At 46.1% G+C, this 72,089-nt stretch overlaps 1 protein-coding gene across 1 annotated transcript; it reads left to right on the forward strand.

Moving 5' to 3' along the window:
* Positions 1–11,677: 11,677 nt before the first annotated feature.
* Positions 11,678–39,382, forward strand: rfx5 (regulatory factor X, 5; the record flags this gene model as incomplete). Its single annotated transcript, XM_084311997.1, has 10 exons — positions 11,678–11,799; positions 14,046–14,079; positions 18,040–18,122; positions 18,651–18,773; positions 21,377–21,487; positions 21,599–21,713; positions 34,661–34,859; positions 37,410–37,504; positions 37,793–39,083; positions 39,228–39,382. The coding sequence occupies 10 exons, from the start codon at positions 11,678–11,680 to the stop codon at positions 39,380–39,382; spliced, it is 2,328 nt and encodes a 775-aa protein (XP_084168123.1).
* Between the last annotated feature and the right edge of the window lie 32,707 nt (positions 39,383–72,089).

Genomic DNA, 72,089 nt, shown 5'->3' on the forward strand with positions numbered 1-72,089 from the left:
TACTACTATTACTACTATTACTACTATTGCTGATACTACTACAACTATTACTACTGCTACTTCTACTATTACTGCCGCTGCTACTGCCACTACTACTACTGCTGCCACTACTACTACTGCTGCTACTACTACTACTACTACTACTACTACTACTGCTACTACTACTGCTACAGGCACTGCTACTGCCACTACTACTACTGCTGCTGCTACTACTACTACTACTACTACTACTACTACTACTACTACTACTGCCACTACTACTACTACTACTGCTGCTACTACTACTGCTACTGCCACTGCCACTACTACTGCCACTACTACTGCCACTACTACTACTGCTGCTGCTACTGCCACTACTACTACTACTACTACTGCTACTACTACTACTACTACTACTACTACTACTACTACTACTACTACTACTACTACTACTACTACTGCTGCTACAACTACAACTACTGATGCTACTACTTCTGGCCACCTCAGACCCACTCCTATCTGAGCTCAGGGAGGGTCATCAAAGAGAAGCCGCCTATTCTTGGTCCCACCACAGTTGGGACAGCTGAAACCCGACCAATCTTTCGCCGTCGACTAAAAACACACTTCTTCAATCAATATCTGAAATGAAAAAAAACGAACCTTTTTACTGTCTTATACTATCATGCACTCTTCCTACTATACTAATATGTCTTTACTATGCACTCAACACTGCAGCACCCAAGTTTCAGCACTGTTTGATGAACATTGTTACTCAGCTGTAAGAGTTGTGCCCTTCCTGCTGACTTGTCGTACAGAAGTCGCTTTGGATAAAAGCGTCAGCTAAATGACTAAATGTAAATGTACTACTACTTCTATTACTAGTCTACTAGTAATTTACTATCTGCTCCTGGCTGCCCTTGGGGGAAAGGACGACGGGATGGGTCAAGCGCAGAGACTCAATTTCACCGCCGACCCAAACGATTTTAGCCCATCGCATGTGTGTGTCACTGCATGATGAATAAAGACTTCTTCAAAAGTCCAGTTTATAATTATAACTACTACAACTACTACTACTACTAACTACTATTACTAGTACTACTACCACTACTATTACTACTACTATTGCTGCTGCTACTACTACTATTACTGCCATATATATATATATTTAACACACAATGTTAAATTAAAATAGATTTAGAAAATACAAACAAGTAGATTATAGACTGAGGTTCATTGTACAATGAATGCTTTTGATCACAATACCACAATACAGTGTTCAAGAATAATCTGAATGCTACAGCTTGACCTATAACAGAAACTGGGACCGAAATTGGAATTGATGGGATGCGTAAGAGGAACACAAGACTAGCCTAACCTCCAGCTCCACTGTACCTCCACTGCTGTAATTAAATACAGAGTAGTCGCTGTAACCACCATGTATGACCGCATGTCTGTACCGGGCCAGTCAGCGGGTTCATCAGGTTCAGCTGCAAGGCTTCACTCAGATCTATAAATAATAGTTTATAGCCCGTGCGGCCGAGATGAGAGTGAGACAACATAATTCAACCAAGAGAAAATTAAATGTGCTGTAAATTGGCCCAAATTGCAGGTGTGATTTAAAAAAAAAATGAATATAAATAAATTATATATATATGTTGTTTCCATACCAGACCTTTTCACTGCTACACACTGGAGGAAAGCGTGCTTTTATTTGACACAGCAGGAAACATAAATTAAGTACTAATCGACCACAGGAAGAAAGGTACATAATGTACATTATGTTGTTATAGCCATAACATAAGTATTGTATGTACTTATTATTGTTTAAAAGTAACATATTTGCATTTCGTATCGGCGAAAGTCCAAAAAACGGCGCGACCAGGAGTCAAACTAACTAGGATTGTGGTCTCAGGCAAGTGCTCTCATCACTAAACTAAGCCACCCACCCACCCTGATACAAACACAGCAATTCTATGATGATTATTAATTTGTGTTGACATTTTGAATATATAATATATATTCAATATATATGTACTTATTTGTAAATACGTCAATATATTACTTATTTGTAATATGTACAAAATGTTTCTAAATATGTCCATATATTACTTATGGCTATAACATAACGAACAATATGTACCTTTTTCCTGTGGTACTTTATTTACATATTTAAAGCGAGATCGGGCTCGTTTCCTCGTCTTGTCCTCTCTCATTACTACTCTTGACTGCTAACTTGTTTGTTTGTTTACATGTCTCTATAACTGGGCCTGTGAAACTTCCACTTCCCCCTTTTGGTTCTGACATGCACTCTGGTAAAACAGGGACAGTCCAAGATGGACATACACACCGCCCTGCTTTTGATCGCTTCAAAAATGTCACGCGGTTTCGTAGGGCCGGGTAAATAATTGTGAGGAAATTGATAATGATTCATTCCATTTGAATGATCCGATATAAATTCTTAAAATCCAGAGATGGATATTTTAACCTGAACCAGTGGATGTGTGAAGATTTAAACACTACTTCTAAGATAAGATAAGATATCCCTCCACCGGAGCGGTTTGAGGTCACGTGCCTTGCTCAAGAGCACCTTGTACTTGTTCAGGGAAGGGGAAGCCAGGTTGAAACTACCTGTATAAAGTTAAAGGAACTGTTATGGGAACTGTGCTTACCGTCTTCTCCAGAGTCAGACAAGAAGATATATACTGGTTTCCTCTCTGTGCGTTCAGAAAGTTATCCAGCTTCAAGCTAGCCTAGCTTAGCACATAATGAATAGAAACGAATATGGACCACTAGCCTAGCTGTTTGCCAAAAACGCCTCTCCCTGAGTTTTAAGCTAGGCTAGTGGTCCACATCTACTCCTAAAATGGCTACCTCAATATATAACTTAATTTTTTCAGCTCTGTTTTTGTCCTATTCATGTAAATGTATTTGATCCTTTTTACATGTACTCTGAGCCGTTTGAATTTGTAATCTCGACGGCATTGCAAGCACAAGTACAGTACAACGAAAAGAAGTTTGGCATCCAACCAGAGTGCAAATGTAACAGTAAAGTGCAATAACAATGTATTGATTCAACTGGATATAAAATATAGTCAAGTCAAGTCAAGAGTTTTATTTGTCACGGCATACAAGTATACAATGAAATGCGGGGGGTCTTGCCCGCAACGATTGTGCATAATACAATAATTGTGAGGTTTTGTCCGCTGCTCACCTACTCGCTCTGTTCCTTTAAGCCTACTCGCTCTGTTCCTTTTAGTTTTCAGTTAATTAATTGCATTCTCCTTCACACGCTTCTTCCTGTAGACGCCGTTTGATTGGTGCTTCCCCAACCACACGCTTGTCAATCTCATCCCGCAGCTGTCACAGCTTGTCATTAAGCATTCCTTTTGATTATATATACCCCGATTCCCCATCAAGTGTTGTTGGATCGTTTTGATATATTATCTGCATTTGCCGTTTCTTCCTTGCCTGCTGTTCCCTGTGTTTGCCTCCCAGGACACTCAAGAAGTATTCCGCTTGGACAACCCGTTCCCCGTAACGACGCGCTCGCCCTGTTTGATTCTGCTCTCTTTACGCACAGCGCCTGGGTGAGTTTTGCAAGACAGTCTTTTGACCCTATCGTTTTTCGTGTGTGTAAACACTGAAGAGATCCTGCTTTTTGTTCAGTCTGTCACTCACCCTGTGCCTGCTTTTTGGATTGTTCATGTGGGATGATATTTGCTTGAACTTTGCTCACTGTGTGTATTCACACCGAAGATAATATCACTTGGATTATTATTGGGACATCGCTCACTGTGTGTAGTCACACCGAAGATATTATCACTTGGATTATTATTGGGACATCGCTCACTGTGTGTATTCGCACCGAAGATTCTATCACTTGGATGTTTGTTGGGACATTGCTCACAGTGTGTATTTACACCGAAGATTCAGTCACTTGGATTATCTGTTTGGGACAAGTCACTTCACCTGTCACCGGTCTGTTCCCAACTGTACTCTGAGCTAACCCGCTCTCTCTCTCTCTCTCGGTCCCGTTACCACCTCGGAGAGCTGCCGAGAGGATTCTGCAGAGCGGCTCTGACGTCACTGTCAGATTCCTCAGACGAACCTTCCCGGGAGAAGCTGCAGAGCAGCAACATTCTTCTAAGACTTGTATCCCAGTCTTTGTCTGTTTTCAACCAAGTTCTTGCTGCTATTTTGTGAAATAAAACAAGCCCTAGTTTTTGGCAAACTCTGAAACAACTCTCTTTGTGTCGTTAGCGTTTGGGGTCGGTGTCAAACCATAACATTACGATCCAACCAATATGACGACCCCAGCCGACACAGAGAGAGTCAGAACAGCACTAGCTGGTCAGATCGAGTTGACCAAGGATCACAGTCACCAACTAGAGAGGGCTGCGGTACATGAACTCAGGGAACAGGTCCAGCCTATTCAAGGGTCCCTGGCCGCTCTGGCAGGACAACAGTCAAGTATACTCCTTCATCTTCACACGCTGAGCGACACCGTTAACGCTTTACTTGTACCCCCACTTCCTTCAGGAACATTGGCAGGAGCATCCCCCGCAGCCCAAGCAGGCCCCGCGCTTCCCGATCCCGCACCTCGGGAACCCCGTCTCTCCGTCCCACGGCTGTTCGACGGCAACCCCGAGGAGTGTGCCACATTCATCATGCAATGTGAGTTGGTTTTTCGTCATCAACCCAGTCGATTCACTTCAGAAGGAGCCCGAGTGGCCTATATGACAAACTTGCTCTCAGGCCGGGCAGCCCAGTGGGTCACTTCCTCCTGGGCAATGGATGCAGACTTTTGTTTCTCCTATCCAGACTTCGTGGCTGAGCTCCGCAGGGTGTTCCACCATCCAGCCCGTGGTCTGGATCCTGGAGCCCGGTTGGGTACCTTCCGGCAGGGGAGCGGCGGGGTAACAGACTACGTCCTGGAGTTTCGACTGGCGGCGGTGGAGAGCGGTTGGAACGACCCAGCACTTCGTCTAACCTTCATGAGGGGGCTCAGTGACGCAGTCAGGGACCAGCTCGCGACCCGGGAGGAGCCTGACTCCCTCGAGGACCTGTTCAGCCTCGCCATTCGCATCGACGCACGCCTCCAGGAGAGAAGGCGTGAGAGGACCCGACAGGTACCTCCTGAGGGACTCCGGACCCCCCGTACTCATGACGTTACTGCTGGTCGCCCTGCCCTCAACACGACTGGTTGTAGCTTACCCTCCCGTTCGGTTCGCGAGGAGGAACCCATGCAGCTGGGACGCTCTCATCTGAGCCAGGCTGAACGTGAGGCGAGGTTCAGGTCCGGTCTCTGCCTCTACTGCGGTCGGGAGGGACACCGAATCGCCAACTGCCCCACCCGGCCAAAAGATCAGGCTCGCCGAGACCCCGGGAAATCCTGGTGAGCCGTTTTTCTCATTCCCAGAGCCGTGCACCACCTGGCCATCTGATGAGCGTCACCCTGGCCTGGGCGAACCAACGGGCCACGGTGGAGGCACTCATCGACTCTGGGGCAGACGAGAGTTTCCTCGACTTCGAGTTTGCTACCCGGGCCAACATTCCACTTGAGGACCTAGTGAGGCCTTTGGAGATCTTCGCATTGGACCAACACCGCCTGGCTGACATCTCTCAACGCACCTGCCCTGTCGTGCTGACCATCGCTGGGAACCACGTTGAGAGAATCCAGTTCCTTATCACCCGATCCCCTCTTGTCCCGGTGGTCCTGGGTAGGCCCTGGCTCGCGCTGCACGAGCCCCACATCGCCTGGTCCTCCGGTACCATCAAGGGCTGGAGCTCCTCCTGTCACGCCCAGTGTCTACAGGCAGCGTCCTGTCCCCCGCCCCGGAGGCCCGTTGATGAGTCGCCTCCGGACTCTTCAACCATACCCCCTGAGTACCACGACCTCATGGAGGTTTTCTGTAAGTCCAGGGCTCAGGCCCTTCCACCCCACCGTCCTTACGACTGCGCCATCGACCTCCGCCAAGGGGCTCCCCTTCCCGGCAGCCGCCTCTACAGTCTGACCGTTCCGGAGAAGAAGGCGATGGATCAGTACATCTCTGAGTCCTTGGAAGCAGGACTCATTCGGCCTTCCTCCTCCCCGGTGGCGGCCGGTTTCTTCTTTGTTGGGAAGAAGGACGGGGACCTTCGACCCTGCATCGACTATCGCCAGCTCAACGAGATCACCATCAAGAACAAGTACCCTCTTCCTCTCATGAACTCCACCTTCGAGCCTCTCACCCAGGCTACCGTCTTTACCAAGCTGGACCTCCGGAGTGCCTACCATCTTGTCCGTATCCGTGAGGGTGATGAATGGAAGACCGCCTTCAAGACCCCCAGGGGCCACTACGAGTACCTGGTGATGCCGTTCGGCCTCACCAACGCCCCGGCGGTATTCCAGGCGCTCATGAACGACGTCCTTCGTGACATGCTGGAGGTGTTTGTGGTGGTGTACCTGGACGACATCCTCATCTTCTCCAAGACCCTCGAGGAGCACATCCAGCATGTCCGCCGTGTGCTGGAGCGCCTCATCCACAATCGGCTCTTTGTCAAGGCGGAGAAGTGCCGTTTCCACTCCGACTCCGTCGACTACCTGGGCTTCATCGTGGAGAAGGGCTTGACCCGAGCGGATCCTCGCAAGATCCAAGCTGTGGAGGAATGGCCTGAACCCACCACTCGGAAGGAGTTACAGAGTTTCCTCGGGTTCGCCAACTTCTACCGAAGGTTCATCCGGAACTACAGTCAAGTGGCGGAGCCACTTACCAGACTGACCTCTCCCGCCCTGCCGTTCGACTGGTCCCCAGCGGCATGTGCTGCGTTCCGCTCCCTCAAGAAGAGGTTTACTTCCTCCCCGATCTTGCTCCACCCTGACCCCAAGAGACAGTTCATCGTTGAGGTGGACGCCTCGGATACTGGACTGGGGGCTGTCTTATCCCAGCGTTCGGCAACTGACCAGAAGGTACATCCTTGCGCCTTCTACTCGCGTCGGTTCCTCCCTGCCGAGAGGAACTACGACACCGGCAATCGGGAGCTGCTGGCGGTCGTGGCTGCTTTGGAGGAGTGGCGTCATTGGCTTGAGGGGGCCGAGGAGCCATTTACCATCTGGACGGACCACAAGAACCTGACGTTCATCCGCGCTTCCAAGCGCCTCAACGGTCGGCAGGCGAGATGGGCCAGTTTCCTCAGTCGGTTCGACTTCTCGCTGACTTTTCGTCCTGGTTCCCGCAACACGAAGGCCGACTCCCTGTCCCGGTTACACTCCAAGGGGGCTCCACCCTCTGAGGACCCGACTCCCATCCTCCCGGAGGCCAGGGTGGTAGGAGCCATCACCTTGGGCATCGAGGGGGTGGTTAGACGTGCCCTACGCTTCCAGCGTGCTCCTGGCAACGTTCCGATTCATCGTCTCTTCGTCCCCGACTCTGTCCGGTCCCGGGTGCTGCTGTGGGGCCATACCAGCCGGTTTGCCTGCCACCCGGGCGTTCATCGCACGTTCTCCTTCCTGGCTCGTCGTTTCTGGTGGCCCACCATGCGGAATGACGTCAAGGAGTTCGTATTGGCCTGCGCGGTCTGTGTCCGCAGCAAGGCCTCGCACCAGGCACCCTCCGGGCTGTTACAGCCACTTCCCGTTCCGAGCCGTCCTTGGTCACATGTGGCGCTAGACTTCGTCACAGGTCTTCCCTCCTCCCAGGGGAACACTTGCCTTCTGACCGTGGTGGATCGATTCAGCAAGGGGGTTCACCTCGTGGCCCTTTCCAAGCTTCCCTCGGCGGCCGAGACGGCGGACCTCCTGACTCACCACGTGTTCCGCCTTCATGGTTTTCCCCAGGACATCGTCTCTGACCGGGGGCCCCAGTTCACCTCCCAGGTATGGCGGGCTTTTTGCAAGGGATTAGGGGCGACGGTCAGTCTTTCCTCTGGTTATCATCCCCAGACTAACGGACAAACGGAGAGGATGAACCAGAGCGTGGAGTCTGCTCTTCGGTGTGTGGCAGCCGAGAGACCAGCTTCCTGGAGCCGTTTCCTTCCCTGGGTCGAGTACTCCATCAACTCCATGGTCAGTTCCGCCACCGGCCTCTCACCTTTTGAGGTTTCCCTGGGCTACCAACCCCCTCTTTTCCCCGCACAGGAGACGGAGGTTGCAGTTCCCTCCGTGCAGGTCCACCTCGACCGCTGCCGACGGGTCTGGGAGATCACCAGGGCCGCGCTGCTCCGGACATCTGAGCGCGCCTGTCGTGGGGCCGACCGGCGCCGGGTTCCTGCGCCGACTTACCACCCTGGGCAGAGGGTGTGGCTTTCCGCGAAGGACCTCCCGCTTCGGTCCTCAGCCAAGAAGCTTAACCCCCGTTTCGTCGGACCTTTCGAGGTTCTGAAGGTACTCAGTCTGGCGGCTCTGCGTCTGAAACTTCCTGCGTCCATGCACATTCACCCCGTTTTCCATGTCTCCCGGGTTAAGCCTGTCTCCCTCAGTCCCCTGATGCCTCCAGCTCCTGATCCTCCGCCTCCCGAGATGGTGGATGGTCACCCCCAGTGGCAGGTCCGCCGGTTGATGGGCGTTCGACGGCGGGGTCGGGGGTTCCAGTACCTGGTGGACTGGGAGGGTTACGGCCCGGAGGAGCGGAGCTGGGTCTCCCGACAGCTCATCGTGGATCCCGGCCTGATCACGGACTTCCATCGTGCCCATCCGGACGAGCCTGGTCGCCGGGTGGCTCCCGTGGAGGGGGGAGTACTGTGAGGTTTTGTCCGCTGCTCACCTACTCGCTCTGTTCCTTTAAGCCTACTCGCTCTGTTCCTTTTAGTTTTCAGTTAATTAATTGCATTCTCCTCTTCACACGCTTCTTCCTGTAGACGCTGTTTGATTGGTGCTTCCCCAACCACACGCTTGTCAATCTCATCCCGCAGCTGTCACAGCTTGTCATTAAGCATTCCTTTTGATTATATATACCCCGATTCCCCATCAAGTGTTGTTGGATCGTTTTGATATATTATCTGCATTTGCCGTTTCTTCCTTGCCTGCTGTTCCCTGTGTTTGCCTCCCAGGACACTCAAGAAGTATTCCGCTTGGACAACCCGTTCCCTGTAACGACGCGCTCGCCCTGTTTGATTCTGCTCTCTTTACGCACAGCGCCTGGGTGAGTTTTGCAAGACAGTCTTTTGACCCTATCGTTTTTCGTGTGTGTAAACACTGAAGAGATCCTGCTTTTTGTTCAGTCTGTCACTCACCCTGTGCCTGCTTTTTGGATTGTTCATGTGGGATGATATTTGCTTGAACTTTGCTCACTGTGTGTATTCACACCGAAGATAATATCACTTGGATTATTATTGGGACATCGCTCACTGTGTGTAGTCACACCGAAGATATTATCACTTGGATTATTATTGGGACATCGCTCACTGTGTGTATTCGCACCGAAGATTCTATCACTTGGATGTTTGTTGGGACATTGCTCACAGTGTGTATTTACACCGAAGATTCAGTCACTTGGATTATCTGTTTGGGACAAGTCACTTCACCTGTCACCTGTCTGTTCCCAACTGTACTCTGAGCTAACCCGCTCTCTCTCTCTCTCGGTCCCGTTACCACCTCGGAGAGCTGCCGAGAGGATTCTGCAGAGCGGCTCTGACGTCACTGTCAGATTCCTCAGACGAACCTTCCCGGGAGAAGCTGCAGAGCAGCAACATTCTTCTAAGACTTGTATCCCAGTCTTTGTCTGTTTTCAACCAAGTTCTTGCTGCTATTTTGTGAAATAAAACAAGCCCTAGTTTTTGGCAAACTCTGAAACAACTCTCTTTGTGTCGTTAGCGTTTGGGGTCGGTGTCAAACCATAACAATAATAATAATATAATAAGAATCCAATAGAACGACATTGTGCAATAATACAAGTAATCAAAGTAGGGCATATCGGTATATGTACATGAGTTTTTACAGAGCATGGTAGGACATGCTAGGTCCTGTGATAGTGCAATACACTGTTAGCTACGGATGAGGCACTGGGTCTTTATGTACACTGCTATACAATGCTATATTATACAATCTCAAGTTATACTATACTATTCTTAAAGTGACCTTTCCTTTTGTAAAGTGGCCATAAGTGTGAGCGTGTGCAGCATGAGTGTGTGTGTGCTCATGTTAAAGTGGCTGCTAGTGTGTGAGCGTGTACAGTGTGTGTGTTGTGTGTGTGCTCATGTGTGCTTGTGTGTGGAGAGTTCAGTGTTCAAGGCTCTGATGGCCTGGGGGAAGAAGATGAGCCGAAGTCTCTCTGTCCTAGTTGCTGGTGTTCGCAGGCGTTTGCCTGACCGCAGCAGCTTGAACAGGCTGTTGTTGGGGTGGTGAGGGTCTTTCATTATTCTGCAGGCTCTGGATTTGCACCTCTTGTTATATAGGACCTGCAGGGGTGGTAGTGCAATACCCGCCGTGCTGTTTCCATACCAGGCAGTGATGTTTCCAGTCAAGATGCTCTCTACAGCTCCGGAGTAGAAGGACTGGAGTATCTTCCCAGATACTCTGAACTTCCTTAACTGTCTCAGGTGGTAGAGGCGCTGCTTCGCCTTTTTTACTACTGAGTCTATGTGTGTTGTCCATGTCAGATCCTCTGAGATGTGAACCCCCAGGTACTTGAAGCTGCTCACCCTGTCCACGGTAGCCCTGTTTATCCTCAGTGGTGTGTGTGTATAATATATAAAGAGTACTACTGAATAATAGTGTTAATCAGATGTGTAAGTGTTATAGTATTATTATGTACAGTGATACAGGTATAAAGACACTATGGTAGTAGTAACTAGTAAGAGTAGAGTACACAAGACATGTACAAGAGACAAAATACACAAAGAGCAAAACTAGAAACACCTGAGATAATTGTCAACGAGAGAACGTAACACAAAGGAACTATAGGAAACAAGGAACTACAACTATGGAACAAGCCAGAGAACACTAATGAACTAAATCATCCCTCAGTGTTGTAGTACTCGAGTCCAGGACTCTCACTTGAGTCTGATTTTCAGGACTTGTGACTCGACTTGGACTTGAGCACTGATGACTCGGACTTGGACTTGAGCATTGACTGCATTCGGACGCGGAATTGACAAATACAGTTATTTATTTTATATATCTTTTTGTAATAGGACTTAGATTTGGCATAAGATATTGATGGCTAGTGCATTTGTTTGGCTATTGTGTCACAAAGTAAATTAACTCCCTTTGAAACGGTGACCGCTGTGTCATTTATGTTTAATGTAGACCTTTATTTATTTGTATGTCAGCTCTTTGACCGCCAGAGTGGAGTGGACTCAACCTTGATGATTTGGACCCTGACTCGGACTCGGACTAGGGTAATGGGGACGCGACTCTGGCTCTTCTTTGGTGACTCGGACTTGGACTCGGACACAAACACTGGGGACTCGAGACTCATTATTTAGTGACTCGACTACAACACTGCTGAGTGAGTGAGTGACCACAAGTTGACACGTACAGCCCACAGTGACAGGCCTGCTTTCCACTGGGAAAACAAGGACACTGGGAAAACAAGGACACGCAGTGTCGTACATTTGAAACACGAGTCAAAGTGCCACGCCTGTGTGTGAGTTAGTGACCTTGCTGGTCTACGAGGCGCCTCACATCTAATTAGTCTCTCTGTCTGTCTTATCTCCAGAGGGCCGTGAGGAGCGGCTAGCTAGCGGTCCTCTGTGTGGAGGCGAGCGGAGGCGGAGCCTGATGTCGGAGGACCATCGGCAGCAGAGGGCCGACCCCGCCAGGAGGGGGGAGGCGGGGCTGGACCCGGGGGACGGGGACACGGAGCCCAGCATGCTTCTGCAGAAACTCAAGAGCAACATCTCGTAAGTACTCCCCCCTGTCCGTCCCCCCTGTCACCTAGAATAACGGGAAGACGTCGGGTTAGTGTCGGTGATGCACCTGTTAAAATAATCTACTCCCTATAACACCAGAGCTGTTCACCGTATCTCTATAACACCAGAGCTGTTCACCATATCTCTATAACACCAGAGCTGCTCACTGTATCTCTATAACACCAGAGCTGTTCACCATATCTCTATAACACCAGAGCTGATCACCATATCTCTATAACACCAGAGCTGTTCACCATATCTCTATAACACCAGAGCTGATCACCATATCTCTATAACACCAGAGCTGTTCACCATATCTCTATAACACGGATGCTCACCGTATCTCTATTACACCAGAGCTGTTCACCGTATCTCTATAACACCAGAGCTGTTCACCATATCTCTATTACACCAGAGCTGCTCACTGTATCTCTATAACACCAGAGCTGCTCACCATATCTCTATAACACCAGCGCTGCTCACCGTATCTCTATAACACCAGAGCTGCTCACCATATCTCTATAACACCAGAGCTGCTCACCGTATCTCTATAACACCAGAGCTGCTCACCATATCTCTATAACACCAGAGCTGCTCACAATATTTCTATAACACCAGAGCTGCTCACTGTATCTCTATAACACCAGAGCTGCTCACTGTATCTCTATAACACCAGAGCTGGTCACCGTATCTCTATAACACCAGAGCTGCTCACCGTATCTATATAACACCAGAGATGCTCACCGTATCTCTGTAACACCAGAGCTGATCACCATATCTCTATAACACCAGAGCTGCTCACCGTATCTTTATAACACCAGAGCTGCTCACTGTATCTATATAACACCAGAGATGCTCACTGTATCTTTATAACACCAGAGCTGCTCACTGTATCTCTATAACACCAGAGCTGCTCACCGTATCTCTATAACACCAGAGCTGCTCACCGTATCTCTATAACACCAGAGCTGCTCACCGTATCTCTATAACACCAGAGCTGCTCACCGTATCTCTATAACACCAGAGCTGCTCACCGTATCTCTATAACACCAGAGCTGCTCACCGTATCTCTATAACACCAGAGCTGCTCACCGTATCTCTATAACACCAGAGCTGCTCACCGTATCTCTATAACACCAGAGCTGCTCAGTGCTCACCATATCTCGCTAGATGTTCCCTGTGTGAATTTGTTCTTAATTGACCTGCCTGGTTAAATAAAGGTGACCCGTCCTCCTCTTCTTATTCTAGCCTGTCAGTAACAGTTGTTTGAGTAATGGAGTATTCTGACCATCGTTCTGACCATGAATCGAGAAGCCTAATCGAACCCGCCCATTTAAAACATAGGGGTGTACCGATTACTATCTGTATTATTAGTAGTAATAGTAGTAGTAGTAGTAGTAGTAGTAGTAGTAGTAGTAGTAGTAGTGGCAGTAATAGTAATAGTATTAGTAGTATTAGCAATAGTAGCAGTAGTAGTAGTAATAATAGTAGTAATAGCAGCAGCAGTAATAGTAGTTAGAGTAGTAGTAATAGTAGTAGCAGCAACTGTAGTAGTAGCAGCAGCAGTAGTAGCAATTACAGTAGTAGTAATAATAGTGTCTGTATTATTGGTATTGGTGCTAATCTTTACTTGGGATAGGCAAATTAACCTATACGTCCGACACTTCAAATGTGCTGAATCTTTGATGAAATTGTCGCTGTATAGAGCACAGTAAGAGAACGGTGTCCCCAAAAATGTAAAAAGTGTTCTTCCAGCATGTGCACAAGGACGCACAGGCACGCCACAGGCACGAGGGTGACATAGAACTAATTGCAAGTGCACTGCAGGCGTGTAAGCAAAGCACTAAGCACGCATTTGTGCTTCAAATTGATTGGACTGTATCTCGCTTCAAATCCAACAAGCTAATCAATACTAATCATCATGCCTGTCATCATGTGACATCAATCAACTTGCAAAGTAACTTTGAATGTAACTAAACCTCACAGTTTACGAGGACAAGTTATGTGTCAAATTCAAAACGATATCTGTGGATACATGTTGATATTGGTATACTGTAACTGAGCGTTCAGATACAATGCAAAGAGAAATATTGTCTTGCTTTACTCCTTTTTTTACGAAGACCGTTTTTAAATGTAACCTGTTCAATATCTATAGGCTACAGAGCATTCACAGCAGTCTATTTCATACTCATTGTGAAGGTGTACTGTAGTAGTTAATGTTATGTTTTCCTTTGCAGTAAGAATGTACAGAACAAAGTGGATGAAATCCTGGTGAGTACCACACAGTGTGATATATATAAATCCTGGTGAGTAATGTTACCACACAGTCAATCAATCAATCAATCAATCAATCAATCAGATTTATTTATATAGCACATTTAACATGACACGTGTCAACCAAAGTGCTGTACAGAGGGTAGATACACATAGATACATATTGACAACAATCACACTCCGTTTTATGGGAGGGCACACAGGCAAACACATAGGAAAACAGTGTGATATATATGAATATAGATATAGTATCTCTACAGATATGTAAAAGGATTATGTCCATGTATGTACAGACAGATGTGGATAGATATATATACGGTAAGAATAAATATATAACAGTATATACAGCATTATTGTACAATCCATGCTGTCATACAGAGTTATTATGGGCTATCTGTAGGTGTATAAGTAGGTATATAGAAGGATTATAATATGCATATATGGATATATATATATATATAATGTGGTAAATATGAATATATAAATGTCTATATATACGGTATATACTGTACAGCACTGTTGTACATGCTATCATACAGAGTATATGGGTAGACTATAGTATGAGGAGAGTAATTAAGATTATTATGATTAATATGATTACAGTGTAGGGCAGTTGTAGACAGTGAAAGCACTAGGTAGGTATAAATTGAGTGTATAGGCAACAGAGTTCAGGGTCATACAGTATGGGTAACAGAGCCTAGGCTGTCAACATGGCACAGAGTTCAGGGAGATGACAGCTGAGGGAAAGAAGCTGTTCCTGAGTCTGCTGGAGTGGAGGTTCCTGTAGCGTCTCCCGGAGGGTAGGAGGGCAAACAGTCCACGATTGGGGTGAGAGGTGTCCTTGACAATGCTGCATGCCTTCCTCAGACACCGTTTGTGGTGGATAGACTCAATTGCAGGGAGTGGTGTACCGGTGATGCGTTGGGCGGTTTTCACCACCCTCTGCAGTGCTTTCCGGTCAGAGGCAGTGCAGTAGCCGTACCAGACTGTGATACAGTTGGTGAGGATGCTTTATATGGCACACCGATAAAAGTTCACCAGAATCTGAGAAGACAGGTGCAGACAGGTGCAGAAAATGGCAGCATCTTGAACCCGAGGTGTCGTATTTAATATCATGACTCTTTGTCTTGAAGCTATATTGTACCATGTTGTATTTTCATTCATTAAACATAAAAAACAACAACTGTATTCTAATGGGAGATTTTAACATAGACATCTCCAAGGATGATTCTATAAAAAATGATTTCATTAATACACTGCACTCTTCCTCCTTCTTCACAACTATAAACATATTCACTAGAATAACACTCATCCAAGTCTACCATTGATAACATCATCACCAACATCCAAAACACCAAGCTGGAGTCGGGAGTGATCCTAACTGACATAACTGATCACTTCCCTGTCATGTTGTCTCTAAATCTTGCCAGTGAACTTGCACCCCCTCCTTGTAAGACAACAATTAAAGTAATAAATGACAGAACCCTGCAGCAACTATATGGAAGCCTGGAGACCAAAGGGTGGAAAAATGTATATGATGCCTGTGATCCTGATACAGCATATGATAGTCTGATATTGGAAATAACAGACTCCATCCATAACACCATTCCCGAGAAGACTGTCATGAGCAGTAAAAATGACCAGAACCCCTGGCTTACAAAGGGCATCTTAACATCCATTAAACACAAAAATAAACTCTACAAACATAAGCCTAGTATAAATAATAGAAACAAATACAATCTATATAGAAATAAACTCACTCATCTAATAAGGAAAAGCAAATGTGATCATTATACTGATCAGGTAATAGCATCTCAGGGTGATTCAAAAAAGACATGGTCAGTTCTAAATAAAGTACTAAACAGGGACAAAAAAGCATCAGTGCTCCCTGACCCTGCAAACATGTCACAGCAGGATCTCTCTGATAAATTCAATACCTACTTTGCATCCATTGGTGAAGACCTGGCGAATAAAATTAGCCATCCCGGGGGTGTGTCTTTTAAACAGTATTTATCAGGTAACTATATTAACTCTTTTTTCATGAAACCAACTGACCATGATGAACTATTCAACATTATCATGAAGATGAAGGACACTCGCACAGCCGGTGCTGATGGAATATGCAGCAAAATCCTAATAGCCATAGCCAATATTATAGTCAGACCACTCGCTCACTGTATTAATTTGTCCTTACTACATGGTGTAGTGCCAAAAAACATCAAAATTGGGAGAATAATACCCATATATAAATCAGGTGACAAAATTAATTTAATTTAATAGTATTAATAATTACCGTCCAATATCCGTGTTACCAGCTCTATCCAAAGTCTATGAGAGAGTTGTGTACAATAGATTAAGCGAATACACCACCAAGCTAGATATACTCACCAATTCACAATACGGCTTCAGGAAAAAGAGAACTACAAACATGGCAATATTAGACCTCATAGAAAAAATACATGATGCCATTGACCAGGGTGATTGTGGGGTGGGCGTTTTCCTGGATCTATCAAAGGCTTTTGACACCATTGACTTCACCATTCTACTTGGGAAACTACACCATTATGGCATAAGGGGTCTGGCTCTCAACTGGTTCAGTATCTATTTACATGGTAGGCAACAGTACGTCGATATAAAAAATCACAAATCAATAAAAATGGACATCAAATATGGGGTCCCCCAGGGGTCAATTCTAGGGCCTTTACTATTTATTCTCTATATAAATTACTTTGTCAACTCATCTGTACTACTGCACAAAGTAATATTCGCTGATGACACTAATTTGTTTCTGTCACATAAAAATCCACTCGAGCTACAAGATCTACTCAATACAGAACTACAAAAAGTGGACACCTGGTTCAAATGCAACAAATTATCACTAAATCTCAGCAAAACAAATTTCATTGTCTTCCACTCAAATTGGATGCGCACACATCACATGTGCATAAAAATAAATGGAAAGGAGCTGTCAAGAGTGATGTCCACAAAATTCCTGGGGGTCATCATCGATGAGTCACTCAACTTCAAATGCCACATAAAATATCTACAAACAAAACTGTCCAAATATGTTGGCTTATTCTGCAAAATACGTCATTTTCTTCCCTTGCCTGCCCTTCTCACTTTATACAAAACCCTGTTTGAACCCCTCATCAATTACTGTAACGTCATATGGTGCAACACATACCCCAGCCATCTCAAGAAACTAGAAAGCCTACAAAAGAGGGTACTACGAGTGCTGTCATGGTCCGGGTATAGAGCGCCCTCAAAGCCTCTGTTCCATCGCTTTGGTCTCCTGAGGCTCGCTGAATTTAACATTCATCAAAACGCATCAATTATGTATCAAGTTGTCAACAACATGAATCACAGACTGTCTGAGCTTGTCCCAGTCTGCCAACCACTGCACATCCACAACACAAGAAATAAGCATCTTATATCTGGCAAGAGGAGAAGGCTCAATTGTGCTAGCCTAAGCATAGCATGCAGGGGTCCACAGATCTGGAACAAGCTTGACGAAAATCTAAAAATGACTAATACCTTTAAAACCTTTAAAAAATCACTGAAAGAGGAACTGCTAAAATCATATCTCTAATTAAAATTATAACTTTGGAATAAAATTGTCTGTATTATGTATCTCTGTTATATGTCAGTTAGTAGGTAGGTGTGTAAACCTACCCACGTTGTATTGTTTTGTTTTGTTTTGTTTTTTGTTATTGTTTTGTTGTTTATATTCTGTTTGTATCTGTGATCAGGCTCCCTCCAAAAGCTTTAAATAGCTTCTTGGGAGACCTGGCACATGCACACAATTTGCGACATTGATATCACATGAGGATACTCGCATGTAAATGTATCGTGTGTGTGTGTGAATAAATTCATTCATTCATTCATTCATTCATTCATTCATTCATTCATTCATTCATTCATTTTCTCAGGATTGTGTCTGTCGTTGTGTTTTCACAGAAAGATGTGCAGCGTTTCTCAGACAACGACAAGCTGTACCTGTACCTCCAACTGCCCTCCGGACCTAGCTCTGGAGAAAAGAGGTGAACATTACATTAAAGTACAACCCTAACCCTAATCCTAGCTCTGGAGAGAAGAGCTAATCTACATTACAACCGCAACCCTAATCCCATTTGTTTCACAATGGGTCATGACAAACCATTTACATAATACAAACATCAGTTGACTGTATCTTTTTTGGAGGATTCGTTCAAAAGATATTCATACTTCCATTTGGCTATCTATGGCGGACTCATTCAGACTTATTCAGAAAAAGAAAGAAAAATCAGAATCAAGATATTTGCATGCCATTGTATAATCAGGTTTACTCACTCCTTCAGCAGCCAGTTGGTTGTTAACTTCTAGTTGTGTAGTACAATTACTTTAAAAGTACCATTTGATCCAGGTCTGCTACTCAACCCTGCCCTCTGGTGTGTGTGTGTGTCTCTCTCTCTCTCTCTCTCTCTCTCTCTCTCTCTCTCTCTCTCTCTCTCTCTCTCTCTCTCTCTCTCTCTCTCTCTCTCTCTCTCACTCTCTCACTCTCTCACTCTCTCACTCTCTCTCTCTCTCAGCAGTGGTGACTCCAGTTCGTTCAACACAGCCGACCAGCTCCACACCTGTAACTGGATACGAAGTCACCTGGAAGAACATTCAGACACCTGTCTACCTAAACAGGATGTCTATGAGACTTACAAGTCAGTTCACACACACACACACACACACACACACACACACACACACACACACACACACACATACGTACCTCGGTTTTGGGGTCACGGTTCGGTACGATTTCGGTACACAGGAAAACAATATTTATGATTATTATATATTTATTATAATTATTATTATTATATATAATAATTTTTTATTAAGTTATACTTAGTTGGGCACCCAAGTGGCGACCCATGTAACGCGCTGCGTCGCGAAGCGGCCGACCCGTGTTCGATTCCCGGACCCGGCATCCTTTGCCGAATGTCTCCCCCCGCTCTGTCTCCCGTTCTTTCTCTCTCTCCCTCTACCGGACTGCCCGGTAGAACAAACAAATAAAAAAATCTACCAAAAACATAATAATAAAAAAAATAATATATATATACTTAGTTCCACCTAGGCTTGCTGCGGTAGTCAATCAGTGATTAGAGAAGAGATGCCATGTTACACAACAATGAGAGGATTTATCAATATTTTGGATTTAAACACTGTAGCAGCTTGACTGGAGAGGAGCTCAAAAGACCAGTCCAGATCAGCAAAAGTACGTTTGCGTGTTTTCTTTCTTTTTTTTCTCGGATCAGCTGGAAAGTAGCGTGGAAGAAAGTTGGTGTGTGTGCGTGTGTGTGTCTTTCCATTGGTTAACATTATTAGGCGAACAAGAAAATGATGAACATTTTCAGCCTATTGTATATGCTGTGTTACAAACATACTGTATCACATGGTTGGTGTTGCAAAGGGTCAGATTAAACCGAATATATGTATTTATTTATTGATATATATTGAGTGGTATTTGTGTGTCGTTTGATATCCCTTGTGTGTTCCTTGTACATGTACACGGAGTGTCCCTTTGGCCTGCTGTAGCCCATGGTGGTTCATTCTCCTGTTGGACAGGGGACCAGGCGCCAGGGGACCAGCCCCTGGCGTCGGGTTCGGGGGTGCCGACGAGACGTGTCCGTGCTGGCCCCGGCTCCGCTCGGGGATGCGGCTGCCGAAGTGAGAGTGGCACTATTTGTTCACCGTGCATATAAATATGGCGCAAGTAAATGTAGAAGTCCCTTAGTCCCTTACCCTTCTTCCCAACTTAGTAACAGAACGTGAAGCCTCACCCACTATGCAACGTGCGGTAGAGTAGGGCTCGTATTGCCCCAAAATAGAGTCGTGTTTATCCTACTACGTTTGTTCAACGTATCGTTCGCTATTTACTAGTAAGCCTTCATTACGAGTCAAAGACCACGTGAAGTGAGTAATTGTGCGTCTACATAGAGCACTTATTGCCGCGTGCTAATAGGATAGTAACGTCAAGTTCAACTGTGAACTACCGCGCACCGGAGGATCTCCCCGGCGCCAGCAGAGCCTTTTCCGGCAGGATTATTCTTATTCTTCATTGCTTTGACTGTGGCTGCTGGAGCAGAGAACCGTCTACCCCGCTGCTGTGTGGGATCTACCGTGAGGACATCACTCGAGCCCGTCTCAAGGAGAGACTCCACGGCTTACACCTGTGCTGCTGCACACTGGAATTACAGCGGCTGTCTTTCCCCGCTGAGCCAGGGAGTAAAGACCGCTCCCCCTCGCAGGGCTTGTTGAAGTCCCTGTGGAACCCATTGACTTTGCATAGAGCATTGCCTCCCCCTGCTGGCTTACAACCGGTAGTACCCCCCTTTCAGTATCTCCAGCTATCTCCCCAGAGTACCAGAGATATAATTCCTAATATTCATTATTGACTTGCCTACGCACATTCTTTGCCTTATAAGCGCATTCAAGTAATGTAATATAATAATACCTTTGATGTAATAAATATTCTAAACGAGTATTTGTGTGGAAACCGTATCATTGTGGAGGAGTTCTCATCTGATATACTTGTGTACGGTATGGCCAGTAATGTACATAAGACGGTAGTGGTTTAATGATACCATACTTGATTAATACAGTCAGGGAATTGTACCCCTCAGTTACAGTTGGTTTTCATCATCTAAATGTGTCAATCCAAGCTTGATATGCAACGTTAAATGAATGACCTTCTGTGTTAAGACTGTTAGTAAGCCAGTGTAAAGTAAAGTAAAGATATTGAGCATAGATTTGTAAAATGTGCAACCATAGTTTCACCTAGTGGTATGTATGAGACGTATTCTTCGTATGGCTGCACGTACCGCACCGTGAGCCACGTACCGTAAATTGACGGGACGAATACACGTACCGTCACACCCCTAATGTGTTAGAAGTCTCCCACACCAGATGAAAGTAAGTGATTGGTGCTACAGCTCCTCCTACAGATATACATGGATATACAGATACACATGGATATACAGATATATATGGATATACAGATATACATGGATATACAGATATACATGGATATACAGATAAGTTAATGCTACAGCTAATAGGGATCCTAATAAACAAATAAACACAAAATACGTGTTACAAATGTTACAGCAAAGTGAAATAGCCCTTGATTTGTCTCTCTGTATCTCTGTCTGTCTCTCTCTCTCTCTGTTTCGCTGTCTCTCTCTCTCTCTCTCTCTCTCTCTCTCTCTCTCTCTCTCTCTCTCTCTCTCTCTCTCTCTCTCTCTCTCTCTCTCTCTCTCAGGAGGTATTGTGAGAATCTGCAGCATCGTCCGCTCAGTGCTGCTAACTTTGGGAAGATAATCAGAGACATTTTCCCCAACATCAAGGCCCGCAGGCTGGGAGGCAGAGGACAGTCCAAATATCCTTCTATCACTTCTATCTCTTCCATCACTTCTATCACTGCATGTCCATGTATTCAAGGGTTTTAAAGGGATATATACAGTTGGTCAAACTACACCTCCAGTTTCTGTCTGTGTTCCTTAACTCTCCTCGTTGTTACGTATTGTTACAGTGGAATTAGGAGGAAGACTGTTCTCAATATGCCTCTGTTACCGAACCTGGACCTGAAGAATGACCCGGTACGTACAACACAACACTATAACTGACCTGGTAACGTACCACACAACACTATAACTGACCTGGTAACGTACCACACAACACTATAACAGACCTGGTAACGTACCACACAACACTATAACAGACCTGGTAACGTACCACACAACACTATAACTGACCTGGTAACGTACCACACAACACTATAACAGATCTGGTAACGTACCACACAACACTATAACAGACCTGGTAACGTACCACACAACACTATAACAGACCTGGTAACGTACAACACAACACTATAACTGACCTGGTAACGTACCACACAACACTATAACAGACCCGGTAACGTACCACACAACACTATAACTGACCTGGTAACGTACCACACAACACTATAACAGACCTGGTAACGTACCACACAACACTATAACTGACCTGGTAACGTACCACACAACACTATAACTGACCTGGTAACGTACCACACAACACTATAACTGACCTGGTAACGTACCACACAACACTATAACTGACCCGGTAACGTACCACACAACACTATAACTGACCTGGTAACGTACCACACAACACTATAACAGACCCGGTAACGTACAACACAACACTATAACTGACCTGGTAACGTACCACACAACACTATAACTGACCTGGTAACGTACCACACAACACTATAACAGACCTGGTAACGTACCACACAACACTATAACAGACCTGGTAACGTACCACACAACACTATAACTGACCTGGTAACGTACCACACAACACTATAACAGACCTGGTAACGTACCACACAACACTATAACAGACCTGGTAACGTACCACACAACACTATAACTGACCTGGTAACGTACCACACAACACTATAACTGACCTGGTAACGTACCACACAACACTATAACAGACCTGGTAACGTACCACACAACACTATAACAGACCTGGTAACGTACCACACAACACTATAACTGACCCGGTAACGTACCACACAACACTATAACTGACCCGGTAACGTACCACACAACACTATAACTGACCTGGTAACGTACCACACAACACTATAACAGACCTGGTAACGTACCACACAACACTATAACAGACCTGGTAACGTACCACACAACACTATAACTGACCCGGTAACGTACCACACAACACTATAACTGACCCGGTAACGTACCACACAACACTATAACTGACCTGGTAACGTACCACACAACACTATAACTGACCTGGTAACGTACCACACAACACTATAACAGACCTGGTAACGTACCACACAACACTATAACTGACCTGGTAACGTACCACACAACACTATAACTGACCCGGTAACGTACAACACAACACTATAACAGACCTGGTAACGTACCACACAACACTATAACAGACCTGGTAACGTACCACACAACACTATAACTGACCTGGTAACGTACAACACAACACTATAACTGACCTGGTAACGTACCACACAACACTATAACAGACCTGGTAATGTACCACACAACACTATAACAGACCTGGTAACGTACCACAACACTATAACAGACCTGGTAACGTACCACACAACACTATAACAGACCTGGTAACGTACCACACAACACTATAACAGACCTGGTAACGTACCACAACACTATAACAGACCTGGTAACGTACCACACAACACTATAACAGACCTGGTAACGTACCACACAACACTATAACTGACCTGGTAACGTACCACACAACACTATAACTGACCTGGTAACGTACCACACAACACTATAACAGACCTGGTAACGTACCACACAACACTATAACTGACCTGGTAACGTACCACACAACACTATAACTGACCTGGTAACGTACCACACAACACTATAACAGACCTGGTAACGTACCACACAACACTATAACAGACCTGGTAACGTACCACACCCAGAGGTTTGAGAAGCAGGCTTGTTACTGAAAGGTTACCGGTTCCAATCCCTGCACCAGCTGGGAAAAATCTATGCGAGGGAGGGAGGTGGATGAGTGCTGTTCTTCCCGCCCTCAACAACTACCATTGAGTATTATTGAATCTCTTCTCCCCTAAATATGAATTCATCCTGTAAATATGATTTAACCTCTTCTCTAAATATTACTCAATCTCTTCTCTAAATATGATTTAATCTCTTCTCTAAATATGACTTAATCCTCTAAATATGACTTAATCACTTCTCTAAACACGACATAATCTCTTCTCTACATATGACTTAATCCTATACATATGATTCAATCTCTTCTCTAAATATGATTTTATCTCATCAAAATATGACTTAATCTCTTCTCTAAATATTACTTAAATATTTCCTCTAAATATGACAATCCTCTAAATATGACGTAATCTCTTCTCTAAATACGACGTAATCCTCTAAATATGACTTAATCTCTTCTTTAAATACGACTTAATCCTCTAAATATGACTTAATCTCTTCTCTAAATATGGTTTAATCTCTTCTCTAAATATGGTTTAATCTCTTCTCTAAATATGACTTAATCTCTTCTCTAAATATGACTTAATCCTTTAAATATGACTTAATCTCTTCTCTAAATATGACTTAATCCTTTAAATATGACTTAATCTCTTCTCTAAATACGACTTAATCCTCTAAATATGACTTAATCTCTTCTCTAAACATGACATAATCCTCTAAATATGACTTAATCTCTTCTCTAAATATGGTTTAATCTCTTCTCTAAATATGGTTTAATCTCTTCTCTAAATATGGTTTAATCTCTTCTCTAAATATGGTTTAATCTCTTCTCTAAATATGGCTTAATCTCTTCTCTAAATATGGCTTAATCTCTTATCTCACTGTGACTCAGTCTCTTCTCTCTCCTCCTCTCACTGTGACTCAGTCTCTTCTCTCTCCTCCTCTCATAGCGCTTTTAAACCGCCCGGGCTCCGGTTCAAGCTCCAGCTCCGTTCTGAACCCTCTGAACCTTGGTGCTCTCTGTCGAACCACCCCGCGTTTACACCCATTTAAGCAGAACCAACGTCTCCACTGTTAGATCCTGATCAATCTGGCCAGTATCACGTCTTCGTCTGTTTGGCTCTCCATCCAATTCCTCTGCGTTGTGTCATTTTAATGGTCCTGACGTCTCCTATACTGGCAGATAAGATCCTTATCTCTCCCCGTTAGTACAATCCGCAAACCATAATAATTCTCCACCTCCGTAAGAATCCGACACTTCGACAACGTGAAATACCTTACAAGGAAAAGCGTGGTTTTATTTGATAAACAGAAACCTCAGCTCAGACGTTAACAGATTGTATTGTCCTTGAAGAGTCTATTCTAATGATCTTTCGGTGTGTTCGTCTATCGTCCTTTTGTTATTCAGTCCAATAGTGTTCAGGCCTGGTCTTTAGCCTAACCCTCCTCGCGTTAGCCGAAGCTAATGATGATGTGGCATTCTCCCCCCCCCCCCTCCTCTCTGTGATGAGAGGAGAGAGTGTCTTCTGTGTGATCTCAGTCCTACTCGCTCTTGGTCTCCCAGATTTCTAGTCTGCCCTACACCCGGAAACACCATTCGACTTATAGATGTTCGTCGTCGCAACGACGGCCCCGCCTTCTGGTTGTCATGCGACGTGTTCTCATGACAACTGCGTTAATAACCTTTACACACATTTCACGTTTCATTAAGATGAACCTCTCCCTCCTGCTCTGGGAGACACTCGCTCTTATCTCAGATGTTCTTACAAGGAATGTCAACAAACACCCTCGCTGGCAGTGTATTCAATCCACTGGTCACCGTTCTATCACCGTCTTCCATGCACATTTCGATCTCACCGTTTTAGCTGTGGTCACCTCCCCCCAATCTATACATCACATACATTGAAAAAGCACCCCAAATCCTTCATTCCCCCCTTTGATTCTTAATCAACCTTCAGAATCAACAGACTACTTGGTTTTTCAATTAATTATACACAAAAATAGACTCATAACAATGAGGGCCCCGCCGTCTGCTGTTTGCCTTTTGTTTTCCATTACCCGCATCACACCCAAACCAGAAAGGATAAACAACGGTCAGGGAGGAGAGAGAGAGAGAGAGACAGAGAAAAACACAGATTGCAACTTCTCAGACGACACACCTAAACCCTTCGGCCCCCCTATTAGGTACACCCCACGTCCAAATCAGAGCGCTCCCTTCCCTCTTACAGTACACCTCCCATCTTGGGCCGGTCCCGTCTCCTAGGGCAAGGGCCCCTTTCAGTGACGGCTCCTTTCCTGAGCTGGTCCCCCCTCCAGACGCGGTCCCCTAGGCAAAAATGTCTCCCCTGGTCTGCTACTGCTCAGTGTCTCTGGCTGTCCTCTCCACATCTGCTCCTCCACCGCCGCCGTCTCCTCTCTCTCGTCGTGGATGATCTGTGTACCAGGCTGCGGTGCCTGGCCCCTGCGGCTTCCTCCTCCTCCAGTCTGTCTCCACCGCTGTCGGTGTCTCCCCCCGCTGAAAGCAGAAACACAACACCGGCAGTCGTCTGTACATTCGACTTCCCTTGTTTTGCTATTAGTCTACCACCTTCTCCACACCTATTATCCATCGTACAGGGCGGTTCCCTGTTTGTTGTCTTCCGGCGTGACACTTGCAGCTTCCGATACCCACTCCGCGCAACTCTTCATCCCAGTTTGACCCCCAGCGCGCGCCAGTTCTTCTGGTGACGTGTCTTCTGAAGACCCTGCCTATCTATTAGGTGTGAGAAGGCCCCACTGGAATTCAAACTCCCTCTTTATTCCATAATTGACCCATACAAATAACTGCACCTCCTCTGTCTGTGCAATTCTTATTTAATCCATTGTATGATTAAACTCTATTTAATTAACCTGTATATCAATATTATTATTATAATAGATCCACTCTCTGTGCTGCAGTAGATTGACTATTGAATCACTCCCCCACTCCGCCACTAGATGGTAGTACAGGCCTATATCTAAATATTCCCCTATGGGTAATGAAAACTCCCCAGCACTACCCCCTCTCCGCCACTAGGTGGCGACCTACTCCTCCTCTATGGTGGTTTAGTTGACGTGTCACTTCCTGGTTCTTATCTGTTGTTATCTCCTCGTGGCGCTCACGGCCATTTTGTCTCTGTGCAAATGGCTACTCTCTCAAACAAACGGCCGCTGCCCTTCCTTCCAAGGCCTAAAAACACTGCTGTTTTCCTCCATACAGGGGACGCTTCTCCCGGACCAAACTCTTGCTTATCGGACATAATACACAGTTTAAGGTAAACACCCGATCGACTTTCCTCCCGCTACGACAAATTCCGGCCGTCTTGAGACCACAGCGACCAGTTTAAGGTGGGCCGTCTCAGGCGACAGTCTTGTCATAACAATCCCGCCATAACAGATTTCAGTCTGGTTCAAGCGTCCCCCCCCCCCCTTTCTCCTCCTGCATTTACACTCCCAACACCAGAAACCATGCAGCCTGCCCCGTTTGTTTTTCATTCTCTGTAGATAACACCCTCGATTTTCACCATGGCTCTAATGATCTTTATTATTACAGCTGGCTTCTCTGTCGCTTCTTATTTACGGATGCACTATCTGTTCGTTTTTATTTGGCTTAAAAGATCAAAACAACCACGTGTGCACAGTGAACTCACATCTTTCTCCTAAGCGCTGTTTCTCCTACAGCGCTGGTCCGCCTCATGACCGCTCGACTCGCCGCTCTCTCCCAGGGCTGGCCGGCCTTGCTCGATCATGATTCTCCCACACACGATGACTGTTGTCCACTGTCGTCCCATTATTGAAAAAGTCTTTTTCCGTTGTTCTTATCTCTCGGCAACCAACTGTTCCCGTTTTAATCTCTTGCAAATCCGGCTGTCATCGGCACCAACTGTTAGATCCTGATCAATCTGGCCAGTATCACGTCTTCGTCTGTTTGGCTCTCCATCCAATTCCTCTGCGTTGTGTCATTTTAATGGTCCTGACGTCTCCTATACTGGCAGATAAGATCCTTATCTCTCCCCGTTAGTACAATCCGCAAACCATAATAATTCTCCACCTCCGTAAGAATCCGACACTTCGACAACGTGAAATACCTTACAAGTAGGCCTGCCGCGATAAGCAATAAATCGATTAATTGCTGCGATAATTCAAATGAATGCAATGATTTTGACGGGCGCGATTAATTGCTATTTGCGCGTTTGTTTTAATGAGGCGGAACCAGTGCCCCTTCAGTCACTGTCCGTGTTGGGAGGCGGGCCGCTGACGTTACTAGAGTACAGCACGGGAGCTCCGTGGGGCAACGCCACAGCTTAACTACATTTCTCAATAGTGTTGCTCCTTTTAACCAAGTAGCATTATTTGTAGTGTAACGTTAGCTATTTTTAGACCCAAGTAGTTACTCGCTACTGCCCGGAGAAACTGGACTGCTAAATAAAGATGAAAGATAGAGCTTTGATTCTCATTCCATGCTAACAACATTAGCTAAATATCTAACAAACGAAATACAACGTATAGCATAGCTACAAGTACAACACAGAATAACGTTAATACAATTACATGCATCATTGTTTACAATGAACGGGTGGGGCTAGTCAAAGGACTGGACACGGGGACAAGTTAAACATGAATTAATTTATTATAACACTCCGGTAGTTTCGAGTCGTGCTGCAGTGCTTACGCACCACAGCTATTCTATTACTGCTTTGACGCTTCCTCCTCATCGTTGATTGCCTGTAGTAGCTGCATCTAACGTTAGTAGCTAACGTTAAAACTAACCGAAAGGTAGTTGTTCACCAACAATTTGTTTTATCATTAGCTCAAAAACAGAACCGGACGAAACATGTTGTCGGCTCATAGTTTCTGCTTAGGATAATAACAACAATACTTCCGGTCCGGTCGGTGGGCTTCAAAATAAAAGTCAAACACCGGAAAAGACGGAGCGGTGGGCTTCAAAATAAAAGTTTTGGGAAATAAATTTCTCAAAAAAAATTCTCTAACCGGTCGCAATAATATCGCTTATCGCGATATTTTCGGGGGCAATTAATCACCCAGCAAAATGTGTTATCGTGGCAGGCCTACTTACAAGGAAAAGCGTGGTTTTATTTGATAAACAGAAACCTCAGCTCAGATGTTAACAGATTGTATTGTCCTTGAAGAGTCTATTCTAATGATATTTCGGTGTGTTCGTCTATCGTCCTTTTGTTATTCAGTCCAATAGTGTTCAGGCCTGGTCTTTAGCCTAACCCTCCTTGCGTTAGCCGAAGCTGATGATGATGTGGCATTCTCCCCCCCCCCCCCTCCTCTCTGTGATGAGAGGAGAGAGTGTCTTCTGTGTGATCTCAGTCCTACTCGCTCTTGGTCTCCCAGATTTCTAGTCTGCCCTACACCCGGAAACACCATTAGACTTATAGATGTTCGTCGTCGCAACGACGGCCCCGCCTTCTGGTTGTCATGCGACGTGTTGTCATGACAACTGCGTTAATACCCTTTACACACATTTCACGTTTCATTAAGATGAACCTCTCTCCCTCCTGCTCTGGGAGACACTCGCTCTTATCTCAGATGTTCTTACAAGGAATGTCAACAAACACCCTCGCTGGCAGTGTATTCAATCCACTGGTCACCGTTCTATCACCGTCTTCCATGCACATTTCGATCTCACCGTTTTAGCTGTGGTCACCTCCCCCCAATCTATACATCACATACATTGAAAAAGCACCCCAAATCCTTCACCGTCATCAACGGGGCGTTACCCGGGCGGAGGTAGAAATGATGTGTGGAGAGCGAGCCTCAACAAAAGCACACACACGCACTGTACACGTTTGAAATGAATCGTTCCAGCAAAGTAGGCTTCTATTATTCTAATGACTGTTTTAATGGGTATCACAGTAGTAAGTCCTACTGTAGAACATGACATATTAGCATGACATCCGATTTATTAATGCCAATAATAAATGACAACCGCAATTGGCACTTGAAAAGTGTAAATGATGGAGTAGTCAGTAGCAATTCATGGCTGCCCGTTTAGCTCAGCATGTTAGTTTCCCTACCTGTGGAGCCAAAGGTCCCGAGTTCGAATCTTGGTAACCTTTATTTTTTTTGTAACGTTAATTAATTTATACACTGGTGTCCCAAAAAGGACAATAACACTACCTTATGCATACTGCACCTTATGTGAATACTGTGATACTGTATATTTCAGTTAGTTAGATAGTAAATTATATTGATTTATTTGTTTACACTGCTTGTGTAGTTTTTACTACCTGTACCCCCCCCCCCCCCCCATGCTGCTATGATGCCTGAATTTCCCCAAGGGGATCAATAAAGGAATATCTTATCTTATCAACCAGAGTGTATAAATTAATTAACATTACAAAAAAAAAATTATTTACCAGGATTTTAACTCGGGACCTTTCGCTCCACAGGCAGCGCACTAACCAGCTGAGCTAAACGGGCCATCATGAATTGCTACTGACTAATCCATGATTTACACTTTTCAAGTGCCAATTGCGGTTGTCCATTATTGGCATTAATAAATCAGATGTCATGCTAATATGTCATGTTCTACAGTAGGACTTACTACTATATGATACACATTAAAACAAGTTATTCGAATAATAGAAGCCTACTTTGCTGGAACGATTCATTTCAAACGTATACAGCGTGTGTGTGCGTGTATTCTTTTGTGTGTTGGCTCGCGCGCTGACTCGCTACTACTCGTCTTCACAGCCCACTATGACACGCCCACTGATGATGTCACGGTTCGTGAGGAAAAACGAACTATTTTCCAGTGCCAGCTGAGCACCGATTTGTCACGTTCTGAACCAATTAATCCCGGTCTGAACACGCCGGCCGGTGCGAGATTACGTTCGGGAACCGGCTCCAGCACGGAGCCTGGCCGGTGTAAAAGGGATATCAGTGTGACTCAGTCTCTTCTCTCTTCTCCTCTCAGTGTGACTCAGTCTCTCCTCTTCTCCTCTCAGTGTGACTCAGTCTCTTCTCTCTTCTCCTCTCACTGTGACTCAGTCTCTTCTCTCTTCTCCTCTCACTGTGACTCAGTCTCTCCTCTCCTCCTCTCACTGTGACTCAGTCTCTTCTCTCTCCTCCTCTCATTGTGACTCAGTCTCTTCTCTCTTCTCCTCTCATTGTGACTCAGTCTCTCCTCTCCTCCTCTCATTGTGACTCAGTCTCTCCTCTCCTCCTCTCACTGTGACTCAGTCTCTTCTCTCTTCTCCTCTCACTGTGACTCAGTCTCTTCTCTCTTCTCCTCTCATTGTGACTCAGTCTCTCCTCTCCTCCTCTCACTGTGACTCAGTCTCTCCTCTCTTCTCCTCTCATTGTGACTCAGTCTCTTCTCTCTTCTCCTCTCAGTGTGACTCAGTCTCTTCTCTCTTCTCCTCTCACTGTGACTCAGTCTCTTCTCTCTTCTCCTCTCATTGTGACTCAGTCTCTCCTCTCCTCCTCTCATTGTGACTCAGTCTCTCCTCTCCTCCTCTCATTGTGACTCAGTCTCTCCTCTCCTCCTCTCATTGTGACTCAGTCTCTTCTCTCTTCTCCTCTCACTGTGACTCAGTCTCTCCTCTCCTCCTCTCATTGTGACTCAGTCTCTCCTCTCCTCCTCTCACTGTGACTCAGTCTCTTCTCTCTCCTCCTCTCATTGTGACTCAGTCTCTTCTCTCTTCTCCTCTCATTGTGACTCAGTCTCTCCTCTCCTCCTCTCACTGTGACTCAGTCTCTTCTCCTCTTCTCCTCTCACTGTGACTCAGTCTCTTCTCTCTTCTCCTCTCATTGTGACTCAGTCTCTCCTCTCCTCCTCTCACTGTGACTCAGTCTCTCCTCTCTTCTCCTCTCAGTGTGACTCAGTCTCTCCTCTCTTCTCCTCTCATTGTGACTCAGTCTCTTCTCTCTTCTCCTCTCAGTGTGACTCAGTCTCTTCTCTCTTCTCCTCTCACTGTGACTCAGTCTCTTCTCTCTTCTCCTCTCATTGTGACTCAGTCTCTCCTCTCCTCCTCTCACTGTGACTCAGTCTCTCCTCTCTTCTCCTCTCATTGTGACTCAGTCTCTTCTCTCTTCTCCTCTCAGTGTGACTCAGTCTCTTCTCTCTTCTCCTCTCACTGTGACTCAGTCTCTTCTCTCTTCTCCTCTCATTGTGACTCAGTCTCTCCTCTCCTCCTCTCATTGTGACTCAGTCTCTCCTCTCCTCCTCTCACTGTGACTCAGTCTCTTCTCTCTTCTCCTCTCACTGTGACTCAGTCTCTTCTCTCTTCTCCTCTCATTGTGACTCAGTCTCTCCTCTCCTCCTCTCACTGTGACTCAGTCTCTCCTCTCTTCTCCTCTCATTGTGACTCAGTCTCTTCTCTCTTCTCCTCTCAGTGTGACTCAGTCTCTTCTCTCTTCTCCTCTCACTGTGACTCAGTCTCTTCTCTCTTCTCCTCTCAGTGTGACTCAGTCTCTTCTCTCTTCTCCTCTCATTGTGACTCAGTCTCTCCTCTCCTCCTCTCATTGTGACTCAGTCTCTCCTCTCCTCCTCTCATTGTGACTCAGTCTCTTCTCTCTTCTCCTCTCACTGTGACTCAGTCTCTCCTCTCCTCCTCTCATTGTGACTCAGTCTCTCCTCTCCTCCTCTCACTGTGACTCAGTCTCTTCTCTCTCCTCCTCTCATTGTGACTCAGTCTCTTCTCTCTTCTCCTCTCATTGTGACTCAGTCTCTCCTCTCCTCCTCTCACTGTGACTCAGTCTCTTCTCCTCTTCTCCTCTCACTGTGACTCAGTCTCTTCTCTCTTCTCCTCTCATTGTGACTCAGTCTCTCCTCTCCTCCTCTCACTGTGACTCAGTCTCTCCTCTCTTCTCCTCTCAGTGTGACTCAGTCTCTCCTCTCTTCTCCTCTCATTGTGACTCAGTCTCTTCTCTCTTCTCCTCTCAGTGTGACTCAGTCTCTTCTCTCTTCTCCTCTCACTGTGACTCAGTCTCTTCTCTCTTCTCCTCTCATTGTGACTCAGTCTCTCCTCTCCTCCTCTCACTGTGACTCAGTCTCTCCTCTCTTCTCCTCTCATTGTGACTCAGTCTCTTCTCTCTTCTCCTCTCAGTGTGACTCAGTCTCTTCTCTCTTCTCCTCTCACTGTGACTCAGTCTCTTCTCTCTTCTCCTCTCATTGTGACTCAGTCTCTCCTCTCCTCCTCTCATTGTGACTCAGTCTCTCCTCTCCTCCTCTCATTGTGACTCAGTCTCTCCTCTCCTCCTCTCACTGTGACTCAGTCTCTTCTCTCCTCCTCTCATTGTGACTCAGTCTCTTCTCTCTTCTCCTCTCACTGTGACTCAGTCTCTTCTCTCTTCTCCTCTCATTGTGACTCAGTCTCTCCTCTCCTCCTCTCACTGTGACTCAGTCTCTCCTCTCTTCTCCTCTCATTGTGACTCAGTCTCTTCTCTCTTCTCCTCTCAGTGTGACTCAGTCTCTTCTCTCTTCTCCTCTCACTGTGACTCAGTCTCTTCTCTCATTGTGACTCAGTCTCTCCTCTCCTCCTCTCATTGTGACTCAGTCTCTCCTCTCCTCCTCTCATTGTGACTCAGTCTCTCCTCTCCTCCTCTCATTGTGACTCAGTCTCTCCTCTCCTCCTCTCACTGTGACTCAGTCTCTTCTCTCTTCTCCTCTCACTGTGACTCAGTTTCTCCTCTCCTCCTCTCACTGTGACTCAGTCTCTCCTCTCCTCCTCTCACTGTGACTCAGTCTCTCCTCTCTCCTCCTCTCACTGTGACTCAGTCTCTCCTCTCTCCTCCTCTCACTGTGACTCAGTCTCCCCTCTCCTCCTCTCATTGTGACTCAGTCTCTTCTCTCTTCTCCTCTCACTGTGACTCAGTCTCTCCTCTCTTCTCCTCTCACTGTAACTCAGTCTCTCCTCTCTCCTTCTCTCATTGTGACTCAGTCTCTCCTCTCTTCTCCTCTCATTGTGACTCAGTCTCTCCTCTCCTCCTCTCACTGTGACTGAGTCTCTTCTCTCTTCTCCTCTCATTGTGACTCAGTCTCTCCTCTCCTCCTCTCATTGTGACTCAGTCTCTCCTCTCCTCCTCTCACTGTGACTCAGTCTCTTCTCTCTTCTCCTCTCACTGTGACTCAGTTTCTCCTCTCCTCCTCTCACTGTGACTCAGTCTCTCCTCTCCTCCTCTCACTGTGACTCAGTCTCTCCTCTCTCCTCCTCTCACTGTGACTCAGTCTCTCCTCTCTCCTCCTCTCACTGTGACTCAGTCTCCCCTCTCCTCCTCTCATTGTGACTCAGTCTCTTCTCTCTTCTCCTCTCACTGTGACTCAGTCTCTCCTCTCTTCTCCTCTCACTGTAACTCAGTCTCTCCTCTCTCCTTCTCTCATTGTGACTCAGTCTCTCCTCTCTTCTCCTCTCATTGTGACTCAGTCTCTCCTCTCCGCCTCTCACTGTGACTGAGTCTCTTCTCTCTTCTCCTCTCAGTGTGACTCAGTCTCTCCTCTTCTCCTCTCAGTGTGACCCAGTCTCTTCTCTCTTCTCCTCTCACTGTGACTCAGTCTCTCCTCTCTTCTCCTCTCATTGTGACTCAGTCTCTCCTCTCCTCCTCTCATTGTGACTCAGTCTCTCCTCTCCTCCTCTCATTGTGACTCAGTTTCTCCTCTCCTCCTCTCACTGTGACTCAGTCTCTTCTCTCTTCTCTCATTGTGACTCAGTCTCTCCTCTCCTCCTCTCACTGTGACTCAGTCTCTTCTCTCTTCTCTCATTGTGACTCAGTCTCTCCTCTCCTCCTCTCACTGTGACTCAGTCTCTCCTCTCTTCTCCTCTCACTGTGACTCAGTCTCTCCTCTCTTCTCCTCTCACTGTGACTCAGTCTCTCCTCTCTTCTCCTCTCACTGTGACTCAGTCTCTTCTCTCTTCTCCTCTCATTGTGACTCAGTCTCTCCTCTCCTCCTCTCACTGTGACTCAGTCTCTCCTCTATTCTCCTCTCACTGTGACTCAGTCTCTTCTCTCTTCTCCTCTTTCAGTCTGAGTTGACGGAGCTGGTTCAGACCTACAAGCAGGAAGTGACGGAGGCGGCCTGTGAGCTGATCTGTGATTGGGCGCAGAAGATCCTGAAGCGCTCCTTCGACACGGTGGTGGAGATTGCACGCTTCCTGGTTCAGGAACACATCGTTAACCCTCGATGTAGCCAGGCAGAGCTTGTCACCTCAGCAGCACTTGCAGGTGTTTGTGTGTGTGTGTGTGTGTGTGTGTGTTTGTGTGTGAACAGAGTTAATCAAAGGTGTCACTGCACTTGTACTGTATGTCACTGTGTACTGTATATGCGTTTACTGTATGTGCAAGGATGACCATTTTTGTCAGATCCTTTTCTGCAAATTCTCAGTTATGCTGCAGGTTCCCATGGATTGCGGTAGACGGCAAACTGGATAGAATCTTAGTGGATGTGAGGTTATGGTGAACACTGGCGGCGGTAATGGTACAGCATTGCCGTCAATGAAACCTTTCTTTGGAACTTTTGCCGTCCTTCTCGACAGAATTTACAACAGGTCGTCACGTGACTAGCATGTACATGAAGAAATCTGATCTGAACACCTGGATTTATAATGTGATCATAGCTTGAAATCTTATGGAAATGTCGCCAGAAAAGCTGACAAAAGGCAGCCGAATGCTGGGTGGAATACCAGGAAATATTGTATACATAAGGTTTGTTAACCTTTTAACAGGCACCCAGAAAAGTGGCAATTTTCTTTACTTGAACTTGAGGACTGCATACTTTTTTTGCAAAGCTTAGCTTTATACTTTCTTTATACTTATAGCATATGCATGAGCCTGGTCTCTTTTGAAAGATAACATTCTGAAGTTACTAATGCAAAAAACTAGGGAAATCACTTTTAGTGCTAATGAAATAGAGTAGCATAGGTCTGAACTTGAGTTGAACTTGAACTTGTGTACTCACATTTTTCTGTAGCGGTTGCAATATCCACAAAGACCTAGGCACATTCATCTCAGCATATATTCAGTTACCATGGTAACCAAATGAATCAACATCAATCAATACAATCAATATGTTAATAGCAAAATAAACCATTTTGGTGGCACTTTATACTACAGTGCACTCTAATTACATAGTAATAAACACTAATAACAATAATAACAGTTCAAATACAGAGCTACACATTTAACTGCGCATTTCCATGTTTGCCATGGCAATGAATAGGTTAGTTAAGTTAGCTTAATGCACTAACAATAAAAAATAAATAAAAACTTTGCTAGCACTTAAACATTACAGCCATAGGTCCATAATGTATACCACGGTAGGGCTCCAGGGTACTTGGCAGACTTTAAGAGGGGTGGAGAAGGTCACAGTCACCACAGCAGGGCCAGCCTGACAGACCTGTGCCTGCCCAGGCATAAAACAGACTGCTGCCAATTGCTGGAGAGCTAATGGCTGGTGAACTTTGAGAACTGTTAGGCCTGTCTGACTTTTAATAATAATAATCACTGCACAGACTCTGGTGAGGTGTGTTACTACGGTTTGGACCATGTATAGTAATACTATTATCACTATTACTATTGTATGATTGAATCCTGCGACCCACTACTGCAGGGGTAGGCAACCCTAGGCACGCGTGCCTGCATAGGCACGCAGGGGCATTTTCATAGGCACAGGGGGCAGCAGTATTAAAAAAAAAAAAAATTATATAATTTTTTTTTTTTTTTTTTTTTTAAATATTATAGTGAAATATTTTGCACTGTTGTCGCATTTATCTTGTTGAAATCCTCCCACAGGTTCTTTTTACTACCACATATTTAATTGAGACCCTTTATTTGTTTATTATTTCAATTTAGCTGGAAATACATTGCTACATCATTCAGTAACATTTGCAGAGCCTTATAACAAAAACATTATTACGGTCACCATTGTGACCAGTGGGATTATTCAACACATTTTATTATTTATTTTTTTATTTCATTGAACATTGCACATGTTAAAAGCCATTTTTTTACTCAAAATGTGAGTATTACCAAGTCAACTTGTGTTCTTAAAACAATGACAATAAACATAGTTTTATTAGGTTGAAATAATGTGGTTGTGTACTTATTTTTCTGTTAACTTATTATGGATTGAAAACTGAAAACCTTAATGCACAGTAACTGAACTCAATATTTTCAAGTTCTGGTAACTTATTATTATATATTTTTTTACAGTGTAGTCTTGCGATCAATCAAAACTTATTTACACGATATACCTCACATTCACCCTCCATTCACATCCTGGTGTTCTCCTGGTGTTCTCCATTATGCCTGTAGGTGGAGCTATGACAACACATAGCTCGATGGTGTGTGATGTGTCCAAAAATGAATGGGCAAATGTGAGTGAAATGGTCGCACTGTATGCAGCTGTTTGTCTGCATTGCATTCCCCCCCCCCCCAACTCAGATTTAGGGTTGATACAACCATCATAATAATATTGTTAATAATAACAATAACCATAATGATGTAATAATGTAAAAATTATCATTAAAAAGACCCGATTATGAGGGAAAAAAAATTACGATGCATGGAATATTGTTGAGGCACACTAGTTACAACTATATTTCAAACAGGCACTCCATGTCAAAAAGGTTGCTGTTTACTACTACTACTGTTATCACCCCCCCCCCCCCCAAGGGGATTCATAAAGGAAAACATGACTTGATGTGTGTAGTAGAGATGGATGAAAACACAAATGATGTGGCCAATAAGTTAGGTTTAATACCATCTGTCTCCCAGGAGGCCCAGTGAAGCACCACAAGGTGATCAAGAAGAACCCTGTTTCATCTAGAGGGAGCGGAGCAGAGACCGAGGGGAGCGCTGCTGACCTTAAGGTACACACACACACACGCGCACACGCACACACAGCAGTGAGCTACACTAACCTACATCACACATACAGCAGTGAGCTACACTAACCTACATTACACACACACACACACACACACACACACACACACACACACACACACACACACACACACACAGCAGTGAGCTACACTAACCTACATTACACACACACACACACACACACACACACACACACACACACACACACACACACACACACACACACACACAGCAGTGAGCCTCACTAACCACATCTCTGTTCTTAGAGGGAGAAAGAGAGTGGAGACTCCTCGTCATCATCGTCGTCATCAAAGCTCCAACCTGGCGACAGCAAAGCGACCGCCAAGCCCTCTTCCCTCGACGCCCCTCCGTCCTCCTCCTCCTCGCTCCGCCCGGCAGGGGGTCGTGACCTCCAGGTCGAGGCTTTGATGAAGCACCTACCCAGGATCCTCCCCCGGAGCTCCGTCCCTGACAAGACCCAGCTCTCCGTCCGCTCCTCGCCCCCCTCCCTGGCGCCCAAGGACGCCTCCGGCGTAGGAGTGGCTTCCGGGGTGGCGGCGGTAGCGGGAGGAGGCGGCGGCGGGGTGAAGGTCATCGCCATGGCGACGCTGCCCCAGCAGCAAGGTGGCGCGGTGCCGGTGATGATCCTGCCACAGGGCTGCCTGTCGTACGCGGAGAGGGAGAAAGTGCCGCCGCTGCCCACGGCGCTCACCGTGGCTCCGGCCGCGCCCACGTCGGTGGTCCAGCGGGCGCGGGGGGGCATCAACAAGCGCGTCCTGGAGTCGCCGGCTCCGAGCGGCCCGACGGCCGGGGCTTTCAACACTCCTCCGGTGAAGCGGAAACGAGGCCGTCCGAGGAAACCCCGGCCGGAGGACGCCCTCCCGCCTCCCCAGCCTCTTCCTCCTCCTCCTCCTCCTCCTCCTCCTCCCACTCCTCCTCATCCCTCCATCATCACCTCTCTGACCGGAGGAGTCATCCAGAAGGCCTCGTCATCCTCCTCGTCCTCCTCCCAGCCGCTCGTGGAGTTCGTGTTCCAGGATCAACAGGGTTTGGTTCTGACGGGCCAGTTGCCGGCGGTGTCGGAACCCGGCGACCCGCTCACCGTGGTGGAGCACCGGGGGGTGGTGGTCCAGTGCCAAACGGGCCAGAAGCCGGAGTCCGATCATCCCAGGCCCGTTTTCCTGGTCCAGAATCCCAACTGGGAGCTGGCGGCGTCGGGGCGCACTGCGATGGTGGAGGTGATCCAGCGAGCCCCTCGACCCAACAACAACAATAATAATAATAGTAATAATAGTAGCACTCAGTCCATGACTCTCCTCCACCAGCATCACCAGCACCACCATCACCTCCCCCTGCCCACGGTGCACGCGGAGCGGGGGGAGGTGGAGATCACGCTCACGCCCGTGGAGCCACACGCGGAGCTACACCTGCACCTCCCGCCGTCCTCCTTCTCCGCAGTCGAGTCCTCCTCCGCCTCTTCTTCGATCTCTTTCTCTACTTCTGTCGTCCTCTGCTCCTCCTCCTCTGTCCCCTCCGACCCGGTGGTGAAGATGGAGGACACGGGTCAAGAGGAGACAGAGGGACACTAGCACTCATTTACAAATAACTCTTCCTCCTTCTCCCCCCTCCTCCCCTTCTACCCCTCTACCCTTCCCCCTGGACCCAAACTCTTCCCTCCCCAAAACTTTTGTTACCCACGGTAACAAGCTTTACCCATTTCAACAAAGTCCCGCCCTCCTCCTCCTCCTCCTCCTCCTCCTCCTCCTCCTCCTCCTCCTCCTCCTCCTCCTCCTCCTCCTCCTCCTCACCCATTGGTGGAAATCCCGGATAGGCGCTCAGAGAGAGCCAATCGACGGGGATAAATGAAGCCGACGCCACTAGAAACTAACCTTCCATTGGCTGCCCTTGCACTTGTAAAGAGACCGTGTGGTGTGAAATCCACGGGCAGTTCCTGAACCATTTTGACTCTTAAAAACTGCATGTTGGTCTGTGTTTTTAACCGTGGGGTGAAGTCAGAATATGGCCGGACCCTTTTAGGAGCACCCCCTATGTGTTTTCTGTTCCCTCCAGGAATCCCAACCTGAGCACGGGTCAATGAAAGACGAGCGAAGGGACGGGGACATATCGGTGGTACTGACTCAGGCGGCAGGGGGCTCTGTGTGGACAGAGAGACATATTTACGGGTCTGGACCTGATAAAAGGTTCTTTGTGCTAAAAAAAAACAACCTCTAATCCAGGACTAGGTTTAATTTGCTATCAATTCAATCCATTTTAAGACGCATTATGTTTTTTTTATTGAAATACTGAAAGAAAGTGTTGGGCGTGTCAAGGCGTTGCAGTCGGACGCACTGATCCAGGTTCAGGACTCTGCGCTCCTACGACATCGCCTGTCGGTGTCGCTAGTTGTCGCATCCAAACCACGAAGAGATAACCGAGGATGAATTCTCTGCCGTTAGCGAACAAAGGGGCGGGTTCTATGTCCCATAGGGCCCCCCCCCCCTGCTAGCTCAGAGGCCTGCACGTTGCTCGTAAAAACCTAAGCGATTGAATTGAGAGTACATTTAGCCCAGCCCCGGTCTTCTCCTCAAAGAGATTTTTCTTCTGTTCTATAGAGCTTTGGTTTGTTGTGTTCTGTAGGTAGTTCTTAGATAGTTCTGTGTGTGTGTGTGTGTGTGGTGTGTGTGTGTGTGTTTTCAATCAGACAGGAAGTGAAGACATGAATTATTTGCACACCAGTGGTTTGTGACATTTTTAACGCCGCGGCGACACTTTGTGTTAGACGTGGAATTCAAAGGAAGGCCTAATCAGAGATTTCCCCCCCAGAAAAGACACTCGATGCCTGATGCACATAAGAGGAGATTGAAAATAGAAAGAGCTGTGTATATAAGGAGCAAATGGCAGCTTCTTTGAGGGAGGGGGGAGCTTAATGTCATATTCTTCGGTTTCATATAGGTTTTCTTTTCATTCTAGTGAGATATCGAGTGAGATATCGAGTGCAAATAGAGTACTAGTACAAATAGAGGCCTTTGCGTAGTTCTCTTTCTTCCAACATGGCCGACTGTAACCGTTGTTAACCACTTTTGAAAAAGGAAGGTAGAAAGAGTAGGTAACACTGGAAAAGAACAAGGTCACCGCTCTACTGTGACTTGGTTTACAAGTAAGACATGTCAACACATAGCAACCGTTGTTTTGCACATAGCAACCCTTGTTTGTTTTTTCCATCACGGAGGACAAATGGACACTCTAAACGTTCAGTGAAAGGCCTTCATCCTGAGAAGTGAACAGCAGCGGGAGTTAATGGCCTCAGACCACGAGTCACTGACTTGTACGACGTGTGTCTTTACTTCTAAAGGTGCCCCCTCCCCCCTGGTCCCATTTCTTCCACTAAGCGATCATAGCCAGGGCCGCCACCGTAATTTGAGTTGCGCTAGAACCGTAAACAATAGCCTCCCTGCCGCCGCGCCCCCCTCTCCGTAACTCCTTCACCTACCCCCTAGTTCTCACAAGGTGAACTGTCAAACGCCATCTTGCGAGACAGACGTCAGCACTGATCAAGATGTATGTGCCAAAAGTGGTTTAGGATTATTTCAACGACTCTAATGACAATTTATTGAACTTGCCAGGTGACTGAACCTGCCTCAAAAGGAGAAATGTCACTTGCATAACAAGATTTAAAAAAGTGAGCAGTACCTCATTGTATCCTTAAAAGGAGGAAATACTTGCCAGTAGTGTAGTTGATGAAAAGCTATTCGTTTGCTTACCGAGTCCCCTGGTCGGAGTTCTGGCTGGGTTCCGACCGAACGGGGTAGCTTAGGACGGGTGCAAACAGCGAAACCAAAAAGGTTTTAACCCGCACCACAACATGCAGGCAAAGGGTTAACCATCTCCAACGCAAAACCACGGTCCTCCTGCATATTGGCTTTCTTCAAGAAACAAAATAGTGCCAAGTGATAGCAGAATCTGAAATGCTGGTGGGTGGTGGCTTTGTGTTGGAAATGGGAAACCCTTTTACCTGCATGTTGTGTATTCAAACATGTTAGTTCCGTTACCACGTTTTTCCGGTTCACTCGGAAACCCGGGCCAGAACTCCGACCACGGGACCTGGTAAGTAAGCAAATCACTTTTGCATTGTCCACACTACCGGCAAGAATCTACAACTTAACCCTTTCACTGCCACACTACAGAAGGTTAACCCTTTACTATCACACTACCGACGGTAACCGGGTTAACCTTCTGTAGTGTGGCAGTGAAAGGGTTAAACCGGCTGTTGTGTGGCAGTGAAAGGGTTAACCTTCTGTGTATTGTCGCAGTGAAAGGGTTAACCCTTTGGTAGTGTGGCAGTGAAAGAGTTAATGTACTCTACTCAAATCTACTTACTTCTTGGTCCAGGTCGGGTAGCGCTAACTTTAGCAGATTACGGGTGTTTTCACACTAGGCATCCAGGGCCGTTTCCGAGCACGATTGCCCCCAAAGTAGTGTAGTGAGAACGTTGCGTTCCGTCCCCGGGGACGGATAACCATTCCGTGTCCGAGACCGCACTTGAAAAGGTGGTCTGGGGAACGAATCAGCGTCCCCGGGCACGGAACGATTGCAAATGTGAGCACAACTGTACCAAAACACGGAAGAGGCTTGCTGTAACAAGTGCTTCTGTCTGAGTTTAAGGAGGAGGGTGCTAACCTGCTTGCCCAGAATAGAGTTGTATTCATACTTCAATTCAAAAATATTATTTCGGTCCGTTTGGGATTGTGAGAGTCTGTAAACCTGCTCCAACGTGGGAAGCTGTATTTCAATTTCAGCCAAGCGCTTACGTCTTTCTCTCTTTTCAGAGGCTTCATAAGATATAATGTGCCCTCTCAATACCACCTTAAGATATAATGTGCCCTCTCAATACCACCTTAAAGCGCTGTGTCCACAGAAAGCGTTTTTTTCAAGGCGGAGCGCTTTGGATATAAAAAATATGAATGCCCAGAGCGCTTCCAAAGCGCAGGGAGCGCTTATTGTTGCGTCATCTGAGTTATAGGTCGTATATTACTGGGTTGTCACTGACACCGCAAGAATCAGCCTCTCCTCTGCCATGATCAGACTCCCACAATGTAGCGTCAGAGACATCACCGGTATCAATCGTTTCCATAAACTCAATGAGTCGAGATCTCATTGTTTTTGTCTACCTAAATGTTTACTGGTTACTGTGAGCGATTTGTAGTGCCAAATTTCCCTCGGGATGAATGAAGTATTTCTATTCTATCTATTCTATTCTATCTCATTTGATCCCGAAATCCTTTCTCCGAGAGCAAAGAAGGGTTGAAGCGCCATGCTATAGCGCGTCTGTGGCAGTGCCAGCTTTACCAACATCGGGGTGTTGCTCCCTCATGTGTGCTCGGGAACTAAACGAGATTGGTAGTGTGAAAGCTAGCCAGCGGGGGAGGGGGGGACTATCGTTCTCGGGAACGGAGGCAACCGTTCCTAATGTGAAAACACCCTAAAAAGCTCCTTATTGATGTGAGAACGTTGTATCTGACCTCAGAGAAACCAGCTCAGGCACAATGAGTGACACATCGAAGCACAAACCGACGAGGCCTAGTAGCGTGAAACCTCAACTACGGCAGAAGATAATAACAGTCGTAACCGGTGTATCGTTAGAGGATACTCGTTAGCTGCTGTACCACTGAAATGTAGTCTGTCGCTTGTTATTGGCCTGCTAGCCTGTTTACCTAACGCTCCTAATGTCCCTTGCACTAACATTTTAATATTGAAACTGTGTCTGGCTCTGTAAGGTGGCATCTCTGAATGTATATACTCTAAACTCCTGTAGTACTACTAATCCAGGGGGGAGGGACCTCTAGAATATTACCTTATTGTCAATTTAAATTAGTCTTTTCGCCTATCCCTCCTAGTTAGACACACACACAGTCTTCATATCCCTCCTAGTTAGACACACACACAGTCCTCATATCCCTCCTAGTTAGACATACACACAGTCCTCATATCCCTCCTAGTTACACATACACACAGTCCTCATATCCCTCCTAGTTACACATACACACAGTCCTCATATCCCTCCTAGTTACATATACACAGTCCTCATATCCCTCCTAGTTACACACAGTCCTCATATCCCTCCTAGTTACATACACACAGTCTTCATATCCCTCCTAGTTACACACAGTCCTCATATCCCTCCTAGTTACACACAGTCCTCATATCCCTCCTAGTTACATACACACAGTCTTCATATCCCTCCTAGTTACACACAGTCCTCATATCCCTCCTAGTTACATACACACAGTCTTCATATCCCTCCTAGTTACACACAGTCCTCATATCCCTCCTAGTTACACACAGTCCTCATATCCCTCCTAGTTACATACACACAGTCTTCATATCCCTCCTAGTTACACACAGTCCTCATATCCCTCCTAGTTACATACACACAGTCTTCATATCCCTCCTAGTTACACACAGTCCTCATATCCCTCCTAGTTGCACACAGGCCTCATATCCCTCCTAGTTACACACAGTCCTCATATCCCTCTTAGTTACACACAGTCCTCATATCCCTCCTAGTTACACACAGTCCTCATATCCTTCCTAGTTACACACAGTCCTCATATCTCTCCTAGTTACACACAGGCCTCATATCCCTCCTAGTTACACACAGTCCTCATATCCCTCCTAGTTACACACAGGCCTCATATCCCTCCTAGTTACACACAGTCCTCATATCCCTCCTAGTTACACACAGTCCTCATATCCCTCCTAGTTACACACAGTCCTCATATCCCTCCTAGTTACACACAGTCCCCATATCCCTCCTAGTTACACACAGGCCTCATATCCCTCCTAGTTACACACAGGCCTCATATCCCTCCTAGTTACACACAGGCCTCATATCCCTCCTAGTTACACACAGGCCTCATATCCCTCCTAGTTACACACAGTCCTCATATCCTTCCTAGTTACACATACACACATTCCCCCACACATCAGTATTTCATCAGAGGTCAGAGCACAGGGTCACCTCACCTGCTGTGTAGCACCCCTGGAGCAGTTTTGGGGTTCAGTGCCTTGTTCACTTAATTGTACGACCGTATATGGTGCGCTTTTCTTATTTTTTTTACTTGCTTGGCTCTGCAGAGATCTGTGCCAATCTTTTTGTTCCGATCTGAAGATTCGTTAAACGACCGTCTAACTCGACGGTAAATCGATGTCTCGGCTCTCCCTCTTCCCCCGCGTCACTGATGTCACATTACAGAGCTCTTCTTCAGACACCTCGTGCCAAGCAGCCCTATGTATAAAATGTGTCGCGGTCATTCATCTTCGGTGCTACAGACGACGGGGCCAATACCGCGTCTCACCACAACTGGCCCTGGACGTTTTTTTTTCATTTGTATATTAGATTATTTCTATGAGCCCTTTTGTCTGATGTATCAAAGTGTAATGGATCTGAATGCAGTTGGCTCTGTGTGTGTGTGTGTGTGTGTGCGTGTGCGTGTGTGTGTGTGTGTGTCTTCCGTCCTATCCGTGACAGTGGGAGATTTAGATTTGTCACAGGGGCCACTCTGACGTCAAGGACTTTAGTCTGAGAATTTTCGTTCATTTCCTTCATTATAGACGGTTTCATCTTGACAGCGTTAACATTTTAAACAGACCCAAGTCCATTTCCTGTTGCGCTTAATGCAATAACTGACAGGAAACACACTTGAGTCCAAACTGTTCCCTAGTAACAGAATTCCAGTGAAACCTGTATGTGGACCCTTTCAGAAGAATTCCGTTGCCAGGGAAACAGGGGCCCCGGTGTGTTTCCTGTCAGCTACTGTATTAGCAAACAACCACAACAAGGAAACTATAAAAGAAGGAAGGGTCATCGCGTCAGAATACCAGTGTTCTATGCTCTATTACACCGTTATCATGGGGTTTAGCATCGTTTAACCCTTTCACTACCACACTACAGAAGGTTAACCGTTTCACTACCACACTACACAAAAATAATTGAGCGAGCCATTGCCTCCCAATTAAAATCCTACCTCGACAACAATAACCTTTATGATACATTTCAATCTGGATTCCGCACCAAACACAGCACCGAAACTGCTCTTCTAAAGGTCACCAACGACATACTCCTCTCTGCCGACTCTGGTTCCCTTCTCCATCCTCATTCTCCTAGACCTCAGCGCTGCTTTTGACACCATCAGTCACCCCATCCTCATCACTCGTCTCCAGTCCTCCGTTGGCATCTCCGGAATCCCCCTCACCTTGCTCCAATCATACCTCTCACACAGGCACCAATTCATCTCTATCAACAACTGCAAATCCCCCACTGCCCCCATCACTCATGGTGTCCCCCAATGCTCAGTACTTGGTCCCCTGCTCTTCATCCTCTACATCCTTCCACTTGGTCTGATTCTCCGCCAACATGGCCTGCGTTTTCACTGTTATGCAGACGACACTCAGCTCTACCTCTCCACCAAGACTATCACTCCAGCCACTCTCTCCACCCTCAGCACCTGCCTCACAGACATCAAAACATGGATGCAAAATAACTTTCTCAAATTAAACTGCAATAAATCAGAAATCATCATTATCGGTCCAAAATCCCTCACCAGCCACACCCAGGATTTCACCCTAAATATTGATGGTACCATTGTCACCCCCTCCACTCACGTCCGTAACCTTGGCATCATCCTGGACTCCACCCTCTCTTTCCTCCCCCATGTGAACCACATAACCAAATCGGCCTTCTATCACCTCCGGAACATTGCTCGTCTTCGCCCCTCCCTATCACTCTCCGCTGCTGAAACACTGGTTCATGCATTCATATCATCAAGACTAGATTACTGCAACAGCATCCTCTACGGCTCACCAAACACTATTCTCAATAAACTCCAATATGTCCAAAACTCTGCTGCCCGCATGCTCACCTCCACCCGTCGCTCTGATCACATCACCCCTGTCCTCCACGACCTCCACTGGCTTCCAATCAAATACAGGATACATTTTAAAATACTACTCATCACATTTAAAGCCCTCAACAACCTTGCCCCTCCCTACCTGTCCGACCTCCTCCACCGTCACACGCCCACCCGTCGCCTTAGGTCTGCAGATGCCAACCTCCTAACGCCTCCCACGACCAAGCTCCGGACCTGGGGCGACAGGGCCTTTGCTGCTGCTGCCCCCTCCCTCTGGAATGCCCTCCCCAGCCATATCCGTGATGCGAACACCCTGACATCTTTTAAATCAGCCCTCAAAACTCACCTTTTCAATCTTGCTTTTGACCTCTAATTCTGTCGGTTTTATTTTATTTTATTTTGTCATGTATTATTTGTTCTGTTTTGTTCTGTTTTTTTGTTTTGCCATAGTTTGTCTCTCCTGCCCATGTAAAGCGTCTTTGAGCACCTGGAAAAGCGCTATATAAAATAGATGTATTATTATTATTATTATTACTACAGACATAACCGTCTGTAGTGTGGTAGTGAAAGGGTTAACCTTCTGTAGTGTGGTTGTGAAAGGGTTAACCATTTGTCATGTGGCAGTGAAATGGGGTTAACCCTTTGGTAGTGTGGTAGTGAACGCAGGAGCTTTGCCCCAATATTATGACACCAAAAATATCAGACTGAAATCCAAGTCTTCCTTCAAAAACCCCAGAGCCTCGACCCCCTTCTTACGTTATACTGAAAAGATTTACAAGACAAGTTGCACTGTTGAAAATAAACAAAAACAAAAGAGTGTGTAATAGAAATATTTATGAGTGACGGGACATTGCGCTTTATGCTCCACTCACCCAGGGTCCAACTGAATTAACGTTGGCTTAACTTTCTATCAGTAGAATTAGGTTGTGAGAATCCTACTTAGAGAGGCGCTAGCTGAGGTTTTCTATCATTTGGAATGAGGACTGTGTAGACTCAACCGCACATGAACCAGTGGTTGAGTCTGCATGGTCCTCTTTGCTGGACCGCGTCGAACGAGAACCGCGTAGACTCAACCACTGAATGACGGCCTTATTCCGTGTAAATGGTGCGAAACGCTCCGCCGGCACATCTTTAAATGAAGGCCTTTCACAGAATGTTTGTGTAGTTCTCCGTCTTCCAACATGGCTGCCTGGCACATGGCAACCATTCTTTTGTACGTGCAATGGAAGAGACGACAGTCGCTACGTGTTAAATGGTTGCTATGTGTTGATATATATGAGAAATATATCAGCTGAAATTTAATAATTTGGTGTCTTATCACTGGATACAGTAACATCGTGCTTTTCCAGTGTTTTACACTCTACCACGGCACAGACAGTGGCTACCAATGGTTACAGGCAGCCATGTTGGAAGAAAGAGAACTGCACAAACATTCCATGCAAGGACTCTGTTGATTATGTTTTTGTTGGTATTATTTCTCATATATCGTCACATAGCAACCATTGTTTTGCACATAGCAACTGGTGTGTCTTCCAACACAAAGGGCTGGTGGACATTGTAAACATTCCATGCAAGGCCTCTAATGTACAATGGAGAGTTCAGTATTATGGAATTAGGATCAATTAGAATCTATTATATCAGTATGGCCGTAAACGGACAGCTTTCGAAAGAAAGGACATTCTAAACTTTGCATTTCACTTTGGTACAATGTTTTAAGCTTAATACCTGAAACTAGTTGCCCCCTTAAGTGATAATTAACTAACAGTGTTCTGGGTTACTAGACCCTTGATAGTCCGTTCTATTACACATAATGTGTGCACACTAACTCGGCTAACTGGGTCATAATATTGAGCTGAGAAAACTCCCCACAAATGCCTAAGACAAGGATAGTCTTTTTTCCCCACTCTCTTTATCACATCATTTGAAATCCAATCCAGATACGTTCTTGAAAACTCTTTTTGTGTATGTTTTCAAAGTAGAATTTATCGCCTGCCACTAGAGGAATGGAACAAGCATGTGGCATCATTATTAATACCTTGGATGGGTCAGTCAGAACGCATATTATGACTCTTATGTAAAAGCTCTATAGATGTTGTACCCAAGTGTAATATGGTTTTAGTTTGTTGTTGGGAACTGATATTCAGTATGAGGACTGGATGAGAGCTGGTTGTTGAGTGGATGATGTAGGTGGATATTTAACCAATAGGAAACACGACAGCCATCATTTTCACTGCAGTGCCAAATGGTTCCAGGGTCAGGGCCAACCCTGCATACTTAAACATACATTCAGTGTCCCAACCCTGCATACTTAAACATACATTCAGTGTCCCAACCCTGCATACTTAAACATACATTCAGTGTCCCAACCCTGCATACTTAAACATACATTCAGTGTCCCAACCCTGCATACTTAAACATACATTCAGTGTCCCAACCCTGCATACTTAAACATACATTCAGTGTCCCAACCCTGCATACTTAAACATACATTCAGTGTCCCAACCCTTCAGATACTCAAACATACATGTTATTCAGTGTCCCAACCCTGCATACTTAAACATACATTACGTTATTCAGTGTCCCAACCCTGCATACTTACTTACACATGTTATTCAGTGTCCCAACCCTGCATACTTAAACCCTGCATACTTAAACATACATATTATTCAGTGTCCCAACCCTGCATACTTACTTACATATGTTATTCAGTGTCCCAACCCTGCATACTTAAACATACATGTGTTATTCTACATAATATTTATGAACATGCAAAAAGCTAGAAATCAGACAAGAGAACCCCCAAATTTATGTCACTGGGATATACAATCTGGGGCTTCTCCGGCCAGTGAATATGACACTTGACTTTGTGGGTCCAAATCTTTTTGTTTTGTTTGATCCCTTGGTCACCAAATGAGATTTAAATGATTGTCCTTATGTTCGCAATACAGGAATATAAACATCACCAGGGTTGAAGAACTTCCACAAAGTCAGAGCCCCGTCCCTTGGAGTCAGCCGCCAGATTTCACATCCAGGAGATCTTATGTGCATTCCTGGGTTATGATTTCTAGCTTCGGGCATAGAATTTATTATAGTCCCAACTGGCAAAACATTGAGCGAAGGAAGCGCTGGCGCAGCCCTGTTTGACACTGCAGTTGTGAAAAGGCTGTTGGGTAACCTGCTTGGATCTGTTGTTTCAGTGTGAAAGTGAAACTGGTGGAGAGAGAGAGGTGTCGGTAATCATTTCACTGTGAAGCCGTGTTGCTCAAAAAGGAAAACAACAACAAAGAAAACGGGTCAGATAATCAAAGATTACAGGATCGGGTTCCGGGTAGCAGTGCCTTGACCTCAGAGTGTAGACCTAGTTGTGCGATGTCACTTCCTGTATCAGGCGTTAAAGAGCAGGTTAGTGGCCGTTGAGGACGCAGGGTTCATTGGCATTCAATTCGATTCAAGAAGTCGATTTTTCTTAAGTCATATATTAAGAGTCTGGATTCTTGTTCCTTGTTACAAAAATAAATATGAAATGAGCCTAAATTGATTCTCTTAAGATCTCCCTTTTTAAAATTTCAACAGACAATGCCGCAGGGAAAAGGTTACAATTTCAAGAATCAGTGCACTGGCAAAAGGCACTGAGGTGTTGTTTCCAAAGTGACATCTTGAATTGATGGAATTGAAAGTGAATTAACTCCAAAGTCGATGGATGAAGTCATGTGAATATTATGGGTCCGTATTTGACAGGTGGTTAAACACTGACTGGTTTAACTGCAGTTGTTCTGGAGATGATGGTGGAGATGATGGTGGTGGTTACAGCCTCACCAGCTAGTTCCGGCCACAATCAGAACATAAAGCGATGGATCTTATTTTTGGACCCCTTCTTACTTACCAGTGATGCTGTTGATGGATAGTCCTTTTCTCAGCGCAATCCATGCTGTTCCCCGTACTCACTGTGCACTGAGATCTACTCCACATGCACACAAAGTAGATTTCATTAAAGCCTGAGTCATCTCGCACAGACACGAGCTTGGACTAATTTGCGTCAGTTTGTGGCTAACTATGCGTAGCTAGAACTAGGGATGCACCGATCCGATATTGATTTTGGATATCGGCCCCGATATGACTAAAATAGCTAGAGACAATAAAATAATTTCAAAAATGTTTTATACATTTTTTTTTGTTATTTAATTTTTATAATAAATAACAATTCAGTACATTTATATCTTATGTGTTAATTTGTTACATTTTGTTTCACTAAGTTAGGAAAGTAATGTTTTAAGTCAAGCCTGATGTTGCCTTGCACAAAAGAATGATCCCAGTCTCTTCCACACAGTGAGGCATACAATTTATTAATTGAACAATGGGTATCGGATCAGTACTCGGTATCGGCCGAAGTACCCAAAGCCCAGGTATTGGTATCGGGACTGAAAAAGCTATAGCTAGAACGAGGAACAGTGCAGGCATCCGGGTCCAAAAATCAGAACTGCCCCTTTTTTAATGCGTGTCTGTTCTGAGGTCCATCATGTCATATTCTAAGGACACGGGTTTGGTGCTGACGCAGATAGTCATTGATGGGGAAAGGTTTGGCCCATGTTGAACTACAAAATAATAACTATTCTCTGAACGGGGGGGGGGGGGGGGGGTCCGTCCAATCCCTGTATGTGTGACTCTAGGCTGGTCTGTAGTGAAGCGTTCCCTTGTTGAGATGGAACGTCAGTCAGGAACCGTGTCAGTGAGACCCCTGGCATCTCAACCCCCAATGCAGATCATACTGAGAAGAAAGAAGATGTATCTACAAGCGACATTTAAACTTCTGTGTGAATATACCTGTCAAAAAGAATTGCGTGAAGGTAAATAATAATAAAAAATATATATAATAATAGAAACAGGTAGATTCCACTCCTTGTTGTGGGTGTATTTCAAGTCGTTTTAAATGTGGCTATGAGTGCTAACAAGGCAGAAACATCGATACATCTTCCGGTCTGGATTGAGGATTTTAAAGGGGCTGATTTAAGCCGATCTCGCTGTGTTCTGTGTTGTGCTGGGGGAGAAAGACGTGATAATCGGACATAAACCTGAACGTCGTCTGTGACTTGAGAGCTCGACTGCAGAGTCTGAACAGGGGGAAGTTATCAAGTAGTACCATTATAGCTTTGAGCTGCCATATTATTTTAAATCCATGCAAATAGGAGAATTGCAAATGAGTTGTTTTGCCATTTTTGTTTTTACTAAAATCTAAAAGAAATGCTTATTATTATTATTAATTTATCATGTGTGTTTTTGTTGATATGAGTCTGCTATTTCATGCCATTGTACAGGTCATTGAAGTGAAGTTTTCATTATTATTATCTTTTAAAGTCTTTGGTTTTAATATCTGGTTTTGAAAGACACTGTCTGGTTTATGCATGGCGTTCATTAATCTTCCTCAAAAGAAATCGACTCCCTTTTTTTTTAAGAGGACGTGTGACGGGAGAAACATTAAATGAATTCACGACAGACCGTTTTGTTTGAATAGGTTTGCGATTTTTATTTATTTTTTTATTTTATTTTCCCTTTTAAAACATTAGGCCTGTAATCCCCTGGCTTTCATTTTGCACTTTATTTTTTTCATCGGATTAAAGAAATCTCTTAATTGATGTTAAAGGTGCTATAGATAACATTTGCATGTAATCTTTTTATATATATATATATATATATATATATATATATATATATATATATATATATATATATATATATATATATATATATATATATATATATATATAATACATCCACAGAGCTTTTAGAAAGGTGTGGAATAAAAGTATTGCTTCCCCCCAAATTTCTTTTTAATGAATTTATCATTTAAAAAAAATGAGCGGGTCCAAAATTAATATTGTTGTTTACATGTTGTGTGCATGTATCCCCTCCCTACTTCCCATTTCCCCATGTGGAATGCACCTGATTGGATAATGACATGCTGGTGCTCTATTGGCTGAATGTTATCTATAGCACCTTTAAAATGGTCAAATGACCTTAACATTGGTTGGATAATTAACCTGTGAAAGGCACTTTTACAAGTCGTTGTAGTTCTTTATACTCCATGTGACTCTGAATGCCCCTCTTTGTTTAAAAAACAACAACAGCTGTTTATTGAGTCTTTTTGTATGTCATTGTTTCACACGTTTGTGTCATTTACATGTATGAAGAAATGGGAGCAGAAAAAGACGATGCCAACCACTAATGTGAATCTATTTTCCTATGATGATCGACTGTAATAAATGGTGTTCAAGTCCATCTGACGGGTTTCCTGAAGTTTAATCGAAATTTGTTCTATTCTCTTTTTTTTCTATTATTATTTTTTATAAATCTGTTTATTCAAATTTTTCAATTACATCCCCAAAACATGTAAAGAGAATTGAGCATGACAAAATTCCAAATGACCAAATAACACTATAGTACGAACAAAGAAAACAAATAAAAAGAGAATGTTTAAAAAGTCAAGGGGGGGGGGGGGTAGCTTTAGCTCAGGGCCCACATCACTTCAATTATATTTGTATTCCATTTGAATATATCATCTAATCCATTCAATCCATTCCATTCTCAATGTATTCTATCCTTGTAAGTTGTAATTTATTTGTGCTTCATGAGGCATGGCCCCATTCCCAGTACCTGGTTCAACTAAGTCGATCAAAAGATATTCAAAGATAAGATAAGATATTCCTTTATTAATCCCCTTGGGGAAATTCCAGTCCCAAAAGTCCCATTAGCCAGCTTAAATTAACCCGATGATTGAAGTCAGGCTACCTCGGTTTCTCGAAGGCTGATTCGGTCTCGTTAATTCAAACCAGACTTCAGTAATCAGGATAATAGACCTATCGCTAAGCCACGCCCCCTTTGAAAACTTGGACACAAAGCCGACCGTGAATGACTCGTTGACGATGGCTGCAGGCAGCCCCTTTCCTGACTGTGATGCAAGCCTTGCTTCACAGTCACGAAAGGGGCTAGGCCGCTGGAGATTTACCACAGCAGGTAATAGACCTTTTTTTAAAGATAACACAAATATTTCATCTAGAAGCAGACAGAGGGTTACAATATGCAGTGGAAAAGTACGTTCATGAGATACACATTTACCTTAGACCTCCATGGTGATGCAAGCATTAGCTATAGATAACGTCTCAAGCATTACTTACAGTTTACTTGATTGAAGATTACAAGAACTATGACTGTTGTGAAGGATCAGATTAAACCGAATATATATATTTATTTATATATATATATTTAGATAGTGTTTGTATATCGTTTGATATCCCCTGTATATTCCTTGTACAATATGCACTGAATATCCCTTTAGTCTACTAAACAGCCCATAATAGTTTCATTCTACCATTGGACGAGAACCTGGCGCCAGGTTGCCATACCCCTAGGTTCAAGTTCAATCGTGCCGCCCAACATGTCGTGGCAAGCCCCGGTTCCGCGTAGGAATACGTCTGGCGAAATACGAATGGTACTATTTGTTCATAGCGCATATATATATGGCGCAAGTAAAGTAGAACTTTCTTTTAGTCCAGTTCTTTACCCTCCAACAGAGTGACAGACGCGAAGCCTCACCCACGACGCACGTGTGGTGTAGTAAGGCCTACTTGGCCTCAGAATAGGCATTGAGATATCGTGTGGATTAATAGTTGAATAGTCATAGTTTGGCACTATACCGTCGAGTTGGACGTATTCTATTAAGCTAATAATAGTCTATTTATGTATGGTGCATCGTTCGGTTAGAGTTATAAAGTTATCAGTACCCCCATCGTTCCTGACGTTATCTGGACGCTTAACCAGGCTGGGCAGACCCCTAGTGGTGCTTGCATCCGAGGAGCTCCGGGCCAGGGCGACTGGACCTGTATATTGGATTACTCTACCCGGACGACGGCGAGCCTTCCACGGCTTGGATTATGCTTTGGGTGCTTTGATTATTCCATGGATAACGGCCAACACTGCGGAGTGTTGGAACTACCCCCCGGAGAGGACTCCAGGTGAGACGGCACTCTACACCAGTGAGGTCGCCTCACGTCTCTCCGTTGTGGACCGGCAGCTACCGTCCACCAGAGGGTCCAGCTGTATTCGTCTGCGGACCGAGGTTCTGTGGGCACCGTGTTCAAGACTTTGAATTCTCCCAAGAAATCGTCGGCCAGATGGGATACCGCCAGCGGCTTCTCTAACCCCCCCCTCCTACTGTCTTACAACCAGCGGGACCCCCCCCCCCTTAGTGTATCCAGCTATAATCATTTAAGTACCATCGCTATAGTTCCTAAATATCCAGGTTGTATACTTACTCCCTGCGTAACCAGAGATTGGACATTCAATGTTGATTTACCTACGACTACTCATTTGCCATACAAGTGCATATTTCAAATCATAAGTGTAAACAAGTGAACGTTGTATATACCTTTTGCTATATTAAATATTCGATTTGTACATTTGTGTGGACTTCGTTTCATCAGGTGGGAAAGTGTTCATCATATTTATATCATGTACTGGATGGCCAGAAGTTAAAGTACAAGAGGTAGTGGTATTAAATACCATATCTAACAATACAGTCAGGGAATTGTACCCCTCAGTTACAATTGGTCCTTCGAGCCGGATGGTAACTAGTGTAATATTAATATAGTGTTATTAATATTGAAATGGCCTATGATGAACACTCCACGAAACGGTCCTCCTAACCTAGAACGCCCGCGGCGCAGACGACAGCCACCTCAGTACTTAGAGGATTACACTGTCAGTCAACTACCTAGCCTTCGACAAACGGTAAACGCGGTAAAAGTAGAAAGTAAAATTATGTCTGACCTTAACGACCAGGTTTCCCCGACCACAGAGGCCCTAGTAGGTCCTAATGTAACAGACCAAGCTCACGGTGGGGACCAGGAGGGAGCTGACATGCCTTTACCCCCCGCCACTACCGAAGAAGTAGTCCCCGACCAGCCCCGGGAGGAAGACAACCCTACAGAGAGAGAACTCTGCACGGAAGAAGAGGAGGAGAGCGCCGAGGAAATAGAGCTCCAGGACTCCCCAACGAGTACCCCCAGGAGCGGCTCACGCAGGAGCGGCTCACCTCCACAACCGCCTTCCCCCAGCGAAGCGGAGAGGATGCTACAACAGGCGTTCCTCGTCAGCCTGACAGCCTCTACCGAACGCGATCGACTTCAGGGTGAACGCGACCGTCTCCAAGCACAGGCGCTCAGCGAGCGCGAACAACTCCAAGCGCAACAACGGAGCGAAGAAGAGCGCATACGCCTGGAGATGAGACGCCTTCAGACGGCATACAATATGGCAAGAGACCGAGCAGACACCCAGCGCGCCGCTGACGGTGCCCAAAGACAAGCAGAGCGCGCCGCCGCCGAAGCCCAGCGCGTCGCTGACGGTGCCCAAAGAGAAGCAGAGCGCGCCACCGCCGAAGCCCAGCGCGCCGCTGACTATGCCCAAAGAGAAGCAGAGCGCAACATCGATCTCATCCAGCGCCAAGCCGAGCGCGACAGACTACAAGCCGAGCGCGACAAGTTACGGGCGCGGCTAATGAAGCGGCTGATGATCCCCAGGGCAACACCCTCTCCCTCCGCCAGGGGTTCAAGGAACTCGTCGAGACAACAGTCAAGGGCAGCGCCTCCTAACCGAGCAAGCGACCCTGAACTTGACCAACAGACCAAGCCTATACCCCCCGCAGACCCCCTTCCCAGACCGGTCCAAGCGAGACCCAGCTACAAGGAAGGAGCGGCATACACTGCGGAGAAGCTAAATAAACGATTACAGGATCTGGAAGATCTGATAGAGGAAGAAGAGGGAGAGGAGGAGAACCAAGCCCGACGACAGCACAGTACTCCACCGGACCAGGAGGTCCAGTACAGCCCAGGCTATACCCCCGCGGCGCTGCGCTACAGACCCCCGACTCTATTCACGGGTGAGCACGACGCACGACCAGCCCCGAGGAATAGCACCTGGACCAGCGGGCCATGGTACCCTGTCAGTACCAGCCCACAGCGAGGCGCAAGAGGGGACTTGCCCAGGAGGTCTCTCCCCCAACGCTCGCCGATGTATCAGCCATCCACGGCGTCATACATTGCCACGCCTTCATTTCCAGACTTCGCCTATGAGAGTCGAGCACAGTACACGGAGCTCCGGATGTGCTTAGAGACAATGATGGTGGATGTCGCTGATGAACGCCACAAGTATGCAATATTACTGAAGCACCTGAAAGTACAGCGAGCGCACAATTTAGCGCTAGCCTATGCCACCTCTTCGACACCATACACAGCGGCCCTAGCGGCGCTGGACCAGAGATATGGACGTATATGGGATTACGTAATCCAAGAGATAAGGCATATTGATCGCCTACCCCCAGCCACAGACAATCGCTCATTAGACGACCTGTCAATCAAAGTGCAGTCCCTGGTAGGGATGCTGGGAGCGCAACGGGAAAAGGGCATGCATGAGCTATACGCCAACTCTAACGTCGAGAGGATTTTGGAGAAGCTGCCACCCGCAAGACAGGAGCGTTTTAGGCGGCAGAGAGACTACCGGGATCCCAACGGCCCCGAACCATCCCTCCTTGATCTAGCCGACTTCCTGGCGAGAGAAGTCAGCAGCTTACGACTGGATACATTCGGGCGGAGCACGCCAAGCTCCAGAGAGGGACCCAGGAGAATAAATGATGGAAGAAGATCGGTGACTGTCATGCACCAATCAGAGTCAGTACCGAGCAGTAAGAGTCACAGCACCCCCTCGAGAAAAGAGAAGTGGAAGATAGCGTGTCCCTACTGTGAGAAAGAACACTGGCTGTCACAATGTGACCTATTCACAAAGATGAATGCAGAAGAAGTGAGTCAATGGATAAAGTCCAACAGGCGCTGTTACCGATGTGCGCGGCCACACATGGCAGCCGAATGCCGCCTAAAGAAAAGGTGCAGTCGGTGCGACGGAGCCCATCTAGATATACTACACGAAAGTAACAGAAGACGGCCTCCACCTGCACCATCGAGCGGCACCAAGGCAAGTGTCATGTACATTGACCCCGCCAGCAGCAGCGGCGCCCAAGTGCTCTTAAAGGTAGTCCGTGTGACATTGAGCTACCAAGATAAAGTCATGGACACTTACGCCGTCCTTGATGACGGGTCAGAGAAGACCCTTCTGCTCGCGTCCGCTGCGGCCCAGCTGGGACTGCGGGGGAGCAAGAACGAAATGACGATTCGGACAATAAGAAGAGATTTAAAGACGATAAAGGGCGAGAATGTCTCCTTCACTATCGCAGCAAACGGGCAGCCAGAGCGACGGTATAAGATTACAAATGCTTTCACCAGCCAAGAAATAGGACTATCGCAGTACACCTACCCTGTCGCCAAGTTGATGGATAAATATGTGCACCTGCGCCAATTACCTATCCCGCTCATAGACGGCGCTACCCCGACCCTGCTGATAGGCTCCGACCATGCAGAACTCATAGTCCCGATTGACCGGGTCCATACAGGACCCCGAGGCTGTCCTGCAGCAGTCGAGACCCGCCTAGGGTGGACCCTACAAGGCCCCCTCGCTAAATCTCTCAACCGAACAGCAGCCACTAGCTGCCTCCACTCCAGAACGACAGAAGAAGACACCACTCTCCTGCAGCATGTCGAGAGGCTATGGACACTAGAGACAATGCCCTTTAAGAACGAAAGGAAAGATATTCGTTCTAAAGAAGACATCTACGCCATCAACCTACTCGAGCAGGGGACAAAGAGAGTCACAGTCGGCGGAGTGATGAGATACGCAACTCCACTCCTGAGGCGAGAGGGAATGCCCACCTTTCACGCAAAGAAAGACGCCACGGAGCGCTATCTATTGAACACGGAGCGGCGCCTAGCCAAAGACCCCGCTCAAGAGAGTGTGTACCGCGCTGAGATTGAGAAGCTAATCACAGCGGGACACGTAACAAAGATTGACATTAAAGAGGCCGATCAGACGACCGAATCATGGTACGTGCCGCATCACAAGGTCCATCACAACGGCAAGGATCGCATTGTGTTTAACTGCAGCTACCAGATCGGATCCCAAAATCTGAATAAAGAGCTCTTGCCCGGCCCCACACTCGGCCCCTCCCTACTAGGCGTGCTACTGCGCTTCCGCCAGGACAAGGTGGCTATCAGCGGGGATATCAAAGGGATGTTCTTACAGGTGAGACTGGTAGAGGAGGACAAGCCCCTGCTGCGGTTCCTATGGAGAGAGAGGATCGGAGATGAGAACCCAGCCATCTACCAGTGGGAAGTACTCCCATTCGGAACCACATGCAGCCCGTGCTGTGATACATTTGCACTACAGAAACACGTCGCAGAGGACCCAACAGCAGATGAAGAGGTCCAACACAGTGTGAAGAACAGTTTCTACGTGGACAACTGTTTACAAAGCGTTTCGACTCAAGAAGAAGCCGAGGCTCTCCTAATCAAGCTACGCGCCTCCCTGATCAAAGGCGGCTTTGATCTCAGGCAGTGGGCCAGCAGTGACCCGCACGTATTGCGCAGCCTCTCCCCCGCGGACAAGGCTGCCAGCAGCGAGACCTGGATGGCGACCATCCCAGGAGAAGCCCAAGAAATGACACTAGGACTAGTCTGGCGCTTCAAAACAGACTCGCTCCACTATAGACACAAACCCTTGGCTCCAGAGCAGGGAAGGTCGACGGCGATACCGACCACCAGACGGAGTGTGTACAGAACACTCGCCAGACAATATGACCCGTTGGGATGTATTCTACCTTACACCACCAGGGCAAAGATGATTGTACGAGCACTATGGGACAAGGACCAGGGCTGGGACGACCCAATACCCGCACACCATGCCTCAACATGGAGAGAGTGGGAGACGGAACTCCGCTCACTCCCAGGCGTCAATATACGCCGCAGCTACTTCCCATCCACAGTGAGGCCAGAGACATGCAAGATTGATCTACACGTCTTCAGCGACGCCTCCGAAGTAGCCTATGGATCGGTGGCCTACTTGCGTGCCCAAGAGAAGGGAGGAAAGATACACACTGCTTTCATCCTGGCTCGCTCAAGAATAGCCCCACGAAAGCAACAATCTATCCCGCGTCTAGAGCTCTGCGCAGCCCTAGCAGGAGCGCATCTAGCCACGTTAATCCAACGTGAACTCACCATCCCGGTGCACAGAACACTCTTGTGGTCAGATTCCACGACAGTACTCACATGGATCAAGTCTGATTCATGCAGATACAAAGTCTTCGTGGGAGTCAGAGTCACCGAGATTCAAGAGTTAACAGAAGCAGCGAGCTGGCGGTATGTGGACACCAAACACAACCCAGCTGACGTCATCACCCGGGGAATGTCTCTGGATGACCTAACCCGTCGCAACATCTACAGTGACGGACCAGAATTCCTCAAGCTCCTGGAAGAAGAGTGGCCTACGCCCACCCCACGGGAAGCAAGTAACGAGGAGGCTGAGAACAAGAAACCTATGTTCTGTGGACTGAGCACAGTCGCCTCCACAGACCCCAACATAGATGACTGCATTACCCTAGAGAGTGCGCAGCAAAAGACATTCCTGTGGCACCACCCAGAGATTCAGTCCACCACTGACATGTCAGCAGCTGACTACGAAGAAGCAGAACTTCTTCTACTACAACGAGCCCAGAGAGACTCGTTCCCCGATGAGCTAGACTGTCTACAGGGAGGAAACCCCGTCCCATCAGACAGCAGACTGCTCCACCTGGCACCAGAGAGTGACGCCCATAATCTCATCAGAGTGGGTGGTCGCCTGCGGAGAGCCCCCGATCTACCGGATGATATTAAGTACCCGATCGTCTTGAACAGCCGACACAAGACCACCAGAGCGATACATATCGAGCTCCTTCCGACCATGAGCACAGACTCATTCCTTATGGCCTTCCGAAGATTCACCTCCGTCTACATTGTTGTCTGATCATGGGACAAACTTCAAAGGCGGAGAAAGAGAGCTGAGAGAGAGCTTCCAAGCTATGGGCCCAGAACTTAAGACCCACCTCGCTCCATCCCAGATTGACTTCCAGTTTAATCCCCCGAACGCACCCCACTTCGGTGGAACCTGGGAACGAGAAGTACGTTCTATAAAGACAGCCCTGTACGCCGTGCTTGGGGCCCAGACTGTGGCGGAGGAAGTCCTAATGACAGTCCTCACGGAGATCGAGGGAGTATTGAACTCAAAGCCCCTCGGTTACGTCTCCAGTGATGTAGCAGATGTCGACCCAGTCACCCCCAACACACTCCCAATGGGGCGGCTGGACCCCGCGCTACCCCAGACAATGTACAGGCCTGAAGAAGCGAACGGCCGAAGAATGTGGAGGTACAGTCAAGTACTAGCTGACAAGTTTTGGAGCAGCTTCCTACTCCACTACCTACCGTCTCTACAGACCCACCAGAAGTGGGTAAAAGAGAGAGACAATTTGACAGAAGGAACAGTCGTCATGATTATCGACCAGTCACTACCCAGAGCTATGTGGCCGGCTGGCCGCGTAAGCAAAGTGATCACCGGTGCCGATGGCAAGGTCCGAGCAGCTGAAGTACTCGTCCAAGGGCGCACTTACACACGACCCGTGGCGAGGCTCATAGAACTGCCCCGACTCCCAGATACTATCGATGATGACCATGACCCCATGACTTTGTGAGTTGACTGACCCTTACAGCGGACCTTGAGTGGTAGACAGTGCGGTTAATCTGTCTCTGCTTAGCTAATTAGGTGGGACTAATTAGGGCGCGGCTGTTGTGAAGGATCAGATTAAACCGAATATATATATTTATTTATATATATATATTTAGATAGTGTTTGTATATCGTTTGATATCCCCTGTATATTCCTTGTACAATATGCACTGAATATCCCTTTAGTCTACTAAACAGCCCATAATAGTTTCATTCTACCATTGGACGAGAACCTGGCGCCAGGTTGCCATACCCCTAGGTTCAAGTTCAATCGTGCCGCCCAACATGTCGTGGCAAGCCCCGGTTCCGCGTAGGAATACGTCTGGCGAAATACGAATGGTACTATTTGTTCATAGCGCATATATATATGGCGCAAGTAAAGTAGAACTTTCTTTTAGTCCAGTTCTTTACCCTCCAACAGAGTGACAGACGCGAAGCCTCACCCACGACGCACGTGTGGTGTAGTAAGGCCTACTTGGCCTCAGAATAGGCATTGAGATATCGTGTGGATTAATAGTTGAATAGTCATAGTTTGGCACTATACCGTCGAGTTGGACGTATTCTATTAAGCTAATAATAGTCTATTTATGTATGGTGCATCGTTCGGTTAGAGTTATAAAGTTATCAGTACCCCCATCGTTCCTGACGTTATCTGGACGCTTAACCAGGCTGGGCAGACCCCTAGTGGTGCTTGCATCCGAGGAGCTCCGGGCCAGGGCGACTGGACCTGTATATTGGATTACTCTACCCGGACGACGGCGAGCCTTCCACGGCTTGGATTATGCTTTGGGTGCTTTGATTATTCCATGGATAACGGCCAACACTGCGGAGTGTTGGAACTACCCCCCGGAGAGGACTCCAGGTGAGACGGCGCTCTACACCAGTGAGGTCGCCTCACGTCTCTCCGTTGTGGACCGGCAGCTACCGTCCACCAGAGGGTCCAGCTGTATTCGTCTGCGGACCGAGGTTCTGTGGGCACCGTGTTCAAGACTTTGAATTCTCCCAAGAAATCGTCGGCCAGATGGGATACCGCCAGCGGCTTCTCTAACCCCCCCCTCCTACTGTCTTACAACCAGCGGGACCCCCCCCCCCCTTAGTGTATCCAGCTATAATCATTTAAGTACCATCGCTATAGTTCCTAAATATCCAGGTTGTATACTTACTCCCTGCGTAACCAGAGATTGGACATTCAATGTTGATTTACCTACGACTACTCATTTGCCATACAAGTGCATATTTCAAATCATAAGTGTAAACAAGTGACCGTTGTATATACCTTTTGCTATATTAAATATTCGATTTGTACATTTGTGTGGACTTCGTTTCATCAGGTGGGAAAGTGTTCATCATATTTATATCATGTACTGGATGGCCAGAAGTTAAAGTACAAGAGGTAGTGGTATTAAATACCATATCTAACAATACAGTCAGGGAATTGTACCCCTCAGTTACAATGACGATAATCCATGATTACTACTATTGCTGATACATTTAGTTTAAGGCTAGTGGTCCAACGCAGTATACGAGCTAGACCCGACAGTTGTGTCACTAGTCACTAGAATGAGGAAAAAAGTGAGAGCTGTCACTTGCCAACAATCCTCCTCCATAAAGGGGTGAGACGTCAGAGAATGGTATGCTGCACATTCTAGTGTACATCAGGTCAAATTATTGATTACACTAACTATAAATGTATAGTGATAGAGACCAAAGTAAAAATACCTAATAATAAAATAGACCTAGGGGGCGACAGTGGCTTGGGAGTAGAGCAGTAGTCTGGTAATCCGGAGGTTCCCGGTTTGATTCTCGCTCCTCCCGGGCAGCGTGTCAAAGTGTCCTTGAGCAAGACACTGATGAGCAGGTTGGCACCTTGCATGGTTGCCTCCACCGTCGGTGTGTGAATGTGTGAGTGAATGGGTAAGATGTGAGAAACAAATTGTAAAGCGCTTTGGATAAAAGCACTATATAAATACAGCCATTTACCATTTACCAAAATACCTGTAAATCACAGTAAATGGGTACAGGTCAGGACATAGCTTTTCTTATAACACTAAGTATAAGTTATATTTAATATAAATATAAATAAATGCATATACAACACATTCTCAAGATAGTTCACTCTGATTAGAAAGAAAACCCACAACTAAAGTGTACATAAATAGCCACTATTTTTAATATATACAATAAATATACATGGATTTACAGTTACACAAATGGATGTACGATATAAACTGGAATAGCGAACAATATCATGTGTTGTTGTGATACATCTATGGTAATTTAACATTATATTCTTCTAGTACCTCCATTATGGATTAATAGCCTGGTCTGTTGACATTTGCAATATCAGCAACTGTTGATGAAGATTAAGTACTTTAACATTGTAAACCAGCAATCTGAGGGACACAGAGCAGCATAACTGGACCACTTTAACAACCTTCAGGTCAATCGAGGGTTGAATGCACTGAAATACAAGAACACCCTATAGAATGTACTGTACTTTTACTTTTGAAATTTAATACAGTACTGTAGTGATTGTAATGGTACATAATTCACCCACAGACCTATTGTTAGGAACATTCTAGAAAATGTGTGCCGCCCGAACATTCTGGAACGTGTGTGATGATGTCATGGCAGTACATTCTAGAACCTTAAGTCTGCCCGATCATTCTGGAACGTTGGTGATGATGTCATAGTAGACGCTTCTAGAACCTCGAACATTCCTATTTAAGCATTCTGTTTAGCTTTCTAGTAATGTCCACCTTCCATTGGGGGAGCCTGGTGCCCACAGGCCGGCACTCCTCATCTGGAGTAAGAGGGGAGGAGAGAGGGGTGATGGATAAGGAGAGAGGGGTGATGGATAAGGGGAGAGGGATGAGGGGGATAGGTGAATGAGGAGAGAGGGGTGAGGGGGAGAGGTGAATGAGGAGAGAGGGATATTATTCAGTTAATATATTCAGTCCATCCATGACATGATTGTAAAGCTGCACACATTCCATGATGCTCACTTTAGTCCAAAAACATAAATCAGACCTCTTTCATTGTCACTCATGTCCTGTCTTGGGTTGACCTGTGTCATCTCTGTGAGGGCAGTAACATCTCCAGCACACCTCATTCTGTGAAAAAAACACAAAAAGCTGAGTATTAGCTAAGCATAGACAGATAATAATAATAGTTCATTTATGGAGCATCTTTCATACATAAAATGCAGCTCAAAGTGGATTTTATTGACAACAAACATAACAACTTTGACAGATCAACATTTGTGTTTGCCTTGTCAGGGATAAAACGAAAAGTCCAGGACCTATTTACTGTTTACATCGTTGTCCCTGTTGTTACTGGTTTCAAGTGGCACTATGGCATCTGAAGTGCATTGAGCATTCTTAGTGCATGTAGTAGTATTCATGTTATTAGTATTCTGTTGCCTGTTAGCCAGTTCTTTATACTATCAATGGTGGTCACTACATTACATCTATAACTGTCCTTGTTGGTCATCATTTCCACTGTTATGCACCTGGCTTGCGGTAACATTGCTGACGTTATGATGCAGAAAGCTAACCTTATGATACAGAAGGCTCACGTTATGAATTGACCTTACCTTTGAGCAAACATAAGTGTCCTTGGTAATGGTCTTCACATTCAGTTGTGTATGTGGTCGACGACACAACATAATCCATCGCTTGCATTTCTCTAGTTTTCGTTTGGGCTTCGGAAAAGGTATGAAATATACTCCTCCATCCAGTCTTTCAGGGTACCTGGTGTCCGAATTACAGGTACCCCACGCACAGCGTTTCACCATCGGATATTAGGTAGATAATAACATAAACTGAACTCTTCACAGTGGTTTCGATCACAGCCGTCTGATTTGATGCGCCACAAATGGCTTTTCTCTTGTTGTCCGACTATTCTCCAAGCTAGGATTTTTGCTGTGATATGATTGGACAAATTCTATTTGGGGCGTGGTTTAGCGACAGGTCTATTGCGCGTGACCGTTTTACCTGAAAGGGGGGAGGTGTCGATCCCCGAAAACCATGATTTTCTAACAAGAAGATATCGCAGACAAGTTAAATGCATATCTATAGGCACATTTTAAGTCCCTCATTACCCCAATCAATCAGATAATATTTCTTTAAATGTGCCTGCTGGCAGTAGGCTTCATGGAATGAATAATTGAATGAGATCTTGCTAGCGAAAATTATTATTTCAACTCTTTCAGAATAAGTAGATAAAAACAAGCCCAGGTATCTAATTGATAAAAAAATAAAATTACCGAAAAGGTGTAGGCTGAAGCCAAGGCTTATAATTGCCTACCCTTTTACATTACATAATTTACACACAAAAAAATAAACATAATTCAGTATATAATTTAGCAAAGGTTACAAACTTTTTATAGTTTTATGTACAAAACGTATACACATTTATTATTATTATAATTTTTTGAATACTTTTTATTTAAATTTTTTTTATATATATGTTTTTCTTTTCCCCTTTGTCACTATTTGAATACAGTTATGTTATAGATAAAATATAATTAGGATAATAATGAGGTTTTATATTTATGTATCACCTTATATTTGAGTAATGTACACATTTTTACTTCTTTGTCAAAGTTATTCCATAGTTTTGCCCCTTTAACAGATATACATCGACTTTTTATATTTGTCCTTGCCTTTGCGATATTGAATACACAAGTTCCCCTAAGTCTATATCGGTTCTCTCTAGTCTGGAACAACTCCTGAATGCAACTTGGAAGTGAGTGCTTATGTGCTTTGTACATTATTATTGCAGTGCTAAGATCGACAAGATCTTCCAATTTTAAGGTATTTGATTTAATAAAGAGTGCATTTGTCGATTCATAGTAATCTGCTTGATTCAAAATTCTTATGGCTTTCTTCTGCATTATGAAAATTTGGTTAGTGTTTGTTTTATGTGTCTCCCCATACCTCCACACAGTAGGTTATGTATGGACTATGGAGTGAGTTCTTGTTTAATATATATTTCATTTTAACTATATGCGCTTAGGTATCAAGTACTATATAAATACATGGTTCCCAAAGTTTTCAAGGCGCGACCCCTGAAATAACGTGTCAGAGAGGCTTGGAGGCTATTAACAGTTTCACTATTAATCAGGTTTTAATCTGTTTCGGACATCATCCACATGCATTGAATTGATTAACCTTTGGTTTATACCAGTCATGTTCATCACCCTCTTTTTCATCATCAGATAACAGTGCTTGAACAGATAAATGCATTCATCAAAACGTCAAAGGCTTGCAATTGCTCATTAAACTTTTCTCAAGTCACGTCCACGTCATCAAGTCCGTCAAACAGCGCATCTCCCAGTTACAATATCAAAATAACGTGTGACAGTGATACAATTCAACAATCCACAGATTCAGATTCCTCGTAATTCACATCCACAATCCATTCGTAAAGACGCTTCAATTTATGCTTGAATGAAACACAATCCGGGCGCTCCGGTTAAGCAAATACATCCACAGCGGAGAATATGAAACTAATCAGAGCCAAACGCCCGATAGGATCCAAGTTTCATTCATTAAAAATATCCCAGCGGGATTCACATTTGCAATGCTCCGTTATTAAAATAACCACATAGTGTGTGTCACGAGCGCCGTATAGCTATGAGGTGCATTATTTAGGACAAAGTAAATATGCATAGGCTGAATATGATTTATTATCAGCATTTTGGGTCTATTATTTTACATTTCAAAAGCCCCCTCTAGAAAAACTAAGCACAAAAACATAATTCAGAATGGTATAATGGGATCTCTGAGGAAGGGAGCTGGCATTTTTTTGCAAGGGAGTGGCCAGTTTATCCAGCTAACTGAACATACGGTTATCCTATAACCATAGTTATATGAGTATAGCGAGCGCTCTGCGTTCAAGTGGAACATATCCCATAGCCAGTCTAATACTGAATACATTTCTTCACATGTACACACCCATCCGCCTGGCCACACCCCCATCCGCTCCTCTACATAAGCGGGGATGTGGCCATACTAACAGCTCCTTCCCAAGTCTTTCACCACCGAAGGCAGGGGAAGGACGACGGGATGGGTTAATCGCAGATACGAATCGCATTCATGCATCGCATGCGTGCCGAATGATGACCTCTGAGCAGGTCCTAAATTATTATTATTATTATTATTATTATTATTATAGGATAACCGTATGTTATATATCGTATAGCTTACGCTCTGCGCTCAAGTGGACCACAGGAGCTGAGCAGAGCGGAAGCTCGACAAATGTACCCGCTGAGGCCCCCCACAACCATCAGAACCGGGGAGGACCCGAGCCCCCGGACCCCCCTAGTGGAGGACGGGAGGGAATCGGATCCGACTGTGCGAAGAGGGTTTAGCAACTCAAATGCACAGGGTGAGCAGATCGTGGGACTTACCTTCCCACAGAAGAACCCACGACTACACAGGCGCGCAACCCACATGCCACTAGGGAACGAACGGGAAGGGGAAAAAAATGTTACAATCCCTAATATCACGGGGTCAAGGTCAAGAACCCAACCCTGTGGCAAGGCCGTAGCAGCGGAGCGCGAAGGAGGACCCAGCCCCAGGAAGGGTCAGGACCCCCCGGAAAAAGGGGGCCTGGTGAGACCAACGACGCCGCAGCATCGAGACCCCACCAGGCGGTCACCAGTGACACCACCCCCCACATCGCCAGCGTATCGGACAGGGCCCATCCAAGAGAATTCATCGAGACTAACCTAGTACACAGGCGCTCGGAAGAGACAAACTCCATCCCAGTTGCCCCATGGTTGCCCAGAGCCCACGCGTGATTCCACACAGAAGCACCCAGGGCCAGCACTATGTACGTCGAGACCCAAAACGTATCAATGGTAATTCTAACAAGAACCCAGATAACGTTCCCTCCAAGCCGCCTGGGAGAGCGGCAGGAAGCCGGCCAAGAGACACAGATATGGGTCCCATATGATGCGTCTGAGGGAAAACACCCCTGTCAACCCTGCTCTGTATAAAAGAGAGGAGACAGGGAACCCCCAGAGAGACTTCCCACGTGAGTAACAATTTGAAAAGATATATGTAACATTGAGCTACGTGACCAAAAGCTCAAGACATATGCAACAGAGCGCAGAGCAGAAAACTTTTGTTTAAGTTCACACGCACCGCATAACCCATCTTGACAACAACAGAGGTCCAACTCACGGAAGTCTCACAACCAATAGAAACGCGCCCAGTGACGTACTCTATGGCGGGGGGAATTCCGGGACCCACCTGGCCAAATATGGCGTGGGACCAGGGAACTCCCCCCCCCCCCTCTCCCTACCCTGTGACGCGCTGACCAAACAGTGCGACATGAAGCCCAAAGGACAGGAGACCCAACCCCCTGACCAATCAGAAAAAAAGGGGGAGGGAGGTTTATCAGTTCACCCCCTCATGACCCCACACCCCGGATACGATGAAAAACAACCAGCAGCGATGATACCCGTGTAGCCAGCATGCTACATGAAAAGCGTATATCCACAAGGATAAGCTAAACCAATGCACGCCAGCCACAGACGATAACTCGTTTGCGAACGGGTTCTATATACAAGGCTTTAGGCTCATGTGCGAAACACGTCACCCGTGTTTTATGTCTAAGAAAAAAACACATACGTTTAAGAGAGGGTCAAGACCTCGGTACAAGCTACATATACGAGCACTTCTGTAGGCTAACACTCTAACCAATTTGTGGACTCGATGCCATGTTTCCAATGTAACAGAATACACACAACCCCCTCAGATAAAACGGTAAAATTACCACTATAAGAAGAACACAGTCTTCTTCATGATGAGGGAAGACAAGTCTTTCAACCGAGTGCTAGCCACAGGCCTTGCCAAGCACACATATATATAGCGACCAGAACGATTTATAAGAAAACTGTCCTACTCACTTAAACAACACACAACCCCACAGCTAGGTGAGGGTTTATACACCGTATCCCCAATATATAACAGTGAATAAAAACACAGTTTGTAACAAAAAACAGTCCCTCACCAGGAGGGACCTTTTATTTAGTAACAAAATTATATGTTGGGGCGGGGAAGGGAACAGGGGTAAACAGGGGAGAGTCACTAGCGGCGCCTGCCTCGTGCAGCACGGTGCTTGCCCCCACGGGGAGCCGGCCCGGAGGGCGCCTGGTCACGTCGATCCCTCCCGTCAACTCCGGGCGTGGTGCGGCTGGCTGTGGCGGACGAGGCACTCCCTCCACTCCTGGCCTTCTTGGACGAAGGCCCAGCAGCGGCGGCGGTGGTGGCGGTGGCAACGGTCGCAGGCCTCTGCCGGCGTTGTTTCCGTCTGCCATCACCGGTGACATCGGGTCGGGGGACATGGGGTTGGAGCACAGCGCGCTCCTCCTCCATCTCTCTGCAGGCAGCCGTCATCTGCTGCATGGCCGACCCGAAGAGCCCAGCATCGGAGAGGGGGGGCGTGAGCAGGGGAATCCTCTTCTGTTCCGGCACCCTCGCCTGCTCCAGCCAAAGGTGGCGCTGGGACAGAGTGGCCAGGGCGTGCCCCTTCCCGGCGGCTATCGCCTGCAGCTGGGTAAGGTGCAGGATGGCTCCAGCCGCCTGGGCATGAAGGTACTGTTGATGGTCGTCCAATACCGACCCGCCCGTCATCATCCCCGACATGTAGCGCGCTAGCTGCGCGATGTTGGACGTCGCAGCTAGGCTCTGAGTCGCGGCGATGTACGCCTGGTCACTCCAGTTAGCCATCTGCCTAGCCGATTTCCCTTGGGGAACCGGCTTCCGCAACGGCTCCCACACCACTTCGGGACAAAGAATGGATGTCATCGGGCTATCAAGCCGAGGCACCCCGTCATTTAGTCCCTGGACCAAACCCGCCACCCGCGTGACTGGCACGTAGGCGGAGGTAAGGCCAGTGATGTGGGAGATTACCTGTCCCTGTTTCACGTAGGCCTCCATTGACGGGAAGAATGGGCAGACAACGCCCGTCTCTCTCACAGGACGACGTTGCCAGAGATTACCTATCATGTCATCAGGAACAGGTGCAGGCAGAGGCTGCGGCAACGCCACGCCATTAGCGACTGCGGCGGCCGCCATGAGCTCGGGGAACAAGGCACGCAACTCCCCTTGCGCACCTCCTTCCACGTCACCCGCGTCCCTCACGTACGGGAGGCTGCCATGTCGGGCGCCACCATCCGACGCGGCAGATAGCTGGGCATCTTGTCTCAGGGTCGGAGGTTCTAACCCAACACCGGAGAACAAGGGACCCCAAGGAGACGCAGCACTCCCTGTCACACCCCGAGGGGGAGAATGATACGAATCCATTGGGGCATCAAACAAGAGCACTCTCGCCCCCTCCATGTGATCCTCAGTTTCAAACGGAAACGGAGACAGGGCAAGAGCACTCTCGTTCGGCTCCAGCACATCCCCAAAGCCACTGCCTCGACCGTGGAGTCAGAGTAACCCCACGACGCACGGCGGACGCGGCAATGGAGAAACGCTGGTGAAGAGTGACGTTGTGAGCGTTCGAACCCCCCGAAGGTGCAGACATTATGACTTAGGTTTTCTCTCAAATTGGCGAGAGAGAGAAAAAATAAGATACAATGTCCACGTAGCTCCTTTCCAACAACTATTTCAGCACTAAACTCAAGTGGTGTATACAGACACTTGTCAGTGGTGAAAATAGGGAAGGAGCTGTTAGTATGGCCACATCCCCGCTTATGTAGAGGAGCGGATGGGGGTGTGGCCAGGCGGATGGGTGTGTACATGTGAAGAAATGTATTCAGTATTAGACTGGCTATGGGATATGTTCCACTTGAGTGCAGAGCGTAAGCTATACGATATATAACTAAACCTGCGCTGGAGCAGGTTAAAATGTTTCAATCTGTTGCCATAGTGATTTAGACAAACCTGCTTTGTGGAACCGAAAAGCCTGACTTATGTCAAGTTATCCTGAAGATTATCCGGCTAACTCAGTTAGCCACGTACGGGGAATGGGCATCAGAAAATAAGATCACTGACAACTTGAAAGAGCCCTAAAAGGTACTTACATACAGAATTACAAATTATGGAGCAGTTATTAGTTTCAAGAATGATCCACTTATGGAGCAGTATACGTTGTACACTAGGCCAGTGGTTCTCAAACTTTTTACACCAAGTACCACCTGAGAACGTAGCTGGCTCTCCAAGTACCACCATATGACCGGCGTTAAAATACAGTCTATTCAGCTATGCGCAGTTCACGCAGGAGGCAAATGTATTCCTAATACCATTATGTATTGTTAACTTTTGTCAGACACAGCCACAATGTACAAAGGGATAGCACTAGAACTAGCAAACGCTTCCACACAACTCATACAATGCAAGGGGCATTGAGAACATAATAACTAACATTTTCACATAGCAAGTGAGAAAATTAAGAACAACTGTATTTCAGCAAATGTACTTAATTCTCTCTCTATCTCTCTCTCTCTCTCTCACACACAGCAAGCGATTGTCCATCATTCTCTCTCTCATTCACACACACACACACACACACACACACACACACACACACACACACACACACACACACACACACACACAATTATTTTGTTACAAAAACTTAATTTCGTGCATTCTGGTGCAGGAATTTTTGAATTTTTACCCTTTAAATGCCAGTTTGTGTGATGGCATCACAAATTATTGTTAAAAAAAAACACACAAAAAGTAAAATATTTTCAATATATCAAATGCAAAGTACATTTTTCTGTGGGGGATTGTTACAGGCTAGGCATGTGTCAATGATTAGCAGCAACACAGATTTTGATGGATTTTTTGTAATGTCAGATTTTTTATCTGACATTACAAAAAATCTAAAAATAAATGGTTATGATCAGGGCTGAAGTTGAATTAAAGATTTATGACTGTTTAGACTGCATTACTCTCTGTCACAGTGATCTCCTGGTTGTTCCCCACTTAGGTTATCTAACTATCGCGCCA

The sequence above is a fragment of the Notolepis coatsorum genome, assembly GCF_963971535.1.
Source record: "Notolepis coatsorum genome assembly, chromosome: 4".
Taxonomy (NCBI): Eukaryota; Metazoa; Chordata; class Actinopteri; order Aulopiformes; family Paralepididae; genus Notolepis; species Notolepis coatsorum.